Source organism: Petaurus breviceps, unplaced genomic scaffold (assembly GCF_028583685.1).
Source record: "Petaurus breviceps papuanus isolate PSGF00001 unplaced genomic scaffold, PetGlider_PUasm1.0 189, whole genome shotgun sequence".
NCBI lineage: Eukaryota > Metazoa > Chordata > Mammalia > Diprotodontia > Petauridae > Petaurus > Petaurus breviceps.
In genome coordinates, this window is record NW_027185809.1 from 7,228,452 (window position 1) to 7,294,663 (window position 66,212).

Here is a 66,212-nt window from a genome sequence, read left to right on the forward strand (position 1 = left end):
TTAGGATATAATGATGATTGCTTAGTATCAAGAACACTGGACTTGGATTTAAAAAAACCTAGGTTCAAATCTTGACTTTGGAGAGGTCACTTACTTTTCTGAGCCTCAGTTTCCATCCTCTGTAAAACTGAAAGTTAGGTCTAATCGTTCTGGGGTACAAATTGGAGCTATGCCCAAAGTTCTATAAAATATAACCCCTTGATCCAGCAATATTACTATGAGGTCTGTATCCCAAAGAGATAAAAGGAAAAGGACCTACATGTACAAAAATATTAAAACAGGTCTTTTGTGGTGGCAAAGAATTGGAAATTGAGGGTGCTCATCAATTGGGAAATGGCTGAACAAGTTGTGGTATATCATTGTGATGGAGTATGATTGTGCTATAAGAAATGGTTTCAGAAAAACCTGGAAAGACCTACTACATGAATTAGTTTGGAGTGAAGTGAGAGGAACAAGTAGGTCATCATACACAGTAACAGCAATTTTGTAATGATCATCAACTGTGAAAGACTTAGCTACTTTGGTCAATACAATGATCCAAGACAATTCTGAAGGGCTTATGATGAAAAATGTTATCCACTTCGAGAGAGAACTGAGAAACTCTGATTGCAAATTGAAATATAATTTTTTACTTTATTTTTCTTGCTTTTTTGTAGCATGACTAATATGGAAATATATTTTGTGTGATTTCACAGGAAAATTGATATAATATTGCTTGCTTTCTCAGTGGGTGGGAAGGACATGGAAAAAGGGAGAGAATTTGGAATTCATAATAAAAAAACAAATTAATGCTAAAAATAAATAAGTAATAAATGAAACATTTGGACTCGATGATGTCTGAGCTTCTATCCAGCTCTGCTTTCCATGATCGTATGAAGCTCTTCCTGCTTATTTTAATGAATCACCTCTAAATTCTACCTAAGTTGCAAGACCCAGCTCATGTCCTACCTCCTTCAGAAGGCCTTTTCTAACTGCAATTTTTCCTTCCACATCAGGGGGGTTAAGTGTATGGCACCTCTGTGATCCAGAAAAGCCATGTAACATTTTTTGGCCCTCCCTTTGTATCAGAGAAGTCTGAATGTTCTTTCTTTTCTTTTTCTTTAACACTTTATAAAGGTGTTTATAGTACCTTGTTGTAAAATTTGGTTTAAGTATTTAGGCTATATTTTACAATACTATACATATATTTTATGTGTTTCTGCACTTTTTTTCTGTATCATATGCTGGACTTCATGTGTCATCTGCAGCTTCCACAAACTCCACAAAAGTTCCCATTTAATTTCTTATGTCGAGCCACAATGTATTGAAACTGCAATGGGAAAAGTTGCAATATGGAAGAGATAACTGTACTTTATCCCAGATGGAACTCTCTCTTCTTTGAACCCCATTTACACTTACTATTTTTATTTATTCTCTGTTTCATGGGCATTAGTTTTATTTTCTCTATGATCCTGTAAACACCTATGGAAGTAACAAAGACTTTTCCTCCTCCTGTCTTCCTGACAGCACCAAATGCAGGGCTGGGCCCATAATATTCAATTAATTTATATTGAATGGAGTTTCTCTTGAGTAGACCTATTAAATCACTCAGAATGAGAGAATGTCAGTCTGGATGGGAACTTAGAAATCCTCAAATGCCTCTTCTTTAAAAAAAATAAATTTTTTTCAGTTATCAGGCATTTTATTTATTTATTTATTACTGCCGCCCAGGTGGGAAAAAAGCAGAATTCTTATAACAAACAAGCATGGTCAAACAAAACAAATTCTGACATAGGTCACATTAACAATGTGTATCTCATTCTGCAGAGTTCACTACTTCTTTGTTAGGAGGTGGTTCATCATAAATCATTTGTAATCATAGTTGATTATTGCACAGATCAGAACTCTCAAGTCTTTCAGAATTATTTTTTTTTAACAATATTGGTGGTACAGTATAAATTGTTCTTAGGTTTCTCTGAAATTGCTCTTTGTTTCTTACAGCACAATAACATTCTTTTACATTAATATCCTATAATTGTTCATCCATTCACCAGCTGATGGGCACCCCCTTCGTTTCTAGTACTTTGCCACTACAAAAAGAGTTGCTAGAAATAATTTTTACATATAGAACCTTTTCTTCTTTCTTTGATCACTTTGGGTCATAAGTATAGTAATGGTATCACAGGGTCAAAGGACAGTTTAGTAACTTTTGGGGAATTAATTAGAAATTGCTTTCCAGAATGGCTAGAACAAGTTACAATCCCATAAATGGTAGGTGCATCAGTGTGCCCATTTTTTCACACTCCCTCCAACATTTGTCATTTTCCTCTGTTGTTAATTTTGCCTATCTGATAATTATGAGGTGGTACTTTAGAGTTGCTTTAATCTGAATTTCTCTTATTATTAACAATTTTTCATGTAGCATTTTCCCAAGATAGCGTGGAATTCTTTCCTTCAGATCTGATTGTTCATATTCTTTGGCCATTCATATCCTTAGCCAGGAATGTGTCAAGGATTCTTAATTGATATCCATGATCTTAAATTTTTTTTATAATTGTATTTTACATATCAAGCTGTTTGGGGTCTCAGAGAAAAGGGAGGAGAGGAAGAGAAAGAAAGAATTTGGAACTCAAAATTTTGAAAAAGAATGTTAAGAATTGCTTTTACATGCATTTGAAGGGAAAATATTAAAAATGATAATTATGTTTCACTGTAATGCATTTCCTTTGTAATCCTTTATATTTTATAATATGCTTTAAAAAACATTATTCTGAAAAGAGCTTTACCACACTTTTAAGAAGGTTCTGTGACAAAAAAAGGCCATTGAAAAAATGAGATCCTAGAACAGAGAAATGATTTGCTTCAAGCCATATGGCCACCCATGAGGTCTCATCCCATTGAAATAAGTCTTTGCAAGTTACCGTATTTAGTTGTGTTTTAGGCTGAGATCTCTTGCTTTTCCTCCATGCTGCTAGCTCAGCTCTTGGTGGCATTTTCCCTTCTTTGGTTTTAGGGTATTATTGCTTTTATCATATTCCTTATCATCATGGTTACCTATTTCTCTTCCTCTCTGATTTATCTGCCTCTTCCTTCTCCTGTTATCAACTAAGCTCTAGTCCTATCCATTTAGTTCTGCCCTTTCAAGTAAGGACCCATCTCTGGTGGATCATTGTATTAATTCCTTCTGGACTTCCACTTAACCCAGTGCATATCACAGAGCCCTTATGATCTCTTTTTTTTCAAGGTTGACAGACTGCACAACTATCATTTCTGGGTCCTTTTCCCATCCACTGCCCTTTTCACCTTGATCTCCTATGACAGGTTTTGATAGGAATGTCTTCTCTGGCTTTCATTTTAAATCAGTAGAGAAGAACTTGTGCCAGTTACAGGTGGCACGACAAATTATTTCCTATTGTGCACTGAGACGTCATGAAAATAATGCTGGATTTAGAGTAAGGAAACCTAGGTTGAAATCCTAACTCTGCAACTTATTATCTTGGGAAAATCGCATGCCTCTCTGAGTTTTATTTTTATCACCTATAAATTGGGGATAGCAATCCTTTAACTTTTCTTTTCTTCTCTACTGTGCAGTCTTTACTTTGTTCTTTTCCCCCACTTCCCTCCACTCCTGAAGGCTACCACTAAGAGCTTGTGTGCATGTGTGTGTTTATATACACACATGCACATATACATATATACACATACATACATGTGTACATACACAGACATACAGATATATACACACAAATATATACATACATATACCCTTACGTACATATACTTACACATACATATATTTAGACATCTCTTATCATATTCATATATAGGAATATACATTCATATGCATCTATGTAAGACTATACTACATTTATTTGTCCTGTTTTTATAAGGGTGGATAACCTCTTCCTTCCTAAGTCCAAGTCTTTCCACATTTTTCTAAGTCCACTAACTCGTCATTATTCCAACCTTACTGTCTAGTTATTTTAAATAGTTCAAAACAACATTGATGAATATTTCTGACTCATAGTGTAGTTACCTTATTTTTCTCTTTCAATTAAATTGATCAGCTTTAACTTTGCCTAAGATTATGATTACCACTCCTGTTCCTTTTCCCTAACAATTTCTTCTCCTGATCTTTATTTTATTTTTGTGCATATCTCTTATTTCTTTTCCCTCCTAACTCCTCTACTTTACTTTTACTTGCTACCTTGCCCTTCTATTACTTAACCTACCCCCTCTTCAAGAATCTCTCCCTTATTCTCCCATTCCCAATAATTTAAACACCCTCCTATACCCCCCTTAGCCTATTCTCTCATCCTCCCCTCTAAAGATCCCTCCCGATACCCTTAGCAGTTTTTCTTTATGAATTTAGAAGACTTTTACATGCACACATGTATGTATTGTACTGTCATCATTCAACTGAAACTGCCCCCTCCAAAGTTGTCAATTATCACATAGTTGCTAAATTGAATGACCTTTTCTCAGTCCTGATCCTTCTTAACCTCTCTGTAGCCTTTAACACTTTTGATGACCGTCTTCTCCTAGAGAGTTTCTTCCCTCTAGGTTTTCATAACACTACTTTCTCCTGGTTCTTCATCTACCTATCTGATCGATTCTTTTCAATTTCCTTTGCTGGATCTTCTGGCTTGTGTTCCCCTACTGCAGGTGTCTTCCAAGACAGTCATTGGCCCTATTCTCGTCTCCCTCTATACTATCTCACTTGGTGATTTCGTCCACTCCCATGGATTCATTTACAATTTCTATGTATATGGTTCTCAGATCTATTTATCCAACTTCAGTCTCTCTCCTGAACTCCAGTCTTGCATCACCAACTTCCTATTTGACCTAATGAACTTGAGGTCTCATAGACATCTCAAATTTAATAAATTGAAAACAGAACTCATTACCTTTCTTTCTCTCTTCCCCCAATACTTCCCTTCTTCCAAACTTCCCTATTCATATAGACAACACCCACATTCTCCCATTCACCTAAAAATCCTTCTCAGGCTTTGAAAGCTTTTCACAACCTGGACCCTTCCTACCTTTCCAGATTTCTTATTTTATTGTTCTTCCTTTTAGGTGACACTCCACCTCCAGACTGTCTTTTCTTGCAGTCTCCCATTCCTGACTCTGCCTCTTCTGGCTCAGCTGAAACCCCATCTCCTGCAAGAAGCTTTTCCCAGTCCCTGCCCTTCTTCCCAGTATCAGTGCCTTCCTTCTGAGATTATGTTCCACTCCCACTGCATATGTTTGCATGTCGTCTTCTCCTTTACAGTGAGGTCTTCAAAGACCATGCTTTTGCCTTGGTACTTCCAGCCCACAGCACAATGCCTGGTGCACCATAGTCACTGAATAAATACTTCTCGATGATGACGATCTTTTAGCACCCAACCTGTAACTCCTCCAGACTCCCCTCTTTCTGTTGAGGGCAGCACTATCCTTCCAGTCACCTAGGTTCACAACCTTGGAGTCATCCTTGCCTCCCCTCTTCCTTACAAGTCCCCTCGATTCTCAATTTTCGACAACATTCTGCACATTCATTTCCTCCCCTTCATGAATACATCTAAGGCAGCTGGGTGGCACACTTGATAGAGCCTCTTGGACTTAGGAAGACCTCAATTCAAATTGGCCTCAGACATTTAATAGTTATGTAATCTTAGGCAAGCAACTTAATCTCTGTTTGCCTCAGTTTCCTCAACTATAAAATGGGAATAATAATAGCACCTGCTTTCCAGATCTGATGTGAGGATCAAATGAAATGATATTTGAAAAGCACCTGGCACAAAGTAAGTGTTATACAAATGTTAGGTATTATTATTAGTAGTATTACTGCTATTACCACCCCCTTCTACTACAATTACTTCTACTAGTACTACCACTACCAGCAGTACCACTATCACTCCTACAACCCCTACCACCCTTACTACTACCACTGCTACTACTACCACTTAAACCCTAGTTCAAATCTTCATAACCTGTCACCTAGATTATTGAAATAGGTTCCTAAATGGTCTCTCTGCTTCCATTCTTCCCCCTCTCTGATCTATCCTCCACACACCTAAAGTTTATTTTATCATTCTAAGGCACCCTTATGACCCTTGATAAAAAACTTTGAATGGTTCATTATTGCATGCGGTTTGGGTCTCACCTACCTTTCCGTACTTATTTCATATTACTGCCCTTTATATATGCTGCAATCCCACTAAGGTGGACTAATGGTAGGTGTTCCCTGAACTCAGCATTCCATCTCATATCTCTGTACATTTACGCAGACAGATGATTCTCTGTATTTGGCATATATTTCCTCTCTACTCCACATCTTAGAATCCTTAGCTTTCTTTAAATCTGCTCAAGCATGATTTCATGCTCTATGAAGACTTCTCTGGTAACCCCAGTTTTTAGGGTTGGCTCTCATCAATTTTTTTTTTCTTAGCTGTATATCTCTTGCAGTAGAATGTAAGCTTCTTTGGGAACGGAAACTTTTCCCCCCTGCTTTTGTGTACCCAGCACCTACTAAAGCTTAAGCTCATAATACATGATTTTAAAATTTAATTTAGTTGAATCTCTTTCCAAGTGAAAGGCAGGATCCAACAACTGAGGATAGGAAGTAGATCTCCAATGTTCCTATGACCTGCAGAAGGCCTCTCTATACATTTAACCTTCAGTTTGCATAAAATGACAGTTTAAATACACAGACAGTCTGGTATGAAGTGGCCTGCCATACTTAGCTGGAGCCGTTCTGATAGAGACTCCTTTATACCTTGGAGTTGAGGGTAGCCTGAGGGGAATCTGCTTATCTTTCAGGTCAAAGCAGAGGCAATCTCCTGCAAAACACTTTTCTAGGCGCGGCTAGGTGGCGCAGTGAATAGAGCACCGGCCCTGGAGTCAGGAGGACCTGAGTTCAAATTCTACCTCAGACACTTAACACAAAAACTAGCTGTGTGACCCTGGACAAATCACTTAACCCCAATTGCCCTCCAAAAAAAGGCAAAAAAAACCCCAAAGACAAAAACCAAACCCGAAAACTTTAGGGGCGGCTAGGTGGCGCAGTGAGTAAAGCGGTGGCCCTGGTTCGGTTCCGGCCTCAGACACTTAACACCCACACAAAAATACTAGCAGTGTAACCTTGGGCAAGTTATTTAACCCCAATTGCCCTCCAAAAGGCAAACAAACAAACCAAAAACTTTTCTCCTGGAAAAACAAAAACAACACCCTTGTTCAGTGTCTACTCTTCTCCCTGGTTTTCTATAGTTGGCATGATTTTCTTATCTTCCCTGTCCTGGCAGATAACTTCTCCTTGACTCAGTGTCCTCTCACTCATCCCCCAGCCCTTGTCTGCAGTTTCAGTCACTCTGATCATTAGAAGTGACTTGAATAGTAGAAATTGTGCGTGCAAATTACAAGCTGGCCTTATTTAATCATTTCAAAAAAAAAAAAAGGGAATGGAGGTTGAAGATGGAGAATTGGTAGCAGACAAGAACTTGGAGCTGAAGGGAAATTAGATGCGAACCATGTGTGATAACTGCTTTTGCCACACACAGCCTCAAATTGCCAACGCTGGGCATGATTATTATAGTAAACTGAACCTGGGACTCCAGGAGAAGAGCCGGAAAAAAACGTTCTTTTTTTTTTTTAATCAGCCTGATCTAAGCTGGAAGTTTCAGGCTGGGAGGTGGAGTGAATATACCTTGAACCCCTCAGGAAAGACCCCTCCTGCCTGTGAGGGGAAAGGAGATTTCTCTGGCTTTTTACTTACATAGTGGGGACAAAGTCACTCTCAGTTTCTGCACCCCTCGGTCTCTAAGCTCAATGTTCCCCTCCCCTTTTCCCCAACAGCCTGATTCTTATCCCATTGCTGCCAGGAACAAGCACTGGGTGCCTCCTCTGCAAGCTGTGATTCACAAAGTTGGGGTGGGAGGAAGAGAAAACTCAGCGGGTCCGGTGTCCTGGGGCAATTATTATTAGTGCTTTTCTAGCTGCGGCTGTTTTTAAAGGCCAGGCGCCACCTAACTTAATCTGGGTGTTTAAAATAGTCCAGCTGCTTCACAGAGAACAGCATACAAAATGCGCCGCAGTAAGCGTATTTTGCTCTACTCACCTCCTCTGGTTTTCTTTGACAGACTCGGAAGGAGGCAAGACTGAGTTGAAAGGTGTCTGGCTCTGGCTTCATTTAACCTATACATCAGAGTCTCGGACCCATGCCCTCATGCTGCATAGCGTTGGGGAGCGGGGGAATGGGGAATTGGGAGGAAGAGGAGGAAGAAAAAGAAGAGGAGGAGGAAGAGGATAGCCAAGAACAGCGAAGTTGCTGCCACTGGCCGCCTGCATCAGGTTAAGGGTGCCTTTGGGGAGAGAGAGAAAACAGAAGAGAACCAGAGACCTGAGTAGAGAGGTCGGGATTACTGCGGCATGGAGAGGCTCAAAGACTGCCAGATCTATGCTATGCAACCGTGTCAATTCCAGCCTTCTACGCCGGCGGACTTTGGGTAAATTGCGCTCAGCCTTCTCTCTAATGACACGGAACCCCGAACCAGGACTAACCTCGATGTGGGCGGAGCGAACTGATGGGCGCAGGCTCCGAACTGGGGGACAGTACCCCGCAGAGCTCTCGCACAACTGGAAACCTCCACAGCCGCGCTCTGGGGGCGTCCTCCCGCCTCTGGCTTCCAAGACCTTCCTGGGCAGGGCGGAATGAAGAAATTAGTGCTCACCAGATGTTAAACCACGCTAAGACTACTTTTAATGGTGGTACATTTATAGATCGATATAGAGATATTTACATTTATCTATAAAACTCGACATAAAGGGGGCGGGGTTGAGAGGGCAATGTAAGCGCTCAGGACAGACAGAAGCGAGGGGGTGTGCAAAGTTTTCACAGAGGGCGCACGCTACAAACTGTGATTTACAGCCTTGACGGGGGTGCGGCTCACATAGAAGTTGCCCTATATTTTCTATGAAATCGGCTTGACAGCTGCGCGCTCGAAGCTACCAAGCTTCACATAGGTTTGACTTGGTGAGTCTCCATGGCTCCGGAGCCCAGACAACTGTCGGAATATGGAGCGTGAGGGGAGGCAAGGCTGTTGAAATCTTGTTATTCCGGAGGATCCTCAATCTTTCCTTGGGCCTGACCAGAATATAGTCTCAGTAGAGCTCCGACAATTGAAAATGTCCTCGACGTCTTTGGTGACCGCCGACAAGGCCTCACTTTCGTTGCTTTAGATCTGGGGTTGGGGAGCACTGTATGAAAAGCGAGGTGAGGCGAGCCAGTAGGCACCTCAGTCACTCTACACTTCGAGGAAAACTAACAGCAAAACGGGGCAATAAGATTGATGACAAGTGGCCACCGTCTCTGCGGCCCGAAATTCATAAAATGTCGGGACTGGAGTGGGAATAAAGGAGCAATCTTTACAGCGGCTTCTTCAACCTCCCTCTCTCTGCTGTGGCCTAGAGTCTCCAGAGACTTTAGAGCAGTGCAGTGTCACCGTATCGAACTAGAGGATAATTGATGGAAGCAATTGTTCCCAGGGCTTCCAATTTTGGTAACCCTCACCCAACCCCCAGGGGGAAAACATATGTTTATATATATGTATACACACTTTTATGTGTACATATGTGTGTATGCATAAATATATCACACAGCCAGTCTCAACAGCCACAGAATTCTCCAAAGCCACGGCTCAGGTCTCTCTTAAGAGTAGCGAGCCCACGGTGCCTAGAATACAGGTAATGAAGCTAAGCACAGAGACAAATAATCGGGCTTGTTTGTGTTGTATCGGCCTCAATCAGTGTCACAGTCCAGGGTGACCCTCCAGGGCTTAGGCTTCTCTTGGAGAGGCACAAAGAGAAAAGACAAAGCAAAGTGTCTAGTGAGAACGCAATGACGTCTGAGCTAGGCTGGTCTGGGCGAAGTACTCGGAGTCTCCTTTTGGGAGTCGCACACAAAACAAGTCAGATAGTTGCTTCGCGGCTTAGAGGCTAAAGGTGGAGGCTGTCAGGACTCAGGCTTTGGCCCCTGAAGAGAGCTGCAGCTCTGGGCTCCCTTCACGGGCTGGGCACCGAGAAACTGGTTTGTGAGGGGTGCTTTCCAAGCTTCGCCCTGAGTTTAGGGGTGTGCATATCTAGAGATGCTGCCGGAGGGCTCGAGGGGCTGGATGGAGAGGGTCTTTTGACAAGCCCCTGCCTGACTCATCCTTTTTAATTCAAGAAAAAAAAAAGTCAAGAATCGTGCATTTTAAAAACAGTTTATTCTCCGCGCCGCGGACAATGCTCCAGCGCCCAGTAACGGCAGATATAAATAGAACTTTTGTTAAGAAGTTGACCCTCCTTTTCTCCTTATTCTTAGCAAAAGTCTCAGCTCCAATAGGTTAAACCTTCTTCCTCAGGCCCCCCAGCTCTGCACTTCCCCCCCCCCCCCCCCCCCCCCCCCCCCTCCTCCCCCACCCCCCCCGGCCCCCCCCCCCCCCCCCCCCCCCCCCCCGCAGTGGCAAACTCCCTTACCTCCTGCGGTCCCCCCCTCCCCTCTTCGCCCCATCCTGTCCTCCACTGTGCTGGCACGGACCCTTCCTCCCTCGGCCACCACTGCTCCCTCCCTCCGGTCCCCTCTCCCCTTTTTATCATCTCCGCCGGATCTCCGGAAAGGGGCCTTTTCACTACGCCTGTGCAAGTTCAAGTAATTACATACAACCCGCATAATCCAGAGGGAAATTGCAACTCATCCGTTTATTCGTGGTTTTTTTCCCCGACGTCTTTTTTTTTTAAGGGAGAGTGGAGGAGGAGGGAGAAACAAAGCAAGAACAAACAAACAAACGAACGCACGAACGACAAAACAGAGGGCGGGGAAGGAAGGGGGAGAATAAAGATACGTGTGGTCCGTGGTAGTCCGACTGGGAGCCTCCTCCCCGGCTTGGCCCGGCCCCCTCCCCACGCGGTCAGCTATTGTACTGGCAAGCATTGAGGCCGGAGCCCGGGCTCTGCAAGCTGCTGTAGCCGAACGTGGAGTGCTGTTTGGACTTGAGTCGTAGACTAGCCAGGCTGGAGTTACACGTGTCCCGGTAGACGCTGTAGGGCGAGCCCGGCGGGCCGTAGGGGCAGGCGCTGGACGACATGGCCGAGTTGAGTGAGGAGCCAGTGAGGTTGTTGAGGTTGTTGATGTTGTTGAGGCCGGAGTTGGGCATGCCTGGCACCGCCGAGTGGCCCATGCCAGAAGGCATGCTCATGGACGAGATGGTGCTGGGAGCCGAGAACATGGACTGCGAGGACAGCGGGCTCATGGAGTTGAAGAAGGTGAAGCCCTTCGTGGAGAGCGGCGCTGGCGTGAGGCTTTTGGCAGCCCAGTTGTTATAAGTGTAGCCGGCGTAGACATCCTCGTACGGCTGCACCAGCCCGCTGAACTGCGGGACGTAGCCGTTCTTGCACAGGTCCATCTGCTGGTTACGTTCTCGCTTCCTCCACTTGGCTCGGCGGTTCTTGAACCAGACCTGGGAGATGGAGAAGAAGAAGGGAAGGGCAGAGCTTCCTCAGTGTTTAGGCTTTAGGGGCAAGGGTATATCTGGACAGAGAACCTCTGCCTTCCCACACCGGAATCACCTTCGCCTTTCACCCGTTGTCCACCAATCCATGCAATGTTGAACCCTCTTTCTTCTCTCCCAGACTCTTTGATACTGGACTTCCTTACTCCCCACAACCCAGCTTCCTCGATATTCTTCCTCAGTACCTAACTCTTATCTCCCTCACTTTCAGACATTTCTTCTCTCCGAGAAGGGCATTCTTTTACACTTAGGCTTTTTTTTTTTTTTTTTCCTTTGACTTTTCTCCTCCTTTATTCCCTCAAACCCCAGCCCCTCTTCTTTGCCCCCCTTTACCAGATCTTTTTTTTTCCCCATTTCCCCCTCCCCCTTTCTTTCTATTTTTATCTGCCCATTGGTTCTACAATGTCTGCCAGTACTATCTTTCCCTTCACCCCCGAACTTCTCTCCTCCCTTAAAAAAAATTACCTTTTCTGTTTTATCCTTTCCTACTCTACTAACCCTCCCTCTCCTGAGTTTGCCCAAAGCGATTTCAAGGCTCCCTCCTTCTCGGTTTTCTATTTTTTTCTGCCCACTGGGTAGAAAATGTCTGCCAGTACAACAGCTGAGCATTTCCCCAGATCAGTAATTGATCAGATCTAGGAGTCTGGCCTGATCTTGGGGGCCCGAAAACCCCTCTGTCCCTACTGCCTTTCTCATGCTAATACAACAGTAATAAAAATCCCCTGTTACAAATCATAAAAATGGAATTGAATTACTGTGTTTGGGTAAAATCTCTTTATCACCTATCGGACAGGAATTCATAACTTGGGCCTAATTTGCCTTCCTAGGGTGGTTGAGGGAAAGATTTACACAAACAAACAAACAAAGAAGCTAGGGAGAATCGGCAGGGGGTTTGATTAGAATCTAATTCAGTCCTCTCACTTTGTGCTCGGGGAGTTTCCTGCCCCCAGTCTCCTAGGCTCAGACCCACCCAACCTGAGCCAGCAAGTCTGAGTACCCCTCCTTCCCTAATGCTGGATTGAACGGGACTTTGGACCTAGGGAGTCGAGCCGAGAGAGGAGCTAGTCTGGGCTGTCTACAACCCTTGCGTGGGATTAATCCAAATATTTGCCTTCACAGAAAATAAACGATCCCCTCTCTGCCCCTAGAGGAGGACTGACTGGGCGGTAAAGCAGCCCTTTTATTGGGGAAGGAGGGGAAATAAGGTGGGGGAAGGGAGACTTGAAGATCTGGGGGTGGGATAGGGTGGGGGTAAGGATTTTCTGAGAAGCCAGTGGAAAGAAGGAGATTGGAGAGGAGAGGCAAGACCCAGACACTGGGTTTCTGTCCTAAAATTTTGGATCCCGCTGGCAGCAGAGATGGAAGACAGAATGGTTTTCTAGAGCCTGTTTTTCCTAACGAGATGTCAACCTAGCCCAGAAGTAGACCCCAGAAATTGTGCTTCCCCACTTCCCGCTGAACAAACGGTCCCTTGGGCCTAAGCGGTCCCTAGAGGGGGAGGGGGCCTGGAGAGAAACTTCCTGCGTTTTGGGAGAAGGGAATGGAGGTGGAGCAGAGACTAGGGAGAGTTTAATAAGGCTTCTAGCGAGGATGAGAAAGGAGGCTCGCAGAGTTGGGCGAGAGCCCAAGCTTGCTACTTTCATTCTCTATCCCTTGGCTTCCCCGAACCTTGGGGACACTTCTGTTCAATGATATGGCGGCCTCCATCTTTTCTCTGTGTGGCCCCTTAAGTGCCCGCAGATTCCGGAACTTGCAGGCCTGAAACTGAGGTTGCAGTAATGCACTCAGGCAACTATAGAAACACTCACTCTGGAGCGTAGTGCTTTGCCCTGTGACCTTCCATACCAACTCCCGTGCCCATCCATCGAAGGTGCCTCTGAACAATACTAGTCCCAACACTTCCTTGTTCAAAAGCGCCAGGACAATTGTAGTTGGCTTTTAGTCCCAGCCTGGGTGTTGGGGGCACCACTGACCCTCAGCCCGAGGGGCCCTTGAGTCCACAAGAGCTGTTGACTCGAGGCCTATTATCTTCACCTCCCAGCGGTAGGCTTATCTGTTAATAGTTTGCCCTATCAGATTAGTGCAAACAGCCTAGAGGCCTCCGAGTTTCCAGAGGTCGCCTCGGTACCCAGGCCCAACAATTTAGTCCTTTCCTTGGTGCCAGGAGGCCTGCCTCTGTCCCTTCTCCGTCCAATGGTTTCTGATCCTACCATCAAGGCCTGGCAGCCCTGAGTCTGGGGAGCTTCTGGTGTAGGGAGCTCACTTGCTGGATTGTTTCCTTTTTTTTTTTCCTCCTGGCCGCTCAGTCCCTAACCCAGATGATTCTTCTTCCCTCTTCAGGGGAGTCAGAAAGTGACTTGGGAATGCCCTTCGGTTCTTTAATTTGGTTTGGGTTGGGTGCCATGAGAGAAAACCTTCCAAAAAAGGAACAAAGGGCCCTTGTGAAAAGTTCGACTTTGCGTCTGAGCAGTGCTGCGTCCCAGGGCGTGCTGGGGCATTCTCTACCGAGCAGGGCTCAGAGTGTGTGGAAAAAAGAGGCTCGCACACCCAGTAGTACATCTTTCTATAACTAAGTGCCAGAGACATTAGCAAATCCGGTGTTACTTGATCATAATTGAATATCCGAATTTAACGCAGGCAATCGTTCATCCGCTAGCTAGATGCCGGCCCCGAGTGTCCCCCGCTTTTTATATTCTTCCGAGAGGCTAAAGGAGACCTTGTCCTGGACTCCCTGCTGTGTGCGCCCGTCTATTACTCCTCGTGCACATTTCATTCTTATTAGCACTCGGGGATCACCGCAAGGCTGGCAAAAATGTGAGCCTTGCCAGGAGTTAAAAAAACAAAACAGGGGGGTTTAGAAAATGCCCTGATGGGGTGAGTGGCTCTGAGGTGACTGTGAGCGGATTTGCATAGGGAAGATGTGGAATGGAGTGGGGCAGCATGGAGTCTTTCGAACCGAAAGACTGTAGCCCCAGGTGTGTGGGAGCCCCACGGCTCCCTGAAGCGTTTCCTGATAACTCTCTAGGGCCGTAGAGTTCCTGCCTGGCCTTGGTCCCTGGTCCCAAGCCGAATGCTCCTGGCCCCTGGAGTTCCTCCGTGTCAATGCTTGATTCTGGGTGCTACGATCTAACCGCTTCTCTCCCCCCCTTTATTTCTCACTCTTCCCTCTAATCCGTGGTGAGTTTGGGCTGATCGGGATTCCCCGGGGCTTTTTTCGGTGGACTCTGGCTCGGGGAGTTGGGAGGGTACATTGAAGAGGACACAGGTGGGCTCACGGGGAGGCAAAGATATTTCGTTTTGTCTGTTTTCGAGGAGGTCTCGTGTACAAAGGATGAAAGTGGGAAGGGAAACAGTGGCATGAAAATCCCCTTTTGGCCTTCAGCCCTGCCCCTGCTTCTTTCTAAGCTCCAAGCTTCCAGGCTAACCAGGGCTATCACTAATTCCCAGGGGCCTTGCATCTCTGCGAATAGGGCCCCATTCTTCTCCCATTATAGTTGCTCCCGTGTACTGCAGGCGTTTCTAGGATAGGGGCTTCCCTGGCCCCTGGATACTAGTTTCTGAGGCCTGGCTATGGCCCTGGTTGGGGGGCTGCCAACAGGTGCAAACCTTTCCTGTGTATCGTCTCCTTTTATAGAGCCCACCCGCACCCCTGTCCATCTCTCCCCCTCCTCCCCTTCCTGCTCACCCGGACTCTAGGTTCGGTGAGATTGGTCCACACCGCGATCTCCTCTCGCATGCTCATGTCGGGGTAGCGGTTCCGTTGGAAAGTCGCCTCCAGCTCCTGCAGTTGCTGGCTAGTGAAGTGCGTTCTTTGTCTGCGCTGTTTTTTCTTCTTGGCCGGGTCTTCACCACCTCCGTCCTCACTGCCCTTGGTTTCTCCGCTCCGCTCTTTCTCTGCAAGGGCGCACAGCCCGGACAGGAATCACATAACAGTCTGGCCAGCTTGAGACCTTAACCCTGCCGCCCTGCAGCCCACAGGACCCATGGGCAGGGTTTTCCCTCCCGCTCTAATGGGCCTGCTACAGCAGCGTTTAGCCTTTACGGCTGTGGGTCCGTGATGGAAACGAGGCAGAGTTTTCCTTTCTTTTTTTTTTCCTCCGCTAGGAAAATAGCAATTTTTGTTTTAATTCCAATTACTTTTGCTAATTTTAGTTCTGTTACTATTACTGTTATGAAACAGAATTACAAGTTGCTTGTTAGGCTACTGCAATTATTGTTTCGATAACGTTGTTGTTTTGCTACCGTTACTGGTTATTATTACTTTAGGTTTTGATTACTCCTAGTTGGTGTATCTTGTATTATTATTACTTATTATGATATCATTATTATTCGGCAGTATCCAGTCCTTTCTAAGCAAGTCTGCAATTGTTCTCCCAAGCTCCCAGCACCTGCCCTCCCTTCTCCCCAATCCAGGCTTAGTTACGCATCACCCCGAGGGACAGAGAATTCAGAGTTCCCCAGAGAAGTGATAGTAATGGGTATTTTGAGGAAAATCTAAATTCTCCTTGGGCTGAAGTCTCCCAGGCCTCACTTTTCAGGCAAGGAAATGAAAACGCAGATATAGATACAAACAGAGCCTTGAACTCCTCGGAAAAACTTACAGAGGTGGAAGGCGAGAGAAAAATGCTTGAGTTTAGGCCTATCTAGATACTCAACTAGAAACAAGCAGAGAATAACACAAACATAGTTAAAGAGAGACACCCAAACACAGAGAAACACAAGTATTTGTATACACAAAGTCACACATAGGCATTTGTAGACATAAATGGAGAAACACACAAATACATTAATAGATACAAGTACACAATGGAGAAACACAATTAGAGAAACACAAAAAATTCGGAGAAATAGAGGCATGAAGAAGCATACAAACTCAGGGAAAAATAATCAAACACAGAGAAATATAAAAACATTTACATTAACACTCAAAGGCAAGAGGAGATACAAAGACATAAGCAGAGAAATACACAGACATTTATAGACGCATGTGCAGAGAAACAAATGGAGTAAAAAGGGACAGTTAAAGACAGAAAACTCCCACTGGCATTTCTAGAAACACAGACAAAAATCTTACAATGTTAGAAAATCACAGATATTTGTAGTCACAACAGAAGGAGAAACACAAATGACAGTCAAATAAAAGAAGAAAAACAGGCATTTATAGACACATAGAAAAACACAGAAATTCAGAAAAACAGGCACTACGATGCAGGCTATTTATAGATGCATAAAAGAGAAAAACACACAACACAAAAAATACACACATATTTATAGACACACTGGGAAACAGACAGACTCAAATACTTAGGCATTTATGGACAGAAACTTGCAAAGTAATAAAAGCACAAGCTTTTTTTTTTTTAACAGAAAACTAAACAAAGGTATTTATAATTTTAAAAATACAAAAACGTTCGAAAACACCCAGTTCCCAATAACATAGACATAGAAACACACACACATATACATCGATAACAGAGATACAGTTGGGGTTGGGGTGTGGAGAGACATGTCTGACACCCTGTTATAGACTGTTCAGGAGACCTGCTACCCTCTACTCTTACTAAATATTTAATTGCTTATTTGTATGAAACAGAGTTTGTCAAGGACAAGTAGAAAATAATTCCTCCGTTCTTCCCTAGCTAGTCAGGAGATTTTAGCTTCAATTTAGCACGGAACTCAGGACAATGAAGAGTGAATTAAATTGGATTTTAACTTTCACAAAAATAAAGTGAATCGTCAACCAGTTTACTCCTTTACCCCTCAACCTTCTCACACATATCTGTAGCTTTAAAAATTCGCCCAAATGAAAAATTAAATAAATTAATTTAAAACCAATTTTCCTTTTTCTTTCTCCTCCCTCTGGGTGAATGGAGGATTTCCCTGTCTGGAAAATAGAGCATGTGGGGTTGGCTCCCGGGGGCCTCCAGCCAGCTAACGTTTAGCCCCAGAGAACGATCTGTCTATCAATATCTACTTAACTCTCTAGCTCCCATTTCTGGGAACAGTTTTTGGGAGCGAAAAGGAATGCCTACAACTTTCAGAATTAAATTCTCAAAAGCGGCCACTCGGCATCCTCAAAGTCCGGCGCAAACACCTAGAGAGAACTTGACTGAAAAATCTCCGGACCTTTTTTTTTTTGTCTCTTCTTTTCTCTCTCTCTCCGTGCTCAGGTTACACCATGTACGCTCTGCTGGTTTCTCTGCCTGAGGAGTAAGAGGGAGGGCGCTTGGCCCGAAGCCCCAGATAGCTTTGGGCCTTGGAGATCCCGCCTAATATTGGCCTCCCTGGTCCCTGGATCCCGGAACCGCGCCTAGGAAGGCACAAGGCAGAACTAGAATCTCCTCTTACTCTGTTTTCCTAATTTTCCCGCTCCTCCTTCCCCTCCTCTCTCTCTCTCTCTCTCTCTCTCTCTCTCTCTCTCTCTCCTTTCTTGTTCATCTAGATTTTGTCAGTTTTTTCTTTCTCCCCTCTTCCTTTTCACACGGAATCCTTTAAAATCATTAGCTTCCCGTCTGCTTGAAAAGCCAGCTTTTCAAAACCAATCGCGTCCTATCAATTGCTCCTGGAGAATACAGACCTCGTTGTAACCCTCACCCGGGTCTAATTCCCTCCCTCCCCACTTCTATTTAGCAGTGCTGGGTAACGTCATTTTAAAAAGAGTTTAAAAGAATACAATGATTTTGTGCTGAATTTGTAAGAAAAATTCTCCTCTTCCGGGAAAGAGAGAAGCGAGGGAAGCGCTTGTGTCGCCTCCGTAGCCAGTGGGGGAATCGCCTAATTCCTCTCGGGAACACTCGGGGCCAGCCAGCCTGGGCAGGACTGTTCGTGGCCGCTGTCAAGGCTGGACAAGTTCCCCGTGCACTCGTAGCTCTGGTGACAGGCATGCTTTCCTCACTGAGTGCTGTACCCTCGGACGGCTGCCGTTTATCTCTGGGCCTCTCTGGCCGAGGTTTCTCTCAATACCCCATGCCTTCCCCAAGAATTAGTCCCCAGCACTTCTTGGATTCTGAGTGCAGTAAAGAGATCACAATAGGGGGAGAGGGAGAAGGAAGTGCAGGCGAGGTGTGGGGGAGTGGGTCGGGGAGGCGGGGAGAATGTTACCTGGGACCTCTGTGTCGGAGGATTCGCTTGCCGAGTTCTCCAGGGCTTCCCGGGAGTCAGAAGCACGGGCCAGGTGGAAGCTGGAGCTCATGTCGTGGGGAGGCGGCGGCCGAAGTCCTTCGGGTAGCCGCTCCAGGCCCATACCCCCTTTAAAGGAATCCATGGCGGCAGTGGCGGGAGCCTGGAGGCCTCGGACGTAGCTCCCAGTCCCCAGCAGCCAGTTGGGTACCGGGGCTACTAGTTCTTCAGCCTGCTCCTGCTGGGTCCTGGCACCAGTTTTGGGCAAGAGGACCCTCGGGGGAAGCCCAGACTCTGCCTCTGTCCAAAAGCTCCCTCCGATCTGCCGGGAGAAAGAGACAGCGCCTAAGCGGGCAGCCCACTGGGCGCCCCTGGGCTGCGGCGCGGGCAGCCGCGCGCCTTCCGCCCCATGGGCAGCGCTTGGCGGGCCCAGGGGCCCCCCCTTCCCACAGCAAGGCTCAGCCGAGCCCGAGCAAATGGAGCGGTGTGCCGCAGCAAGTGACCTGCAGCCCAACAAATGCCAGCAGTTAAAGCTCAGCTCCTCCCCTTGCAAGGTCAAAACCTCCGCGTCTCGCGGGGAGATCACTCCTTCCAAAGCTCGTAGCCTCCCAGAGCCCTAAGCTCAGCACGCCTGCTGCGGCTCCCCATATATGTAACTTGTTTCTAAGGCACCGGGTGCTGCGGACAGAGGCGGTCTTAAAGCAACAACGCGCTCCACCAGGTTCCAGCAGTCCCTGCGCTGGGGGTTGGGGGTTGGGGGTGGGAGAAGGAGGAGGGTGGGAGAAAATGGGGGGAAGGAGGAGAAAAAGGAGGGCGGGCGGGCGGAATCTAGTTTTCAAGTTGCCTCCGCCTCTGCTCCCCCTTTGCCTCTCTCCCTCCCCTTGTACCTTCCCCCCTCCCTACTCTCTCCTCTCTCCCTTCCCACCCTTCTCTGATTCTCACTTTTATCTCTTCATCTTCTCAGTCTGGGTATATCTCAACTTCTGTCTCCGCGTTCACTCTCCATCTCTGTTCACCTCTCTTTTTCACTCGTTTTCTCCTGCTCTCCCCGCTCCCTGCACACACCCAGTCTCCCTAACCTTTCTCTGTCCTTTTTTCTCTCCCTTCCCACCCTAAGTGACATGTTGATTTCAGCCTTGGCTTCCCAATAGCTGCATTTCAGCCTTGCGCTTCCTGCTGGTGTTAGATGGCACCGAAGCCCTTGAGGATTTATTTTCCACAAAATTAACTCCCTGGACTCTTAGCCTTCTGCCAAGCCCAAAATATTTAAAAGTGGATACCAACCTCTAGAATAATAATAGCTTCTAGAACAAGGATATACAATACCTAATGTTTCCTACGGGGAAGCGGGGAAGTGAGTTACTGTTGTCCAAGAACCTCATTATCTTCTATTCAGCGCCCCCTCCCCGAGGTCTTATTTAGAGGAAGGATTCGGGGGGAGTAACCCTATCTCGGAGCTAATGGAAGCCAGCAATTCTCGTTCCTAATTAGCCGTGATCTTCTACACCCAAACCTCTTCTATGGCCTCCACACCACAGTCATTTTACGGGGCTGGAAAAGAAGCATTTTTCGAGATGAAAAGGTCCCTTTAGTGCCAGGTTTCTCATGTTCTAGTTGTGCGGCGGAAGGGCGGAAGAATTGGGAAAGTCTGGGCCCAAGGGATCTTTTCCCTTAGATCGGAGCCCCCTTCTACTGGAAAGACTGAGACAAGTTCACAGCCATCTTAGACCCCTGGGATAAGGAGACACTGACATAGTATGTCCATAGTTATGCGTCCAGGTTTGTGTCTTTACGCATGTGAGGACCCAGAACCTTTTTGCTTCGGTAAATGATACAAAGAAGTAGAGACAGACCTTGTATAACATACATTATGTTGTTTAGGCAATATGTGCCTTGTTATATACCACGAATCTTGCACTTCCACACACTTCCTATGCCGTGTATGGAGAAAACTACATATAATAAATGTCCTGCAGGGTCCCATAGCTCCCACCGTACACAAGGTTAGACACATCTCAGTTAGGACCCTCTCTTCTGCCAAGGTGTATCTACATGCCACTCTTTGGGATAGTTGGAGACACAATGTTGCCAACACATAGAATGCCCTTAGGTCATTCGGTGTCTGCCTGCTCCTAAGTCTCCTGGGCCTGGACTGAAAGTGCCATAAGGGCAGCAAGAATCCTTGAGCTCCGGGCTCCTTGTGGCCTGGGCTGAGTGGGGGAGGGTGTCTGGGCATCTGAGGCCTTGAGCAGGAACCCATATTATTCTATGGGATGGACTTTTCAAACTCCTGTTCTGGTGCCTGAGCCACCAAGGTCCTGGCTAAAGATTACCTGGGAGATTTCACTGGACAATTTTTAACTTGCTCTTCTGAGCCCTGAGCAAACAGGGCCAGCCCTGGGTTCCCCCAGGGAAGAAGCAGGAAGATTGTGACCCCTTACTTCCTCCCTTCCTTTTGCTTAGGCAGGGCCTGGAGAAACCATGACTTGGATGGTGTCTTGTCCTGCCATGGTCCCTTTCCCCACTCCAAAAAGATCCAACCTCCAAATCTGAGCGTAGGGCAAAACCACCTTAGCAAGTCATGTTTTGTGCCCAAGGCAGAGGAACGAACTTAATGAACACATTTCCTCCATTAGTTAGTAAATCTTTTCAAAGTAGTATACAATCTGGTAACTCATCTAGAGGGTGTCCCCCATAGGTTACTCCCCCCCCCCTTTTAGGGAGTTCCTCTTGTAATCCCGTTATCCAGAGTTTGTGAAACCAGTCTCCTTAACCTGTTAATAGCTAGCCAGTCTAGTATGTATCGTCTTTGACTTTCTTAGACACTTGGAAATTAGCCCTGAGTCTCAAGTCCCAGCTGGGCCTTGGTTAGAAGATCCCTTGAAGTTCTAATCTGTGTCTCCCAACTCCCCAAAACAAAATTTCCTCCTTTTCTCTTCAGGTCCCTGGAGTTTGAGAGCCTCTCCATCTCTAGGACCTCAGCTACAAATATTTCAGAGAGGCAAAGCGCTAAGGATCCAAAGTGTCCCCAGAACAGGAATAAAGTAACTACCAAGACTTTCATTGCCAGGAAATGGAACAAAGAAGGGGTGGTACTGATGACAGAAGTAAGATAACACTGTCCCTACATCCTAGACCCAAGGGGATCAAGGTTGGCCCAGAGGGAATAGTGGAGATATGACTGTGTGTGAGGAGAGCAGGATGGTCTAGTGATCTAAGAGGGAAGGATCCCCTCAACCATCCCCTAGATAGACTCTCTGTTATGGCTGAAGGTTTGTCAAACCTGCCCCTTCTTCTTTACTTCACCTTCTTTCTTCCCAAACTTGGGAATCTCAAAAATTTGGGAGCTCCACTGACCTCTGGATGGGACCAGCAATGGGAAATGGGAGAAGGCAGGCAATGACAAGGATGAAGCTGCCGTTCACTAGAGGGAGGAAGTTGCCTGCATTTAGAAATGAGATGTCTCTCTGGAATTGTAGGAATCAGGGTGCGCTTTTTTCCTCTCCTTCCCTCAGACACAGCTTAACTGATCCGTTGTGACGCTGTATTTGGTTTTTAAATCAAGAAAAGATGTGAGGGGGAACTTTTGAACTAGTTTATTGAAAGTCTAAGAAAACATATTTCACTTTTTCTGGGGGTTCGAATTCTTCTCTCCCGTCTTCCCTGTCTTTCCCTCTCTATCTTTTTTCTCCTTCTATCTGTCCCCTCCTCCTTTTCTCTGTTTCTGCCTCTTAGACTTTTGATTTATCCCACTGTAGTTTTTGCCTAGGCTTTTAGAAATTTTTTAAAAGAAGGGAACAGACAATTTTTTTTTCTTACGTCCTCCTTGGATCTTCCTGAACCTTAGGTTCAGGGGCATTCTGACTTCTGTTAGAAGTGCTAAATTTCCAAAAGGGAGACTGTGAACATTTCATTCCAAAAAAACACTTAGCCCCCTATACTCCCCAATAACCCTGCATGTAAAAATGAGTCTGATTTTAGGGTAACTGAGCCCGAGACCACAGCTGACTTGTTGGCGGTAGGGCAGCTAGGAGTTCTTCAAGAGGAGAACATACAAGAAGGTGTACCCCCCCTCACACAACCTTAAACACCTTGGTTCCCTTCTTTACTTCTCAAATGGGAAGATCTCCTGAAACCTGGACAGAACTCCTGAAACTTGGTCAGACTTTAGACTGCCTTTCAGTGTTTGATAACTCTAGACATGTCCATGTCGGACTCTTCACCCGAACTCAGAAATATTAGGACAGGAGCAGAGAAACATTCCCATTAATCTTTTCTGGCACCCATACATACGGGTTAGCTACAATAATCCCGAAGTTTGCGTCTTTCTTTGTAGCTGGGAGAGCAGCCTTATGCGTCTGGGGGTGGGCAAATGAAACTGTTCTGGAACCTGGGAGAGGCCTCAGTTTGGATTCAGGCTGCCTTTGGAACTTTGGCCTGTGGCCTGTGAGAAGGGCACTTGGGGCCACAAGATTTCAGTTTTAAACATTCATGTTAAATGCTTTGTACAACTTCCACCTCCAATTCCAGGAAATTCACCTATCTCCAGTCTCACTTTTTCTGACCTTCAGAGGCCTTCTCCTCCACCCCTCAGACAATCAGAACTAGGCCCATGGGGTAAGCAGGGAAGGCGGCTTCATTTTTTTCCGCTGAAGAAATTCTGGAATGTGTCAAACCTGGAACCCACATATCCTCTTGTTTCCCCCAGCCTGGGGACTGTGGTACTGCTATCCCTAATCCATACTCTCCGCCCCCCCCACTTCCTTCTAGTCTTCAGGTTGCATGAGCAGGGACCAGGCCACCCTCCTTTATATGGGGAGAAGAGCAGAGGCCTCAGAATCTCGTGTTTTTGAAAGTGGGTGATAGTCTCGGTCTGAGCCCCCACCTCCCATTCCTAGAACTTTGGGAACTTGAAAATTCCTATTCCTGCCTCACATTCTTTGCAGGATCCATCAGACATTTGGATTTCAGATTTAGAGCTAGCAGGGACTTTAAAGGGTAATTTAGCTCAAGGTTCTTCTCATTTTACAGATGAGGAAAACTGAGTCTGGGAGAAGCAAAACTATCAGCTCAGAGACAAAAGTAGCAAGTAACAGAATGGGGATTCCAAGGTAAGTCTTCTGACCTCCCACCCTTTCACCAAAATGCATTCCTTTTTCTTTTAAAATTAGTCCTATTTTTAAACACAACCTCTCTTTTCTTTCTCTGCGGACACTCCAAATATCTATCCCACTTAATTTGTTTCGGGGAAGAGATGACACCTACCTTAAATACAACATCAAGACTTTTTTCTTCAGAGGAAGCTAGGAAAGAAGCAGAGAGCTGTATACTTTCCAAAAGAGATGGTCAGATTCCACCCCTACCCCCAACGAAGGGATTGTCGGCTGCCTCTATTCCCGCCTCCTGCAGTTATCAGTAGTAACTTCTAGGTATCCTTGTGAAACCCCGAAGTCTGGATGCACTCTAACTGTGCTCTCCAAATTTGGTTTTCTGGGGAACACTTCTAATCGTAAAGTGTTCTTAACCTATTCCTACTGTGACTCCCCCACTTTAACGCTGGGGATCCAAAACAGAAAGATAACTCAAAGAGAGAGAGAGACAGAGAGATAGACAGAGAGAGACAGAGACAGAGGGAGAGACAGAGACAGAGAGAGAGAGACAGAGACAGACAGAGACAGAATAGGAAAGACCTATAAGTTTATATATACCTATATATGTATATATATGGATACACACATTTTCCTCTTTGCCAGAATATATCAAAATCTCGGATCCCTCCCCTTCCTAAACATTCCTATGAGACAAATTTTAGAAAGCTACCAAAAGAAATCCAAGGCTGGAGACCTTAGAAGGAAATTGGAAATTAAAGGTTCAAGGCCGCCTTGAGTTTGGGACTCTCTCTCCGGCAAAGAGGGACATTATCCAATGGATGAAAAATTCTCCTCTAGTAGAAAAGCAGGAGAGGGATGCAAGGCAATCTAAGACTGGGCTTCGGGTTGTTGGCGTAGTGGTCTCAGGGCTGTAAGCAACTTTGGTTGTTTGTGCTGACAATAAAATATACCAGTGAGTGCTGTAAATAGGTCTGGGTTTTTTTTTTTTTTTATTAAAGTGCTTACTTTTAAGGCAAAGCAGACTGGAGGTTAGACCGATGTTCTGGGAAGACTTGAAAAGTGTTAGGTGAGGCTCCTCAAGTGGAACAAGTTGGGGTGACTTGTGGGAGCTGACTGGCAATCTTCGGGTGGCCTGCTCTCACCAAGGCTCAAAATAAACTGTGAACACTTTGGCCTGCTTGTCTACCCCACCACCTCATCACCTAGTCCAACTTGAACTGAGACCCAGGTTCCGAGGTCAAGGATTCTGGCTCTTCCACTACAGCAGCCTGAACTAGGCAGAGAGGCTGCAACAGCTTCTTATTTGTCACCTACTAGTCACGGATCTGCTCCCTGCCTGCTGCCCCCTTCATAATACTTTTCTCTGGAATGGGAGAGAGCCAAGGGTTCAACTGCTCCAGATTGGGGCAGTCCTCTCTCTCAAAGGGGACTGATCAAGGCCAGGGTAAAGAAATGGAGAGGCTTGTGAATTAAAGCCCTATGAGAAGATACCAGCATTAGGTGAGACTGTTAAAGGCTTATCTTTTCGCTTGAAATCAGTGCCAGTATCTAGGCTGACCAGTTTCCTAAGTCATTTGGACCATTAGCTCCAGGAGTTCATTCTGGAGCACAAAATCACTTTGAATACCCCACAATCGGAACTCTATGACCCCCCCAGAAACAACCCCATCAAAGTCGATTCTTCTCTACTTCTTAGGGAATTTTGCAGCATCCTAACAGGTTAGGTTCACATTTATTTTATTTTGTATTTTAGAAAATGTCATACCAATGAACTGGCACATAGGAATGGAATACAGATATACATAGTGATGTGTATACATTCTCATAGAAACACAGAATCGGTATACAGAGATACTCTTGGGTGGTTGTATGTATACAATATGTAGACACATCAACAGCACTTTTGCCAACCTTGGTGGCACTGATATAGAAATAAATATGTATGTATGTGTATATACATACACATACACACAGGTGAGATACTTGCATACACTCTCAACATGTAGCACACTCAGGTACATCAATACAACTCATCAAGGCAGCTAACCACAAAGATACCGGTATCTTCCTCACCTCTCCTGGAACTTCTCTTATTCCAAGGAAGACAACAAAGGAAGGAGAGATATTTCAAGAAGAGCCAGGGTTCTGTGTCTGGGTACAGCAGATCGGGTGGGCCACGTCTCCAGGCCCTGGTAATATCTAAGGGTCATTTAATACCAGATGAGGAAACTGAAACCTCTATTGACCTTTCTCTCTACTGCCGGGGGGGGGGGCAGGTGCTGGGCACGGGAGCGGGTTGATCCCTGAGGTTCCTTGGACTGGCGTGCTCTATTTGAGATAGATCGCAGCTCTGGCCCCGACCGAGTTGGGTAATGGTTTGGACTGGGGCCTCTGGGGAGAATCTGACTGAAGACTGGCCCACTAAGGTTGGTTCAGGAAGACTGAAGAGGTAAAGTTGAGGTTTGACTCTTCCCATGTAGGGAAGCAAAGACAAATCGAAGTGAACAGAGTAGCCTTATTCGAGTTCTGAGGCAGATATCCGTCTTAAAATGCTCATGGGCCTGGGTCGCACTGTCTGATTTGGGCCGGGGTTCGAGATCTAGGCATCCCTCCGCTATTTCCTGGGCTCCAAACTAAACCCTCTCTTGAATTGGGAAAAAGCGAAAGCTGACAAGTGTAGGCTTCCTCAATGTCTCTCCCCTCCTCCCAGCGTCTCTGAGCTACTTTTTTTTCCTCTTTAATTCCTCCTCCTCCCCCCCCCCCAAAAAAAAAGGAGGAAAAAGGAATTTGTTTTGAGAGTGGGGTCTGTCAAATCGCCTCTAGGCCAGCTATTCAAGTGACATTCCTGCTCTAAGCCTCTTAGTGAAGTGGATAAGTTCAAACTAGAAAACCCAGTTTAGCTAAATAAATGGGCAGGGACCACCTACCCTTCTCCAGACTCTGCGCCGGGAGACCCTGACATCTCGTTTCCCCCATCTCCTTCACCCCCCCCCCCTTCAAAAAGACAATTTCCCTCCCTCTATGACTCCAAAGGATGGATTCCGATTCTGGGCCTCCAAGAAGCTCCTTCACCGCTCTGGTGGAGAGACTAATGATGGCTGGGGGAGGGATGCCGGAGGCGTGAGTGTGTGTAAGGAGAATGGGGGAATTTGGAAAAACAGTCTTAAGGAGACTTATTTTATTTTAACAGACACAAATGAAACCCCAAAGCTTCAGCGAGTCAGGACAGAGTAAGAACCGTCTCTCTCTCCCTCTTCCCCCTCCCCCCACTCCAGCCAAGCGCTTAAGCCCCTTCCCCCGGGGCCTTCCGACCAGACGCAAGGCTGGGGAAGGGAAAAGGGGAACCAAGGAGGGGGATGTGGACTTCGCTGTCCCTAGCCTGCGAGGAGCCCGGGCTCCGTCTCGGCCCTCCCCCGCCCTCACCCCAAGCCTCTGGAGGAGGCTGTTGTGAATGCTAGAGACCCTGCTCACTGGTGTTAAGGAGAAAAGGCTTCACTCTTTCCGTGCAAGTATTTAGCGAACCCTGAAACAACCCAATCCTCTGGTTCTGTGCCCTAGAGCAAACGTAAGAGGAGACTAGAGAGAAAACGATAAACTTTACATTTACGCAACTAGACACACCGCCCTCTGCATATACCCTGCCTCAACCTTTCTAGTTGAGAAGAACTCTGCATTCACACTTCCTACTACTGTCCAGCTCTAGGACTTAGAGAACACTTTCCTCTCCGTGTGTGTGTGTGTGTGTGTGTGTGTGTGTGTGTGTATTTGTGGGGGGAAGTTGTGAGGCAGGCCAGTGCAGAACTGGGCGATCCATAGTTTTACAAATATACTCACCTCTTGAGAGAGTAGCCCTAGGAGCAGACTGAGGGAACCTTCACATTTTTGTAAACAGGATTTGAAATCCAGAGAGGGAACTTTCTTACTTTGAAATCCCGTGTTTTCGGCTCAGTTGCGGTTTTTTTTTTTAAATCCCCACACACCGAGAGATCACTCTGTTCTGCGCTCACATCCTCAAGGCTGCTACCATCTTGGGGAGCATCAGTTCAGCCCAGGGGACGCAGGCTTGGTCCCCACCTCCCAATCTGGTCATCGCTCAGCTAAGGGGAAAGCACAGGCAGCTTTTAGGTGAGTGGAACTGGGGGACACAAACCTCCTGGCGGACAATTTTCATGCTCTTCCTTGGGGACAAGAGCTTTGAAAACTGATGGCTATTGTCTGGGAGAACAGGAACAAGTACCAAAGGCAGAGAAAGAGGTAGAAAGTTTCAAATTACCAACAGCGGCTGTTTTTTCCAACTACTCTAAGGGGTTGGCGGTGCTGGAGGAAAGGTGGGAGAAAGTCAAGAGCTGGGCGAGAGTCAGATCCCTTGGGGGGAAAAACCCCGCTTCAGTCGCGGCATAAAGGATATAAATTCGGCTACTGTATTGTTAACCAATCACTGGACTGAGACATAAGAACACTGGGACAGACAGAGTCCTTTTTACAATACGAAATGTAAACTATTTGTCCGTGTGGAAGTTCCCAAGGCGGGCGTTGCGCAAGAATAGCTCCTGAATGGCTTGAGATTGGGTGGGAAAGGCCGTGCGCTTCGGCACTGAATACCCAGACCTAGACTCAGACCTAAGAAAAGCGTGTTTGGGGAGAGGGGAGGGGCGGGGGAGGCTGCCAAGAGGAAGCCTTCCCTAAATGGGAAAGCCGGGAGAGGTGGGAAACCCGGGCCAGCCAAAGTCGAAGCCCAAAGCTTATCCCACCTGGATGCCAGTAGCTTAGAATCCCGAAATCAGGCTTGATGGGGAGAGCAATGGGGAAATTGGCGATTCTCTCCTCAGCAAAGCCAACTCTTTATTTGGCGGCGACCAGCCCCTGTAGTCCCCGAAGGGAGTGCGAAAAGAAAGGAGCCGAGCTTTCCTCCCATGCTCCCTCTTCTCCGTCTCTAGCATAGGAAACCAAGGCCCACTGAACAAGGACCAAAGGTCTGCAGGAAAACACACAGGGTGAAGTTAAGTCTTGGGACGGAGCCCCTCCAACTTACACCTATAACTTCACAGCTCAGCTTAGGGAAACTGGTATTTGGTTTTAAGGAGCTAAGGCCATTTCTGTGTGTGTGTGTGTGTGTGTGTGTCCTATTAAAAAATAAAAAGCAAATTCTGCTTTCCCTACTGGGCTAGATATGAAAGGTTGTGCACTCTCTTATCCTTCCCCATTCTCCCCAAACTTTGACTATTAGGAGCATAGTTGTGGGAAGAAGAGAGAGTTCCCCCTTCCTCTAAGTTAGGTCCCCGCCTCGGGCGTCAATGCAAGACCACAGGGTTGGCCCCTGTCCCTCTGAAAGGAAAGGGGACCACGGACACAACCACACACCTCTACAATTTCTCTTTTCCTCTTCAAAGAGCATCGGGCCTATTATCTCTCTAGGCAACGAGGTGCCCTTGAGAGTACACTCTCTTCTCCCGGACCCCTGCCAGAGGACACCTGCAGGCTAAGCCTCAGCACTAGGTGGGTGAACTGCAGAGGCTAAGGCAGGGCAAAGCGTTCGCTTTTCCCGGGATCCCTTTCAGGCGCTGGATCAAGTGGCTACTGCAGCCTGTAAAAGCCCAGCAAATGCTGTCCATAAAAGTATAACATTTACTAGATACGTTAACATTGGCTACTTGTCACAGCGACCAATTTTTCTTCCTCTCCACCCTCCTTCCCCTCCCCAGCCCCCCTACAGCTGGCTTCTTTTCCCCGAACCCCACTCCTCGTCCTATCAGCCAGCACTCTGGGCAAAGGTGAACGTGACTGGGGCCGGCCAAGTCCTTTCCTTTCTCTTCCTACCTACAGTCCCCACTCGTCCTCGTGCCCCCCGCCCCCCAACTCTCCCTACCCAACCCAATCACCGTTGGTCTTGGGCCCTGGAAGGCTTTTTTCTTTGGGATGGAATCTCCGAGTATGTAAAGTGAGGTCAGCCCACTGGAATTAAATTTCCCAGCGCATTTGTCAGTTTTGACGAAGCGCAGAACTCCTAAAGAATTTACACGAGGTATAAATTTGTCAAGGACTTAGTCTACGAAGCGAAGGCCGGCGGCACCCAGGGCATTCGGAACCGCGAGCAGAGGCAGGGCGGCTCGGCGCCTGGCGAGCTGGCTCAGCAGTGTGGAACCCTGGACCATCCAGAGCGTCAGCGGCCCCCACAGTCCCAGGAAACGCACACAATCACACACAGATTCAGTTCCGAGCAGCGCTCTGTTTGCACATACACCGTGTAAGCCTTGCTCCCGCACCGCACTCATCTGCTCAGCAGTGCACTAGGCTTTGACAGGTCCCCAAACGCACCCGGAACGACAAGTACAGGTCAACCTTAAAACTGCCTGGCTGGAGAGATCGTCCTTCCTATAACTCAGAGCCGTCCAAATCAGGCTCCGAACGCACATCTGGAAAACAACTGGCCAAAGACAAGACTTCTAGCAGTGGACCCGGAAGAGGGAGAATGTGTCTATCAGTCTGGTCAGCTTTTACCTCACATTTCTCGCCGCTCCCGGTTCCCTTCCACTTCTCTGCTCTGTTGTGCCAACGGCTTCCGCGCCCCCTCTTCAGTTCTGCTCCTTTCTCCGGAGGGCGGTCCTTCAAACAGTTAAAGCTCCCTTTTCGTCTGGCAGAGAGGTCTGATCAGTCCTGGTATCAGGCCGGCCAGGGCCCGAAACTCGGGCTTGGGTGCCAGGAGGCCCCGGTTGCCAAAAGCGGGGCCTGAGAAAGGGCAATGTCAGCAGGAAGCGGCCCGGTTATGGCACGGGCAATTAGGGTTACCCAGAGTGGAGCGCTCTCAGGGACTCGGTTCCCTGATGAGGAACAACCCCGGTCACCGCGGGTGGGGAACCCCCTAGCCTCAACCTAAGCAACATCTCCCTCTGCTCCCTCTCTCCCGATCCCGTCCCTTCAGCCTCCCTTTCCTGGCTCCCCAATGCTGCGCTCTTACCCACCTTGGTGCAGATCACTGTGGACTCAGGGGTTGGCGGCCGCAGACTCAAAGTTTAGAGCCCACAGCTCCAGGATAGCCTCAACCCGGGCTCGCTCCTCCTGTTCCTTGGAGCCCACGAGGAGGGCGGGGGACGGGGCGGGGCAGGGACACAGGGCGGAGACGCTCGAAGCTGCGCCCCGAGGGCGGAGAGAGGGGGTTCAAGAGTTAGGGGGTCTGGGGTGCAGAGGGAACCCTAAACTTGAGAGTCACAGCGGACAGATGGAGCCGGGGCTATGGGTGAGGGCAGCAGAGATTCAGCAGCCACTCCAACAGGGCTAAGCTGTGGTGGGGACGTGTGTGTGTGTGTGTGTGTGTGTGTGTGTGTGTGTGTGTGTGTTGCGACCCAGGAACAGATTGTCAGTCCAGCTTTAAGCTCTGAACTCTGCAGGTTGTGTGTATGTTTGAGGGGCGGTATTCCAGGGGGCACATAGACCCTCGGGGTTTGAAGTTTTGGGTTCAGAGGGTAGATGCTTTGGGAGTCTCCCTCCTGATGTCCGTCCTGGACCCCCGCTGCTCAGTCACACAGAGGAAGCAACAAGCACAGGCTGCCAGTCAAACCCGCTTGGGATAGGCGCGCTCTGCGGGGCGGCTCTGACCGGCTGTGGCCTCTGAGAGTGCTCTTGTTTCTTTGGTCCTGGGCGCCTGCTGGGACGAATGCTGGGAAAGAAGGGATGGAGGTGGTGTAGAGCATTAGAAGTCAAAAGACCTGAGTTCGAGTCCTAGCTTTGCAATCTATTCTTTTGTGTGTCCCTTGTAATGGTCACTTCACACTGCAAACCATATCTGTGAAATGAAACGGGGTGGATTACATTTAAGTCTTTCTACGGTAACTTTAACATGTCAACAATTCATTCGGTGGTTCTGTGAATCTTTGACTTTCCTACTAGGATGAGAAGCGGAGATTTGCTCTTCATTCCCCGCCCCCCCCCAGCCCCAAATCCCAGCAGAGATCAGTAGTAATAATAACTTAAATTAATTTAGTACTTAAAGGTTTTCATACAACTTGACAGATATAGTATTTGTTTCTGATAAGATCTTTGTAAGGTGGGTAATGTATTATTATTATTCACATTTTACAGATGAGAAAACTGAGACCCATAGTAGTTAAGTGAGTCACCCTGATAAACTTCTAAATGATAGGAATGGGAGGGGAGCTTTGGTTTTTGTGACGAGTCAAAAGCTCTTTTCACCACACCAGCATTAGACTGATGGACCCAAAATATTGTAAGGGCTTTCTGGGAAAGGGGAGATGCAGAGCGACAGACTGTACCTTTCTTGGGTCCTGGGTCTGCAACCTTCATTTCCTCAGCTTATTTCCCTCATGGGCATCTATTCTCCTTTACCTTTTCTACCTCCTCCACCAAGAAAAACTCAGGGACTGAATTTCAACTGGCCCCTATCTCAAAGCATATCCTACAGATCAAGGATGATTAAAAACTGCATACTCTGTAGACTGCATCACACATACATTCTACACAAGCACACAATGACCTACACACTGCTACATACACACCATCACTCAAATACACGCCCAGATCATATATACACAATTACACTTACTTCTCTCATGTACCTGTACACCTCACGCCACCCTTCACACAAATGCACCCCCACCCCTCACATAATACATACCGCCCACAAATAAACATATTCCTTATACAGGGCACATACTTAAATCACCCAGCCAACACTGACACTTTTGTCATAAACTCTCTCAAACAACTACACATCACAGACCATATTTAAATACAGCCACATTATAAAACATACATACTCACAAGCACACAAACATACCATGTATAAAAGTAAAAAAACCGAAACAAACAGGCAGCGACGGTATAGTGCTTAGAATGCTGAACTTGGAGTCAGGAAGATATAGGTTTGAATTTTGTCTTTGAAATTTGCACTCTGGGTGACAATTGGTGACAGTTACCTCTTAGTTTCCTTATCTGCAAGATGAAGACAATAATAATTATCTCTCAGGGCTGTTAGGCTCAAATGAGCATTTCACAATTTTACAATTTTCCCTCTCATCTCCACCCAACTGTGGAAATCGAGTTGTGTTGAATTCAGTCGAGTGTGAATGAATTTAGTTAGTTCCTGTATCCACCAACTCAATAAACAAACCACCTCTTTAGCATCCCCCTCTTCTCTCTTCCCCTTCCCCTCTGTCGTTGGGCGCTGTGCCTTCCTGCCTTTAATCCCTTCCATCGGTGAGCCCTACAGGAACCTCAGGGCTTGCAAGACTGAAAGATGTTTCCCTTCGATCCCCCCTAGATGATGTCCCTTTCTCTCTAAACTCGGAGAAAACAGCCTGGAGCAGGAGGCACCGAACCTGGACTTCTGGGCAGCCAGGAGAAAACCCAAGGCCTCCAGCTCCCGGATTGCTTGCCGGAGTGCTTCCCCACAACCTCTATGGTGATTCCCACCTGACAATAAGAGGCAGGGGCTACTGTAGGACCCGTGGGTCTAGGACACCTGGAGGGGTAAAGGACTGGCAAAGCTGGAGAGGAGGCTCCGGGACCAGCCGGGCTGGGCCGAGTGCTTTCCTTTGAGCCCGCGGCGGGGATCCCAGCACGGCAGCTGCAATACAAGGTGCGGAGAAATTACAGAGCTCGGGAAGGCTGGGCCCGAAATCAATGTTTCATGAGGTGTTATTATCTCGGCGCCTGCAGACAGCTGGTTGGGGGCGGGGTGGAGGCAAGGGAAACACCAGTCGTCGCTGTCACCTCCTCAGCTCCCCGACTTTTCAGCTCCCAGTGCCAATCTCATCTCCACGCAGGGAAAGAAGGGGAAGACCAATATCTTGCCCCTCCCCCCTCCCCTTCCTCCCCAGGTTTTGGCCCAGATCTTTTCAATCCCAGCAGGTGCAGTGTCTGAGCTTACGGATCCCCTTCCTCTCCCACTTCCAGACTGAGCTTCGTCCTGGTTCTGGGACTTGGAGAAAGGGTGCAGCAAACAATGCCTCTGCCTCCCGCTTCGCTCCAGCCACAACGCCCTGCCATAGAGTCCCTCAAACTGACTACTAGCATTCAGACAAGAGGCAGTAACTACTGAGAGCCCATTCCCTCCCTGCCTTCAAGGGCCAGACACGACCTTCCCGTCTCCCCGCTCAGCTTGCGTCCCTTTCCAGCCCCGCAGAGGTGCAAATTTCCCAACGTCACCGCTGTCCTGGGACAGTGTTCTCTTCTTCACTGCTTGTACTAACTTCCTAGAGGCCTCGGTTCCCCCAAACATCAAACTGGAGGTCTTCAGGTGGAACAATTCATTTTGTGGAAACCACAACTCCCAAGGGCCTGCCTCCTCTACCCCCACTTGCCTTCGGAGTAAGAGTTAGTAAGAATTCCCTCCCTCTTTCCCCCAATCCCACTTCATCCCAGGGCCCAATTTTGCGCAGAAAATCCTTAGAGATCTGGTGGACCCTTAGCGACGCACTAGCAGGACTTCGACCAGGGAGGAGCGAATAACAGGGCCCAAATCAAGGATAGTGCCAGTTTAGTAGCAGGGGAAGTTATTTATTTCCCATCAGTCTCCGCTAGCCCAGCGCAAAAAAAAAAAAAAAAAAAAATTCCACCCCACCCATCTCTGGTGAAATAATACCTATAATTCTCTTATTGTGCACCACCTGCCCCTCCTCACCCTCACTCAGTTTTCTGTTTAATGTGTGCAAATAGAATTCCCTCCTGTTTTGACTGTTTTACATCAAACTGAGGTGCGGGGGACCCCATTTAGAAGAAGATTGAGACTCCTGAAGCCCTAGAGCAGGAGATGGTTTTAATCTATTAAGGTTAACTCTTTACAAAATGCTGAGCAGATGGTATTTGTGGTATGGTATCATTAGGCAAAAATTCGAACGGAGGAGTCACTTAATAATCAGCCTGCGAAGGCGATTTAGTGTTCGAAGGCAAGTGAGCAGTTTGCATTCCCCGTCTCTCCCTCGACACCCCCCCTCCCCATTTTACTGCTGGTAGTGACAGCAGCGTGAGGGTTTTAATCCTAGCTATCTTGAGCAGGAAATCTAAATATCTTCAAAGGCGGGGAGCACCGGCTTTGCCGCTGATTTGAACAGGGAAGAAAAAGCAAACTGGAAAATTCAGGCAGTAACTTGTGGGAGATAGGATAATTTTTCAGAGATGCGAATTTTCCTGGAACATCCCTAGGCTTTTTCTTTGAGGGTTCCTCTCCACCCCAGAATATTTCAGTAAAATGGATATTATGGAGTATTGCTCCGTGGTAAGAACTGAGCACTATAAAGATTTCAGAGAAGCAAGGGAAGACTTAAATGGACTGATCCCGATTGAAGTAAGCAAAACCAGAAAAAAAACATATAAAAAGACTAGAATGTAAATGGAAAGAACATCCCTTCCCAATTGAATACTAAGTAATTATTATAAACAAACTTGTCCCCAGAGAAGAGTTGAAGAAAATGCATTTCCCTCTTTCTTTTTGCAGATGTGGTTGGGTGACTACTGATGTGGACTGCACTATCAGGCATATTGGTGAGTTGAAGTGGTTTTCATGAACAGCTTAAAAAAAAAACTTTTAAAAATCGTTGCTACATCATTGGCTCATTGGGTGCTGGAGGGGGAGGCATACATCAGGAAATGGATGCGACTTAAGGCAAAAAACCCTAGTCACAGATGACATCTCCCTTTGACAAGAGTTCTGAGGTAACTTTTCTGGATTAATAAACATCAAGTGCCTACTGTGTGCCAGATACTGTTAAATGCTGAGGATACAAAGAAAGGAAAACAAATCCCTGCTGTCAAGGAGCTCACAATCTAGTGGAGACAACATACAAACAACTATGTACAAGTAAGATATCTGTAGGATATATTGGTAGTAATCTCAAAGGAAAAGTCACGAAGATTAAGAAGAATCGGGAAATGCATCTTGTAGAAGGTGGGACTTTGGCTGAGATCTGAAGGAAGCCAGGGAAGTTAGAAGGCAGAAATGAGAAGGAAGAGTTCTAGGAATGGAAGCCAGCCAGGGTATAATAAGGTGTAAGAAGATTGGAAAAAGTAAGAAAGGGCCAGGTTATGAAGGGCTTTAAAAGCCAAGCAGGGGACTTTGCATTTTATCTTGGAGGATATAGAGGGCCATTGAAATCCAGTTAATCTCTTATTGAGACAGCATGTGCAAAAGGGAAGAGATATAGCAGAAAAGGACAGATCAAGGAGGATTTTTTCTCTTTTTTTGAGGATGGTGGAAGATATAGGTATGTTTCTAGGCAATAGGGAAGCAGCCAGTAGATAGGGAGCCATTGAAAATTAGTGAGAGAGTGGGGAGGCCTGGTAGCACAGCGAGTAAGAGCACCGGCTCCAGTGTTGGGATGAGCTGGGGATCAAATCTGGGCTTAGATACTTAGCACCACACCCAGAAATAACTGGCCGTGTAACCTCGAGCAAGTTACTTAACCCCGATTACTTAAAAAAAAAGAAAAAAGAAAATTAGTGAGAGAGCAAGGATGATAGAAGAAGCAATCTGTTGTAGAAAATAAGATGGAACATAATCACTTGTGCATGTAGAGGGATTTCCTTTGGCAAGGAGAATGGACATCTCTCTAAATGAGACAGGGATGAAGGAGGAGATAGTGAAAGAAGGTGTGTCTGAATGATATGATATGAACAAAAGAGAAGAGGAAACGTTCACTTTTTTTTCAGTGAAATGTGAGGCAAAGTTGTTAGCTCTGAGAATTAGGGGAGAAGGAGCTATGGGAAGTTTAAGGAGGGCTGAAAAAAAAGTTTCTAAAGGTCATTGTGGTGAGTGACATAGTGAATTAATTAGGGTTGTGTAAAAAGATTGTCTTGCTGCAGTGAGTGCCCCATTGAGATTATGCAACATAAACTTTTAGTGGACCCAGTCAATATCGTTTTAAAAATTTCTCTGGTGTCAGTCAGCAGCACATGGATAGACAGCAGAAGGTGCCATAATCATCTTTAACCATTCTATTGTTGACTGTTAAGCTTGTGTGAAGTTTTTTTATTCATAAATAATCCTTATGCGAGCAACTTCGAAGGAATAGATTTTTTTTAATTGGCACTTTTGAATTTCTTAATTTTTTCAATTGATAAGCATTTTTTTCTCCTTTTCATAACCCTTGAGTTGGAAAAGAAAAGAAAAGCCTTATATTAAATATGCATAGTCAAGTAAAACTAATTACTACACTGGAAATGTTAAAAAAAATATGTTTCATTCTGAGTCTATCCTGAGTCCTTCACTTCTCTGTCTGGACATGGGAGGAACCCATGTTTCATTATGATTCCTCTGGAATCTTGATTGGTCATTGTATTTATCAGAATTCTTAAATCTTACAAAGCTAGGTTTAAACATTTTTTAATTTACAATGTGTTGTTATGGTACAAATTGTTTTCTTGGTTCTGATCACTTCACTCTGTATCAGTTCACTCAAGTCTTCCCTGACTTATCTGAAACTACCCCCTTCATCATTTTTTTTTACAGCACAACAGTGTTTCACCATATTCTTATATTTTAAATTCAGCTGTTCTCCAGTTGATGGGCAACCCCTTAGTTTCCAGTTCTTTGCCACCATAGAAATATCTAGAAACTATTTTTGTACATATGGGATCATTCTTTTTTCTTATATATCTTTGGGGTATTAGCCTACTAGTGGCATTACTGGGTCAAAGGGCATATGCATAGTTTAATAGCTTTTGTGGGAAGTTCCAAATTGTTTTCTAGAATGACTGGTCCAGTTCACAAGTCCATTAACAATTCATTAATCTACCAGTTTTCCCACATTTCCTCCAACATTTGTCATTTCCCCTTTTGGTCAGTTTTGCTAATCTGATGGATATGAGGTGAAATTTCAGAGTTGCTTTAATTTGCATCTGTCTGATGATTAATGATTTGGAGCATTTTTTGATATGGCTACTGATAGCATAGATTTCTTCCTTTGAAGACTGTCTCCTCATATACTTTGACCATGTATCAATTCAGAATTGTCTCTTATTCTTATAAATTTGAACCAGTTATTTATTTATCTTGGAAATAAGACCCTTACCAAAGAAATTTGCTGCCACCCCCCCAAGTTATTTTTCCCCTTCTAATTTTAGCTTCATTGGTTTTGTTTGTGCAAACCCTTTCTAATCTTGTTCTATTTTCACCTCCATTCTCCTCCCTCCTTCCTACTTTCACTTCCCCCCTCCATTCTTTTCCCTCCCTTCCATTTCCCCCCTTCTCTTCATTTTTCTCCTCCCCCCTTTCCTTTCCCCTTCCTTCTCCTCCCTAAATCCTGTCTCCTTTGTCCAGAGACCTCTGTCTGCCTCTCTATGATTACCTGGGATGGAAAAAATGACTGGCTATGATCTTACTTGCATTTCCTGATCAGGATTAAGTTTGTGGGTTTTTATAGGTTTTTGGTGGATTATTTGATGATGGTGATGATGGTGGTGGTGGAGAAGGAAGAGCTGGGCTATACTTCCTCCTACTCCAACATCTTGCCTGGTCTCTGTGTTAATTTTTCATCTTTGTGTCTTCCCGGTGCCTGGTGCATAATAGACACTTACCAGATGTTCATTAGAGGAAAATACCCACCACTTTTATCCAGTTCAATTTCTACTAGCATGTTTCTCTTATGGGTGAAATATTTCTGCCAAGATAATTTTGTTACAGTGCAATATTTCTTTCTGGCCCCCACCCCCACTTGTTTATCAACTCTTCCTGTCTGATTCAGCCTGGGGAGTGAAGTTGTAGCAGCCTTTGGGTGGGGAAGGTGGTTGGTGTAATTTCCCCATTCAGGGTGTGGAAAGAGCTTGTATGACAGACTCTTTGGAGGAAACAAAGGTGGGGAAGGTGACCTGGCAAAAGTGAATGAAACTTAAATAGGACTCGGGGAAAAGATGGTATTGTATCGAATAGCAATTTCCTTTCCTTTCAGAATTGTTTGTGTTCACAGAGGAAGATATTTGTCTCTTTCTGTCTCTTTCCATCTGTCTCTGTCTCTGTCTCTGTCACACACAGACAGACTCACACACATCTCTAATCCTAAAGAGGTGTACTAAAATTATAAACCAACTTTCAATGGCAGTACCCATTTCTTTCTGATATTATGGGATGATGATAACAACTTACACTAACATGGTGCATGAGGATTTACGAAGCACCTTCCTCACAGCCAGTCTGTTACCAAGATTTTAGAAGTGACCCAGGCAATCGTTTTTCTTTCAGATAAAGTTGTGCCCATCACCTCAAAGGGGTAAATGCCTCTCCTATTCTTGAAGTCTTTGGGGTTGGAAATTTTGCCATCAGATAATACTTTGTATTATTTAACTTGAGGGTCTTCTGCTGCAGTTGAGGCAGGTTTTTGGGGCTCCATTTGCTTTGAGGAGAGATGAAGACTTCTCGTCCCCCAAGGAAACATTTATTTAAGTCATTTGCTATTAGGTCACCAATTTGGTGGAATTTTTTTCATTATAGTAAAACATCTTACTTGAGCCCTTACCTGGCCATGCCTCAGTTGTCTGAGTGTCCACAGGAACTTGGACACTCTTGGGTCAATCCATGAATGGATGCAATTTACTGAGCATTTACTATGTGCTAAGCATTATGCTATAAGCATTGGGTATAAAGAAAGCAAGAGAGCCAACATCTGCCTTCAGGGAGCTTACATTCTGATAGAGGAGGACACCATATACAGTCTGTCATCAGGACTGAATCCAGAGAAGTAGATGGTATTCTGTCCTCTAGAAGAGGCAGATAGAGATAGATCATGATCTATAATTACAAACATTGTTAATTAGCCAGATTATTTCTTGGGGAGGTGTAAACAGACCAAACATTTGATCCATTGTAGACAATGAAAACTGAACCAAGAGGTCAGTCTGGTGAGTTTTAGTCTAGGCTCTACCACCAACTTTCTTTATGACCTAGGGTGTCACATCCCAATGAACCTTGGTTTACACATCTGTCACATTTAGTTACTTTGACTAGAGCTCTGAAGTCTCTTCTAACTTTGACTTCCCCAATCCTCCTGTAATAGGGGAAGAGGAGCTAAGCATATCTAGGTGTTTCCCTGTTGGGTGCATTTAAGTGACTTCATGAAAAGCTGGGGGAAATATCTTGAAAGAAATATCTACATGTGGATGAGAGGTTGTGACAAAATATTTTCCTGAGGAACCAGAAAGACTGATGATGACTCAAGGAAGGACTGACCCAGAATGAAATTCAGATCCGAAAGGGATGAGCTTGGTCTCTTTTCCTTCCTGGTGACAATTGAGAAAAGTACTGCTTCGAGCTGTCAGGTAGGAAATCAGTAGTGAGTTGCCTTCTTCCATCTGGCCGCTATTTGTTTTTGAGCCCACAATGTCCCTGTTTCTTTTGTGTGTCTTTTCCCCACCCATTTTTAGGTGTGTGAGTATCCAGAGATGGAATTGTCTGGGGGAGGGGGAAGACATTGTAATTTTGGGAGATCCATAAGATTCTTCAAAGGTACCAATGGCAACTGGAATCAGTGCCAGAGGCCACTTAAAGGAATAGAAGTAGAAATGGCCACGAGAGTGGTAGTGGCTAATTATAGAGGAAGCACCTGCAACCCTTAAGAGCTACTGTGGCCTAAAGAAAGATACTGACATTCACAACCCAACAGAAAGCTACATCTAAAAGGATTCCATTAAAACGAAAAAAAGATTTCTTAGACCAGGCATTGGAAGTGCCCTTTTGCCACACATGTTCCTTATAACAAGCATGCACAGTCAAGCAAAACTAATTATTTCATTGGCCATGTTCATCTGAGTCTTCCACTTCTCTTTCTGAACATAGGAGGAACCCATGTTTCATTATGATTCCTCTTGAATCTTGGTTGGTCATTGCATTGATCAGGATCCTTAAATATTTCAAAGCTAGGTTTAAAAAAAATTGTGCTATAGCTTCTAAGTAAATCCCATTTCTAAAAGCTAATGGAATTTAGTTGATTAATTGATGATAGAGAATACACCAGTTGGGTCTCAGGAGCTAAGATACTAGTAACCTCAACCTCTCAGGGTGACACCTAAAATCCTGATGGGAACAGTTGTCATTGCCCTCTGGGAACTCCATCTACCAGTGAGAATATGAATTAGGTTGTGGCATGGAAGAGATACTATAGTAACTGTGTGACTGGATAAATCATCACCTCTCTGAACTTCAATACCCTCACCTCCACAATGAAGGAGTTGGTGTAGATGGTTTCTAAAGTCTCTTCTAGCTGTGGTATTCTGTGAATCTGTAAGCTCTCTTGACTATCTCAGCTTACACTTTTCTCAGACTCTTCTGAACTCCTCAAGCACCTAGCATCAAGAGGACTCACTTCAGTACCTAGTCATATACTGTCTCATATTATTTTCCAGGTGTTGCATGTGTGTGAGTCACTTCTACCCAAGTAGATTGTCAGGGGTGGGGGAAGGGCAGTAGGGTAATAATACCATAGGGCAAGAGCTAGAAGGGAACTCAGAGTTCACCTAGTCTCTTCCATTTTATAGATGAGGAAACAGAATAAGGAGGGCTAAGTGTTCTATCCAAGCTCATACAAGGGAATAAGTATTCAAGGTGCAATTCCAACCTAAGTCCAGAGCTCTTTCTGCTTTGCCCTGGATCTTACATTCTTTTGTTTCCCCTGTAGTGACATGGGACTAGGAATACAGGTACTCAGCAAATCTTGAATGGTTGAGTGAAAGGACGAATGACTTCTTTGCACATTAGTCCTTAATAAGGTGTTAGCTTGCAACTGTTATTTTGGGAAGTCTGGGTATCTATGCCAGTACTAACAAGCGCTCTTCCAGGAAACTAAAGCAAACTTTTTATTCAATCGTAAGTTGCAAATTGCAGCAATTCCCTCTACCAAACACATAAAGTCTCTAGGGGAGTGTCTCCAAGTAATTGTGAATCCCAGGTTTTAGTTCTTCATCTGTCATGAACTCAACATTTGGGTAAGTCTGTCTTGTGGTACAGTAGAAAGACAAAGAGCTCTGGCTTCAGTGGATCTGAGTTTGGTACCACCTCAAATGCTTACTACCTGCATGTCATTTAAGTCTATTGGACCTCAGTTTCTTCATCTGTGAAAGGAAGGATTGGACTAGATGGCCCATTCCAGCTTGTACATCTATGATTCTTCCCTTATATGGTTCTGTTTCCTTAGTCATATGGACTAGAATGTTCACTGAGTTCCTCCCAGCTTTGATATTTTCTATTTCTATCAGCGTGGTTCTGTTGGGGATGCTCTTTGTGTGTTACATGCAATGGGGGGAGTATTTCTGAGGCCCCCTCAACAGCTTCTGTGCATGAGCCCCAGAACCTTGGAACATGCACACCTATAGGACACATATGAACACTTTTTCAAGCTGGTTGCAATATATAAGTTAATTTTTTGTAGCTTTTAAAATAATTGCACTTGTGTGTGCCATATAGGAGAAGCTGCGTTTGCTAAGGGAAGGTTGCCCATTACTTCTGAGTTGGAAATTTTGAGTTGTGTTTCATTACAGTTGAGAAAGCCTAATGAAAGTAGAGAGCAGCCTTTGAAATATTCATGGAGTCCTATCCCTTTTTCTGAAGCTCTTTTGAATAATTTTTTATGTGATCACATGGTTGGCTTTTTATTTGCTGCATTAAGTCACATCCCATTGAATGACTTAAGATACCTACTGGGCACCTTTCTGCCAAAGGAGGGCCACTGGGGGATTTTAGTCTTAGTGAAAAGTTACTTAAGTTTAGATAGAGATTCCATAATCTATAAAGCTTGATTCCATGGTATTCGTGCTGACACCTACTTAACTACCAGCTAGCCTCAGAGTTTAGACCTTGGATTAATCTGAAAAGCCTACATGTGCATCTTTGGGGGCAATATTATGAGAAGAGGTGATGACCCAGGAAGAGCGTTTAAGTCAGCCTCAGAACACAAAGTGGTATTTATTCATTGTTCATTCTAGTTGCTTTTTCTCTTTTTCTTTTTGGCAGAAGGAACAAGTTGCCTCTTGTGCATTCTTTGGGGAGGGGTCTACTGGGCTTAAAGGGTCCAGAGTTAGTGGCTGGGAGTAGAGGTTCCCTGTGTCATTTGTGAATCCAGTCTCTGTCTTCATCATTTAAAGCAGGAGTTTTAAACCTGAGTTCTGTGACCTTATTTAAAAATTTTAATAACTATATTTCAATATAATTAGTTTCCTTTGTAATATTGTGTGCTTTATTTTTGTGCATTTAAATACGTTATTCTGAGAAAGAGCTCATTGTATTTACTATACTGTCAAAGGGGTCCATGTTACCAAAACTGTTAAGAGCCTGTACTCTAGAGGCGTTTTGCCAGCACAGAAGACTTATATGTTTGATGTTCTTTCTGACAGTCCCTCCTCTCTAGGAATCCTAAATAGAAAGGAGAGCATACAGGGTGTGTGCCAGTTCAGGGAGTAAAAGGAACTTCAAGCTTTTGATGGAGGAACTATTTCCTGCCTTAATAATTGTGTGGTCCTGGTCCAATCACTTAACTTTGCTCAGTTTCAGTTTCCTTATCTGTAAAAGAGAGATATTATTAGGGCCTTTCATACAGAGTTATTGTGAGACCTTAAAGCTCTATATCTTAGGAGGATATATATATATATTCCATTAGGTATCTGCTTCTCTGCTTTGGATTCCACAAAACAAGGCGATCCTCCCAGGTTAAGGGCATCACCTCTAATCTCATCACCATGCTGCTGATTCAAGCCTTGACTGATACCACCTCTCTCAACCTCCACATCCCTCTGACTGGAGCATTAGAGGGTGGAGTAACCAAACTCTTTCCCATACCTTCCTTTATAGAGGGCAGAGACTGGACTTTTCAGATCGTTCCATACTACATCTTCTGCTCTGACTTTAACTGCTGCCCCTGAGCCAGGTATCCCCTAATCTCCCCTGTTTCCCTTCCCTTCTCCCTTTCCTGCCTCTTTCTTCCTATTATCTTCTCCTATTAGATTGTAGACTCCTTGAGGGCAGGCACTGTCTTATCTCCAGTGCTTAACTGGAATATAGTAGGTGATTAATGATCAGATTAAATACCTTAAAAGCTGCACCCCTACTTCTCTGGATTTATCTATCATGTCATAGAAACCTCTTTACCCTGGAAGTTCACTCTAGCCCTGGATTTCTCATATCCTTCGCTTCTGTAGCATCTTCTGATTAGCTGGTTCCTCTCAGAACCTCCAGTTCAAGAAGGTTGCCCAGGCCAGCCATTTCTTCATTCCTTTCCAAGATGTATGACTGATTTTTATTTATTTATTTATTTCCTGATTTTTCATACTTTCTTTTCCATACCAGGGCAGATAATTCCTCTTCCTCCCTGTTCTCTTCTCCCCTTTCCTGATTTTCCCCCATCTTTTTATGTATTCTTTTCACCTTATTAGAATGCAAGCTCCTTGAGGGTAGGGACTATCTTTTTTTCTGCTTGTATTTGTATTTTCAACACTGAGCACAGTACCTGGTACACAGCAAGTGTTTAATAAATTCTTATTGCCTTGAGTTTCTGCGAATGTGAGATATTATGATTATTTCTACTTAAGGTCAGGTCATGATGGCGAGATAATGCAAAGTGCTTTTTAGAAATTTGAAACATTAGGTAATTATTAGCTATGATGATAATGAATGACTATGGTGATGATAAAGTCCATGGGCCCAGCTAGTATGGGAGATTTTTCTTGGGTTGATGAGTATTTTGGGAGTGTCTTGGTATGATAGGCCTATAAGATCCTTCAGAATATCTTTGGTACTGTTGGGTGTAAAAGGAGAGTTTATCACCAGACTGCCTGGGTAGGAAAAATGCTCCTGAGAGGAACCCTTATTTTGTTCCATCATACTGCTCACTTTTCCCCTCAACTTTATGAGGAATTAGTAACAATCCCTCCCATAATAATTGGTAAAATTGAGCTTTCACCTTGTGTCCTCCACTCATGGGCTACAATCTTGGCAAGTCACTTCCTACGTCTGGCTGCATTTTCCTTATCTGTAAAACAAAGGAATTTCAGCACTGATATGTTATTTTATGATTGATTCTGTGTTAGTATTTTGTACTTTCAGTGCCTTTTGAACATGTTATCTCATTTGATCCTCAAAGTACCCCCTATGAAGATGGCAGGGTAAGGGTTATTATTCCCATTTCACAGATTAGGAAACTGAGGCAAAAAGAAGACAAATGATTTACCTAAGGGCAAACAGTGAGTCAGGGGTGTAACCTGGGCTCTCATTAGTGAGCAAGGTGGGGCCTGAAGCAAATCATATTATGGGTTCCATCCTTCATCTGCCCCAACATGTTTATTCAGGTGGATTCAAGTACAATATAAATCTTTAAGGGGAGAGAAGAAATAAAAAAGACATCCAACAAACAAACATTCCTTGTTTGTTGTGGAACATCCTGGAAAGGAAACAAAGAAAAAGTGTGAGAGAATCCTTGCCTTCCCAAAGTTTTAGTAGGGTGGATAAGATAAACAAAGTGCTTTAATACCAGGTATAAAGTGAAAGTACCTTAAGAGAGATGTTATCATAGTGTTCGGGAGGAGGGAGGCATTAGTTTTGATTTGGGGGAATCAGAAATGGCTTCATGGAGGGGGTGGCATTTGAGTTGAGCTTTGAAGAATGGGTAAGACATTGACAGGCAGAAACTGTCAAAGCATAAGGTATGATTGAGAGGCAGCACCTAGTCTTATCTGGCTAGTGCATTCTGTGGAGAGAGAGAGAGAGAGAGAGAGAGAGAGAGAGAGAGAGAGAGAGAGTCAGAAAAAAGAGAATAGTGCCATGTTGTGGAGGGCTTTGACCATAATAAACAAATAAAAAGTAAAACAATAATAATGTAATAAAGTTATGTGTCATACAGATGTCAATGGAGAGAGGTTCATGGTGGGTGAGGATAGACTGCACCAATAAACCAGTGAGGAACTCCAAAGAAGTAAAGAATTGCAAGGAATTGTATCACTGGAGATAAAGTGATCTGATCACATGGAAAGAGTGAAGTATGATATCCAGAAGGTTCCACTGCTAGCCTTGAAATGTCTGGAGAACTTGTGGAAGAGTTCCCAGCAGTGCTGTAGATTAGAGGCTCCCAGGGCAGATAACTCTTGGGAAAGAGAGTATTTTAAGAGTCACTCTGGATGGGCACACTGCATGGATTTCTGTCTGATGCATTGGATCGAACTCCCAATAAGAGAGCACAGATCCATATGAGTATTTAAATACAAATAGCAAGGCTTACATTTTTACAATAGTTTCTTTTTCATGTCCAAGTCCTTTCACTAATGGAATTTTCCTTCACTGAATTTAACTAAGTGCTATTCAACACTGTGTGTAAGATTGCTTCCTTTTGGAGAGATATAAAGGCTTGAGAAGACAGATCATTGCCCTCATGAAACCTGCAGTTGAGGTGAAAAATATGAAACAACACAGATAACTAGACTCCAAAATAATACATGATAAATGCATCAAAGATGTGAAAAACAGGTATTGTGGGAGTTCCAAGGCTGTGTGTGCGTGTATGTGAGTGAGTGTGTGCATGTAAAGGGGGAATCAGGAAGAGATTCATGGATGAAACAGTGTTGAAGCTAAGTTACAATGGATAGGTAGGATTTAATTCTGGGAGGGGGTGGGAGGATGAAGGTGGGAGAAGAAATTTCTTTACTAGCCCCCTTTGTCCCTCTTTGCCCTTGGGAGACCTGGAGTAGATGATAAGGATTAGGCAACCTGTGACAGGTTGGGAAGTTTCCCAGGAAAAGTTGCATTGTTCTCTCCTCTATTCCTTATCGCTCTGTGAATGTACAAAAATCAGAGATCATAAGAGTATTTTAATATTTTAAATATTTAAATTTGATAATTTAAATATTACAGGGGAACTTAGAGAACATCTAGCCCATCTCCCTGATTTTTACAGATGAGGACCCTGAGGCTTTCCCACCTAGGTAAACTCTACTCATCCTTCAAGGTCTAGTTCCAGTTTTACCTCTTCCATGAAACCATCCCTGACTCCACTTCCCCTGTTTGTGAGGTCATTGACAGGAGAGTACTGGGGGCCTTTATTTTATTTTATTGGGGGAGCATATTTTATTTAAATATTTTAAAGATGTATTGTTTATTTTGACATTCTTTTCTTTTTAAAATTTTTTGTGCCTATTTTAAAAATTAATTTGTTTGTTTCCTTTTAGTTTATAGGATTCAATTCCACAATTCCTTGAGTTTCACATTTTGTTCCCCTCCCTCCTCTCCACCCCCCCCCCCAATGGCGGCTTATAGTCAAGTATAGGATCTGTAAATACTTTCACATTGTACGTTAGTCAGGTTGTAAGGACGGATTGTACCAGCTGGAATGAAAAATGGTAAAGAGGACATAAAACCAAATGAGAGAAGGAAAAAGATCAGGTATTTTGCTTCCCCCTGGATATAAACTTAGTTCTTTCTAGTTCTTTCTCTGGATGCACATATTTCTCTCCATCATGAGTCTTTTGGGATTGACTTATATCACTGCATTGCTGAGAAGAGTCCAGTCTATCAAAGTTGGTCATCACACATACGTTGTGTCTGTAATTGTGTACAAATTTCTCCTAGTTCTACTCTTCTCACTCAGCATCAGTACTTTTAAGCCTCTCCAGGTAAATATGAAGACTGTCTGCTCCTCATTTCTTATAGCACAATAGTATTCCATAACATGCATATACCAAAACTTGTTCAGCCATTCCCCAATTGATGGGCACCCCTTTAATTTCCAATTCTTTGCTACCACAAAAAGAGCTGCTATAAACATTTTTGTACATATGGGTCTTTCTCTCATTTCTATGATCTCTTTGGGATATAACCCTAGGAGTGGTATTGCTGGATCAAAGGGTATGAAAGTATTTATAGCCCTTTGGGCATAATTCCAGATTGCTCTCCAGAAAGGCTGGATCAGTTCACAACTCCACCAGCAATGCATTAGTGTTCCAATTTGCCCACATCCTCTCCAGCATTTGTCATTTTCCTGTTTTGTCATCTTAGCCAATCTGACTGGTGAGATGTGGTACCTCAGAGTTGTTTTGATTTGCATTTCTCTAATCAATAGTGAATTAGAGCATTTCTTCATGTGCTTATAGATAGCTTTAATTTCTTTCTCTGAAAACTGCCTATTCATATCCTTTGATCATTTATCAATTGGGGAATGACTTGTATTCTTATAGATTTGGCTCAATTCTCTGTATATTTTAGAAATGAGTCCTTTGTCAGAAACATAGGTTGTAAAGATTCTTTCCCAATTTCCCACCTCCCTCTTAATCTTGGTTACATTGGCTTTGTTTGTACAGAAACTTTTCAATTTCATGTAGTCGAAATTATCTGTTTTACATTTTATAATGTTCTCTAATTCTTGTTTAGTCATAAAGTCTTTCCCTCTCCACAAGTCTGATAGGTAAACTATTCCTTGTTTTAGGAGACTGCTTACAGTATCAACCTTTATACCTAGATCATGCACCCATTTAGACTTGATTTTGGTATATGGTGTTACATAATGGTCTATGCCCAGTTTCTGCCATACTATATTCCAGTTTTCCTAGCAGTTTTTGTCAAATAGTGAGTTCTTATCCCAAAAACCAGGGTCTGGAGGTTTATCAAACAATAGATTACTATAGTCATTGACTTCTGAATCTCGTGTGCCTAATCTATTCCATTGATCCACTCCTCTATTCCTCAGCCAGTACCAAGTAGTTTTGATGACGGCCGCTTTATTATACAGATTGAAATCTGGTATAGCTAGTCCACCTTCCCTAGCATTTCTTTTCATTAATTCCCTTGATATTCTGGACCATTTATTCTTCCAAATGAATTTTGTTACTATTTTTTTCTAGCTCTATAGAATAGTTTTTTGGTAAATTAATTGGTATGGCACTAAATAAATAATTTAATTTAGGTAAAATTGTCATTTTTATTATATTAGCTCGACCCAGCCATGAGTAATTGATATTTTTCCAATTAGTTAGATCTGACTTTATTTGTGTGAAAAGTGTTTTGTAGTTATGATCATACAGGTCCTGGGTTTGTTTTGGCAGGTAGATTCCCAAATATTTTATAATGTCTACAGTAACTTTAAATGGGATTTCTCTTTCTATCTCTTGCTGTTGAATTTCATTGGAAATATGTAGGAATGCCGAGGATTTATGTGGGTTTATTTTATATCCTGCAACTTTGCCAAATTTATTTATTGTCTCAAGTAGTTTTTTACTTGATTCTCTAAGTATATCATCATATCATCTGCAAAGAGTGATAGCTTGGTCTCTTCTTTGTCTAATTTGATTCCTTTGATTTCTTTTTCTTCTCTAATTGCTACTGCTAACATTTCTAGTACCAGATTGAATAAGAGGTGTGATAGTGGACACCCTTGTTTCACTCCTGATCTTATGGGAAATGCTTCTAGCTTCTCCCCATTACATATAATACTTGCTGATGGCTTTAAATAGATGCTACCTATTATTTTAAGGAAGGCTCCATTTATTCCTATACTTTCTAATGTTTTTAATAGGAATGGATGTTGTATTTTGTCAAAAGCCTTTTCTGCATCTATTGAGATGATCATGTGGTTTTTGCTAGTTTTATTGTTGATATGATCAATTATACTGATGGTTTTTCTAATATTAAACCATCCTTGCATTCCTGGAATAAATCCTACCTGATCAAAGTGTATTATTCTTGAGATAAGTTGCTGTAGTCTTTTTGCTAGTATTTTATTTAGAATTTTTGCATCTATATTCATGAGGGAGATTGGTCTATAATTTTCTTTCTCTGTTTTATCTCTTCCTGATCTTTTTAAATTTTGAGTTCCAAATATTTTCCTTCCCTACCATCCCTACCCTATCCACTGAGAAGGCAAGCCATATGATATCAGTTATACATGTGAAATCTTGTGAAACATATTTCCATATCAGCCATTTTCTTAAAAGCAAGAAAAGTAAAGGAAGTGAGAAAATTGTACTTCAGTTTGCACACAGAGTTAATTAATTCTCTCTTTGGAGGTGTATAGCATTTTTTCATCATGAGTCCTTTGGAATTGTCTTGGATAATTGTATTGATCAGACAAGTTGGTCATCATTACCACGTTGCTGTTACTGTGCCCAGTGATCTCCCAATTCTTATCACTTCAGTTTGCATCAGTTTAAATAGGTCTTGTCACCTTCCCCCCCCCAAACCATCCCCCTAATTATCACTATCATATGCCACAGCTTTTCTAGTCATTTCCCAACTGATGAGCATCTCTTCAATCCAATTCTTTGCCACCACAAAAAGAGCTGCTATGAATAATTTTGTACCTATAGATCCTTTTCCTTTTATATCTTTGGGATATAGACCTAGCAGTGGTATTGCTGGATCAAAGGATACACACAGTTTTATAACACTTTAGGTGTAGTTCCAAATTGTTCTCCAGAATGGTTTGACCAGTTCACTACTCCACTAAAACCTGTTTTCCCCTCTCCTTCTCCAGCATTTGTTATTTCTGATAAGTGTGAAGTGGTGCATCAGAGATGTTTTAATTTGCCTTTCTATAATCAATAGTGATTTAGAACACTTTTTTCATGTAGAGCTTTGATTTTCATAGATAGCTTGGATTTCTTCTTCTGAAAATTGTTCATATCCTTTGACCATTTATCAATTATTTTTATAAATTTGATTCAGTTTTACAGATATTTGACAAATGAGGTCTTTGTCAGAGAAACTTGATCTAATTATTTTTTATGCTACTTTATTGTCAATAGTACCTTTTACCAAAATGTAGTTTCCTTGCTTTTCCCTCTTCATTAGGTCTATTTTGGCTTTTACTTTGTCTATGATGCTTTTTTTTTTTTAACTTCAGCTGAAGCATAATAGATTCTGCTCTAGCCCCTAATTTGAACTCTATGTTTCAAGTGTGTCTCTTGTAAATAACATATTGTTGAATTCTAGTTTCTAATTCATTCTTTTATCTGCTTCCATTTTATATGTGAGCTCATCCCATTCACAATCACAGTTACGATCACTGTGTATTTTCTTCCATCCCATTTTCTTGTGTTTTGTCTTCTCTCTTTTTTTGTCCTGACTCTCCTCAAAAGTCTGCTTTGCGTCTGATCACTGCAATCTGATCTCCCTTTTATTACCTTCTCCCTCCCTCCTTTAACTTATGCCCTTCTCCTCTATTTTCCTATTGGGGAAGATAGATTTCTATACTCAACTGAGTATATATATTCTTCCTTCTTTGAACCAAATACTGTTAAAAGTGAGGTTTGAGCATTTCCTCTCCCCCATTTTCCCCTCCATTATAAAAGCTCTTCCTTGTGTGCCTCTTTTATGTGAGAAAAATTTCCCCATTCTACCTTTCCTTTCTTCTTCTCCCAGTGCATCCCTCTTTCTCGTGTTTGGATTTTTTTGAGATTATGCCAATATAATCAACTCACCTCCATATCCTCTGTCTATATAGATTCCTTCTAACTGTCCTAATGATAATGAAGTTCTCCCTATGTGTCACCTTCCTGTATAGGAATATATACATTTTTATTTTTAAAATTTTAAAAATTCATTTTGAACTTAAATCAAGAAAAGGAGAAAAAAGAACATTTCCATGAACATAGCACAGCATAAGAGGCGATTCAGTGTAAAACAACAAATTTCCATTTTGTAAAAACTTATGTGTTAAATCTTACCCATTGTTTTCAAAGCAACCCTGCTTTTTTCGACTTTCTTCTCAGTTTTCTTTTGTTCTCTGCTGTGTACTTTTTATTTTATTTATTTCCCCCCCTCTCCTCCACCACCCTAGAAAAGGCTATAAAACATATGCACACATATCTATAAACCTACACACATATACATATATTTAAGATCATACTATTCATATTTCTATTTGTTAGTTCTTTCTCTGGAGGTGGATAGCATCTTCCTTCACAGGTTCAAGTCTTTCCATGTTTTCCTAAGTCAGCCAGTTAATCATTTCTTATATCACAACAGTATCTCATCACAATCATATTGCATCTGAGATTGTCTATGAAAGTTTTCCCCTCATGTTCCTGCTTTCCTCCTATTCTTGGATACATTGATTTTATTTATACTAGAAAATTTTAATTTAAAATAATCAAAATTGTCCATGTTATATTTCAACAATGCTCTCACATAATAATATAGTTTAAGGTCTGGTACTGATGAATCTTCTTCCTTTATATCCCCTCCCCTTAGTTCCTTTGAAATTCTTGACCTTTTCTTCTTTGAAATGAATTTTATTATTTATTTTTCTAACTCAATAAAATAATTTTTTTTAGTAATTGAATTGTGATGGTATTGAACAAATAGATTAGTTAGGTAAAATTGTAATTAAAAAAACTATATTGGCTTTACCTACCCATGAACAATGAATATTTCTCTTATCATTTAAATTTGATTTTATTTGTATAAAGAGTGTTTTATGTTTATGTTAATGTAGTTCCCATGTCTGTTTTGGTAGATATACTCTCAGGTATTTTATACTGTCTATTCATTTTAGATGGTGTGAAACAACATTGAATAATATTGGTGACATACAGTGTATTTTCCTTATTTTTTCTCCTTTAATTAAATCTATTTTAGCTTTAACTTTGTTTAAGATCATGATTACTACCCCTGCTTTTTTTTACATAATAAATCCTACTCTAGGCCTTTATCTCTGTGTGGATCTCTCATTTTTATTGTCTTTCCTAAAAGCAATATATTGTTGAATTCAGATTTTTAATACATTTTGCTGTTTTTGTTTTATGGGTAAATTCATCCCATTCACATTCTAAGTTATAATTACTTGTTGTGTATTTCCTTCCATCCATTCCTTCTTGCCCTATTTACCCTATCCATCCTCACTCCTCTAATTTACTTTTACCTGTTACCTTGCCCTCCTAGTCCTTAATCTATCCACCTTTCTAAAAATCCCTCCCTTATCCTCTCTCACAACCCTCCCACCTTAATATACCTATCCTTCTATGAATTTATCCCTTATCCCTTTTTTCTTCCTAATTATTAATCTACACACCCTTCTAAAAGTCCCTCCCTTATTATATCCCCCTCCCTCTTATTTCTTTCTAAATTTAGAAGACTTTTATACCCTTCTAGATCTATATGTTATTCCTTATTTCACCCATTTCCAATGGGAATAAGGTTCCAGCACAACCAACCCTCCCCCACTAATTGCTTCTTCTATCAATTCTTACTTTCCTGTTCCATTTGTGTGAGATAATTACTCCTTTTTATCTCTCCCTACACAATTTTTTTAGAATCATCCCATCATACACAATTGAGCCCAAGACTTTCCTTCAAACTACCCAAATAATAGGCATTTTCACATATAAGAAGTGAACACTTTGCCCTATTAAGTCCCTTATAATTGGTCTTCAATGTTCACCTTATATTTCAAATTTTATATGTCACTATGTGTCAAATTTTCCATGAAGTTCTGCTGTTTTTGTCATACCCACATAGGAATATAAACTTATTATTTTTCTTTCCTGTTTACCTTCTTATGCTTTTCTTAAGTTTTGTATTTTTCTGCTCACCTCTGTTCTTTTAATCAGGAGCGCTTAAAAGCTGTCTGCTTTCTTAAAATATTCATTTTCCTCCTGCAGGATTATATTCAATTTTGCTGGATAGGTGATTCTTGGTTGTAATCCTATCTCTTTTTCTTTGTAGAAGATCATATTCCAAGCTCTCTGATATGTTAATGTAGAAGCCTCTAAATCTTGTGTGATCCTGACTGTGGCTCTGTGATATTTGGATTGCTTCTTTCAGGCTGCTTAAAGTATTTTCTTTAACCTGGGATCTCTGGAATTTGGTTATAATATTCCTGGGAGTTTTTATTGTGGAACCTTTTCCAGGAGGTGATTGATGGACTCCCTCTGTTTTCATTTTAGCCTCTGGATCTAAGATACTGAGGGTAATTTTCATGGATAATTTCTTGAAATATGATGTTTAGGCTCTTTGATCATGATTTTCAGGTAGTCCAATAATTCTTAAATTATCTCTCCTTGATCTATTTTCCAAGTCATTAGTTTTTCTGATGAGATATTTCACATTCTTCTATTTTTTCATTCTTTTGATTGTGTTTTTGTTGTTTCATGATGTCTCATGGAGTAATTAGCTTCTACCTTCCCAATTCTGATTTTTAAGGCCATATTTTACTCTTCTGAAGAGATTTTGCACCTCTTTTTGTCATTAGGCCAGTTACGGTTTTTAAGGTGTTATTTTCTTCAGTATATTTTTGTGCCTCTTTCACCATACTGTTAATTTTCTTTTCACAATTTTTTTTTGCATCACTCTCATTTCTTTTCCCAATTTTTCTTCTACTACTTTTATTTCTTTCTTTGACTCTTCCAGGAATTCTTGTTGGACTTGAGTACAATAAACATTTTTTTCTTTGAGACTTTACTTGTAACTGTTTTTAATTTGTTGTCATTTTCTGAATTTATGTCTTGGTGTTCTCTGCCACCATAGTAACTTTTTATGATTGAGTTTTTGTTGTTGTTTATTAATTTTCCAACCTATTCTTGACTTTGAACTTTATGTTACCACTGGGCTCTGATCACCTAGTTGGGGAGGTACTGTCCCAAGTTTCAGTCTTTTTTTTTTGTGCTGCATTTTCAGATCTAGTTCTAGGATTCTGAAAGCTTTCAGTGCATCCAAGTTGGTGAAATCTCTGAGGGTCTTTATGCTTCTTTCTTAATCCCTCTGGCATTCAGCCCAGAATCTGACAGAATTAGGAACAGAAGCTTTTGGATCTCCCTCTCTCCAAGGAGCTGTAAAGACTATGGGAAGATTCAATGCCTGGCCTCAGGACTCTGTGTTCTGACTGAGGAAAGCAATGAGGGTCAACAAAGCTGCTTTATAAAGGTTTTCCTGAGCAAACTACTTTGGTACAGATTGATCCTCTAATTTCTGAAGAGTTCCCAAAGGTCAACTGTGGAAGTCATTCACAAGTATCAATGTGGATAGAACTGTTTAACCAGTCTGATGTGCCATAAAATCCAACCTTCCTTCTGATGAATGAGTAAACTCTATGTTAAATAGAATTTATCCAGGTAGGTCTGCATACTGATTATGCATCCTTTTTTTCACCTGATGCCCTGAGGAACCCCATCCCCCATCATTGCCCCTCTTACACATACACACACACACACACACACACACACACATCTCCTCCATGATACCCTCCAAGAATATTCACAATTGAGATGGTAGCTTCTCAAGCTCTACTCTGGTAGGACCTAAGATTCTTTTGACTTTATTTCTCTTTATCTCTCCATCCCCCTTTATTTTTCTCTCCCCTCAGAGCTAATGCTCATTGCCCTGGCTTGTACTGGGTGTAAATATTTAACCTGCCTATTTATTGCTTATTTTTCTTTATCCCTGCACACGATCTCTGTGTTCCTCACATAAGTCTGTGTCAATGTTGTCTGTGTTGTGCTTTAAGACTGAGAACAAGGCCAGTGATGTCCATAGCAGTTTTTTACTGGCATTCAGGCTCCTATCACTCAGGGGATTGGTTGGGCTATAGAAGAGGTACTACTGGAGATTTTTGCCCCTAATATGTCCATTGTCACTATCTTTGGCTGCTGCTAGCTCTCCATCATCTTCTTACTCTCCTCAGGCACCTGGATACCACAAGGCCCACTTAGGAATTTGTACAGTGGAAAAATTCGGTGTGTTCCACGTCTCCCTGCAATCTGTATGTGGGTCCCTCAAGGATTGCATATGGCATATTCCTTTTTTTAGGCTGTGACTTGGTATATTTTTAGCTCTCAGAAGTGTCACTGAAAATAACAGAATTGACAAAAAATGTGAAGGTACATTGTAGCTCTTGATTGTACGTGCAGGGATCTGGGAAGGCATTTACATGCTTGTTTACTCTCTTCCAAGCTGGAGCAAACAGAATCCAGCTCTGATGGTTTTGGATAGTGCAAATCACCTTTATCTCCCTATACGATTATAGAAAATACAGTTGTCTGAGTTCTGAATGGTTCAACTCTCCCACCAAATTTAACATGACATTTTACCCGAAAGCTCTAAATCCCCACTCTCCCCTTTGTTGAGGAAGGACAAAAGAATCTCATGGAGGACTGTTAATTTTTCACCAGGAGCTTGCTGCTTATTTTGGATTGAGCTGGGATTCATTGTGGAAGTACTGAGGTACTTCAGGAAGAAGTATAGAGAATGGGCTCCCTATCCTAGCTTATCTTCATCATCTTGTATTTTCTTATTTATTCATTCAGCATCTATTATGTTCAGAGCTCTGGGCTAGGCGTTGGGAGATAATGCATGATCCCTGCCTTCATGGTTAATGGGATCATAGATTTAGAGCTCTAAGGCACCTCAGAAGTCATCTAGTTCAACCTACACATTTAAGGTAAGGGCAGTGAAGGTCAAAGAGTGACTTGCTCAGGGTCATACAGATAGTAAGTACATGTTGACCTTGAACCCTCTGACTCCAAATCTAAGGCTCTTCCTGCACCACTGAGGAATCACAGAATATCAGAATCATAAGTGACCACTTGATAATCTGGCTGAAAGTTTTTCTTTACATTGGTCCTAAATCCACATTTCTGTCATTGTCCCTGGTTGTCTTCTTAGGGGCTGATCTGGCCTGATGAGGGCTTGAACTAAGGCAGCAGCTATGTGAATAGGGACAAGGGGCAGATGTAAACGTTTTTGAGGAGGTTCACTCAGTAAGACTTGGTGTCTGATTGGATAAGGGAGGGTGTGAAGGAGGGTAAAGCATTAAGGGAGATATCTCAGGTGTGAGCCTGCATGACTGGGAGTTTGGTGTCCTCTGCAGAAATAGGGGAGATGGGCAAGTTTAAGGGGAAAGATGATAAGTTTTGTTTCAGACATATTAAGTTTGAGATGCCTATGGGAATCAAGTTCAAAATATCCAATAGGCCATTGGCGATATTTGGGTAGAGTTCAGACAAGAAATGAATCCTGGATCTAGGGCTTCGAGTCAAGTTCAGAGAGATCATACCTGAAAGTTTTAGTTGCTGATGAGATCACTTAGAGAGAGAGAGAGAGAGAAAGAAAAGAGAAGGCCCAGGACCTGAATTTTCGTCCCTAGCTCAGCTAATAAGATGGGATCTCAAGATGCATCTTGAGGGAGGTGGCAATCCTTCTGTCCCTGATCGGAGTCTTGTCTTCAACCACAGGCATGCCATTTTAGGAAGGGTATTGACTAACTGGAAGATGTACAGAGGAGGGGGACAGCAATGCTGAGATAATTGGAGACCATGCCACATGAGGGTCTGCTGAAGGGATTGCTTTGCCTGTTCCTTAGACTAAACATGTCCAAAACCAAAGTTGTCATCTTTGCCCCTGGACCTGTCTTTTCTCCAAACTTCCCCGTTTCTGTCGTGAGTACCAATTATCCATGTCTGTGACCTTGGAGTAATTCTTGACTTTTATTTTTCCCTCCCTATCCCAATCGAGCAGTTGCTAGTTCTTGTCAATTCTATCTCTACCATATTTCTTCCATTTATCCCCTTCTTTCTAATCACTGCTATTACCATAGTTACCTATCACCTAGACTATTATGGAAACCTCCTTATTGTCTTTCCTCTTTCCATTCTCTCTCTTTTACCACCAAATGGCAAAATCCTCTTCATAGAGCACATGTCTGATCATGTCCCTCCCTCCCTCCCTCCCTCCCTCCCTCACTTACTTAATAACACTCAGAAGTTCTTTATTGTCTTTAACATAAAATATAAACCACTTAGTCTGACATTTAAGGCTTTCCACAATCTATTTCCAGGGTTCCTTTCTGACCTTATTTCACACTACTATTTCCCCTTAAATACTCTATATTCTGGCCAACATGGGCTACGAGCTGTTCACCAAACTTGACCTGGTGTCTCTTTCCTCTACCCAACCCTGTGCATTTGTGTAAGTTGCTCCCCCCCCCCCCCCCCCACGCCTGGACTTCACTCCTTTCTCATTATTGCTTTTTAGAATTTTTATCTTCTTTTAAGGCTTAGCTTGAGTGCTTCCTCCTCCACAGTCCGTTCCATAATTCTTCTAGCTGACAGTGTTCTCTGTTTTGCCTAGAAGAAAGTTTGAATCTCTCCTTTGCACTGTTACTTTCAACCTTGTATTACACTCCTTTGGGTGCATGCCACAGTCCTCCCAATAAAATGTAAATTCCTTTAGGGCAGAGACTCTAGATTTAATTGTTTTGAATCCTTAAGACTTAGCCCAGTGCCTTGCATGTAATAATAGATAGTTAACATATGTTTATTGAACTGAATTAAACATATCCTTGGACCTTCAACAGATCCTCCTGTGGCTGGGTCTCTGGTTATCTTGTTATTTTGTTCTCTCCTTCTTGGGATACATTCTAGTTAGCCAGTGTCCTTTCTTACATGTTATGCCCGTGACTGAAGTCAATACTACACACAGCAGAGTTGTTATCTCCTTCCTGATGCCTCATTAATTTCAGAATTACCAAATTAGAATGTTGGAAGGGCCATCGACAGCCATCTAGTTCATCCTGTAGATGAAAGGAATCTCTGTTGAAACATTTGACTAGAGATTGTTCAGTCTCTGGTTAATCGTGAAGTCCTATCTTGTTAACTTAGTCAGACACTAAAATTCAGGTCCAAAGACTGATTAACACTGGGTGAGGGGCTAAGCTCATTCCTTTGAAACTTCTTTGGGGCCAGAGGTCCCTCCTTCTCCTATTTCCCCATGTCCATTTAGAGAACTGTCTTTTCTAGGCATGGCTTAGATTCACCCCCTCCCTGGGACATAATGCTTAGATAGTCATGTATGCTTTTCTTGTGCAGAGACACATAAACCAGTCACCAATATGGTATGATGTGAGGGTGCCAGCAGGTCCCTCTGCTCTCTACCTATATATCCCTAACCACCTGTCACAAGTACCTACATTCCTACCATAAACTTGGGAGTGTTAGGATAGGAAGGGCCTCTAACATTGTTAAAGACTTTCTTTTCTTTTTTTGGAAAATATATTTTTCTTTATTTTGTTAAATATTTCCCAATTACATGTAAAATCTTAAACATTTATTTTTTTTAAATTTGAGTTCCAAATTTTCTCTCACCTTCCCACCTCTACACCATCCCTTGAGAATGCAAGCAATATGATATCAATTATACACATGAAGTCATGTAAAACATATTTCTATATTAGAAAGGTTTTTTTCCCCTAGACTAGGTATCTTTATTTCACTCAGGCTGGAAGTGCAGTGGCTTCCTATGGACTTGATTGGTTCCCTATAGTCCGTCACACTCATTTTATGGAGGAAGCAACAGGCAAAACCGCCCCCTGTAAAATGATATTCCCAAAGTCACAGAATAAATTATTGAAAGAGTTGAGATTCAGCTGAAAACTATATCTTCTGACTCCCACTCACTCTATCACACTGAGTTGTAGACATATAACTGCCTCACTAACAAAACATTTCCTGGTCTCTTTCTTCACTTTAACCCTAGGCCCTAGGGTAAGAAATCTTTGCCTAGAACTCTCCTTTGCTCCTTGCATCATACTCATTTGAATGTGTATGCGATAGATCTCCTTATTTGACTATAAGCTCTTTGAGGACAAGGTCTGCCATTTTTTATTACCTAGTATTTGACAATTAATAAGTGTTTGCTGAGCTATATTTACATGAACCAAAAGAACTGTTCTGGTTTGTGGGAAGAGTCCTGCCCATGTTATTAAGGGGCCTCACTTACTCTGTATTTTTGTAGGGTTTATGCCTTAGACTGCCAAGCTACAGTGTGAACTCTCTCCAGAAGCTTGAGACCTCAGGGGAGGCCAGTCCCTCCTTGAGTCAGATTTATCCCTTGTCAGACTTGTGAAATATGAATCTTTCACCTCACCAGCAGATGTCTGCTCTCGAGCTTCTCCCTAGGGCCCTCTCCCTATACGTCAGGGCAAATCAGGGCAATGTGACCTCAGAGTCAGATGGGTTGTTCCTAGGGGACGAGGCCACAGGGCAGGGCCTACTGGGGTTCAGGTCATCATTTCTTTCTTTTCCTCTCAAGGCAGTGCTGGCAGAGTCTACAATTGTGAAGTAGGTGAGTTTTGTCTCTGCAGCCTCTGACCTCTACCAGGATAAGTCATAAAGAATGTGCCCTTCTTCTAAAGGGAGAATGTGCCCTTCTCTCTCTCCACAGCTCTTGAGAAAGGACATGAAATTTTCACATTCAAGTGAAAATGACTGATAGTAGTTCACCTTTCCCAGGAGTAATTGCAATTTAATGGGGCCTAAACAATCTCTTAACCTAGAGGAATGAGTCTCTAATGGCGGCATTTTAGGAATCAGAGATGAGTGGGTTCAGGGAGATAATACAGGGGCAATAAACCTTTCTGAAACCCATGAAATCCCACCTTTTCCACCACTCTCTGTGGAAATCTGGTTCTGTTTTATAATTTTATGTTCCACAGGATTTTAGAGTCAGAAGAGGTCTTAGAAATTATCTAGTCCAAAACATGAGGAAAAAGGTCTAGAAAGTGCAAGGGGGCTTTCCCAAAGCAACTAATAAGTGGCAGGTGTAGAATTTCATCCCAGGTCTAATTGACTCTGAATTCAATGGTCTTTGTAGTATACCATACTGCCACCTTTAACCCTGGCCCCTTAGCTGCCCTTCAAGCCCATTCTCCACAGCTCTCAGAAAGGAGAAGTCCACCTGTTGTTAGCAGGTAGTTCTTATTAATGTCATATTCCCAGACTCATGCTGGGCCAGGTTGGATTCTGCTGATGCTCTTTTGGAAATCTGGGGTCTTTCTGAGGCTTTTTCCTAGACATGATCAAGCCCTGGAAAGCTACTATCTGCCTACAATGCTGTATCATGGCTCTGAGATCTGACAAATCCCTCCCGTTCATTCATAGCACTAACTTGCCCGTACACAGCGCCCTGGTAGAATTTTTTTTTCCCCTTGATGATTAGACAAACAGCCCACGAATATTTGTATGGGAACGAGTCTTAACAAATGTTTGCTGAGTCTTCAGCTGCTAGTGAAAGGAGGAAGAAGCTTGTTTAACAGAACAAAGATTTAGGGCAGCCTTTAGAGAAATTAATAGATGTGAAGACTCAGACAGCCCCACTGAGGAATTGGGGGTGAGACAGGAATGTTGGGCAGGGACAGGTAGCTGCCATGGGAAGAGAGAAGAGCAGGGCTGACTCTGTCATCAAAGCTAGCACCTGCAGAGAACGTGGTAGTTGTGGTGGTGGCCTTGGCTGGGGTATCAGGGTCAGGGTTTGGACAGCACAGGTGCTAGGCCTCAGGAGGAAGGGGGAGGGGTTTTCTATTTCTATATATATATTATTATTCTATTTATATTTCTATATATAAATAAATATATTTCTATATTTCTATATATAAGAGAAATTTCTATTTCTCTTGCTTTCCTGTCTTTGGCCCAGTGCAGGATTTGCTGTATCCCATTTTTTCCCTCTTTCCCCTTACTCTCTCTCTTTTTTTTCTTCTTTGATCTCTGTGATTGGTTCTGCTATGTGAGTTATGCATTGGGTGGGAAGCAGGAAGATGCTTCTAGGTCAGGGCCTCCTAGGTCCCTGAGAGCCACTTGGCAAAAAGGAAGGTCCCTTTTCCTCAGTGAACCAGGAAGGTGGGCTTTGCTAGAGTCAACAGCATCTGAATATCAACCATTTTGAATTCACTTTTATACTACAAACCCCCAAGACTGAGGGCATGTGAGACTTGGCAAAATTTGTTCTCTTTTCTGGCCTGGAGAGGATCTGGCTATTAAGATGAGTGGAAAATGTAGGGACTGATGCAAAAGACCTGAGTTCTAGTCTTAGCTCTGCTACTTATTTTCTATATGACCCTCAACAGCCTCTTGTTCTCCCTGGGCCTTAGTACCTCATTTTTACCTCATAGCAGTGTTGGGAGGCTCAGGTCAGAGCTTGACGTACTCAGATACATGATTATACCAATGTAGGAAGTTTCCTTCCATGATGAAGACTGCCATCCACTCATGCCCCTTGACCACATTCACCATCTTCCAATGTATGTATGTGGGGCTCTTCATTTTTTTCTTGACATTGTGAGAATAGCAGGGAAGTACATGGCACATCATCCCTAATTGGCATTGCTTAACCAACCCACCATTTCCAATCACGCCTTTCTTTGATATGGTCCTTTTATCTAGTTTTTCTTTTGAGTAGCTCCTTATTTGTTACGTTTTATTACCCGCTCATATTCACCACTGTCCTCTGAGTGATTCTCAGTTTTAACTCTTTGGAGACTGTAGGGTTTATAGAATAAACAAGATGATTCATGTAAAACATTTTGTCAACCTTAAAGGGACTGAATACATGTGACCTCAAAAGGAGAAAACAGTCCCTTCGTTCTCTGTCCCCACAAACTATACCAACTTGCTGTGTGACCTTGGGTAAGATTTTTCCCTTCTCTGAGCCCTAGCCACCCAATTTATAAAATGAGAGGGTTAGTTTTAATAATCTCCAAGGTTCCTTTTATCTCTAGTATTTTATGATTTTTCACAAACTGCTTTGACTTAGGTTCTTGGGAGCCATGTTTCCATTGTTGTTTAAGGATGATACTAAAAAGAGACAGTGTGATATAATGGACATGGAGCCGGCCTTGGAGTCAGGAAGCTCTGCATTCTAGCCTCATCTGTGACACATACTGGTTATGTAACCACAGATAAGTTACTTTAACTTTTTGTTGTTGAGGCAATCAAAGGTTAAGTGACTTGCCCAGGATCACACATCTAGTAAGTGTCTGAGGCTGAATTTGAATTCAGGTCCTCCTGACTCCAGGTCCAGTGCTCCATCCACTGAACCACTTAGCTGACCACCTTTAACTTTTGAGTGACTCAGCTAACTGCTTGTTGTCTCCCCCATTAGGTTATAAGCTCCATGGGGGCAGAGACTGTCTTTTGCCTTTTTGATATTTGGCCTAGAGATTGACTCCAGAGGGCAGAACCAGAGGCAACATTTGGGAGTTAAGAAAAAAACTTCCTATCAATTAGAGTTATCCTGAAGTGGCATTCGCTGTCTCAGGAGATAACAGGCTCTTCTCTAGGAGGGCTGTGAACATACAGACATAAGACACATCCAGGAGAGAGTCTCAGGAGATAGCAGAGAGAATTCCAAAGGCTTCTAGTGAAGATATTCAGAATTAGAAAGGATCTCAGAGCTGATCTAGTCTTACCTCTATGGAAACCAGAGTCCTTTATCCCCCAAAGGGAAGGGAAACACACATTTAAGAGCCTACTAAGTACTAAGTACCAAGTACCATGCCAAATATTTTACAAGTTTTATCTCATTTGATCCTCACAAAAACCTTAGGACATAGATACTACATAGATGATGGAATTTAGACAAATAGAAGTCAAGTGTCTTACACAGGATCACATAGCTAATACGTGTCTGAGCCCAGATTTGAACTAAGGTCTCTGTGATTTCAGTCCTAGAGCTCCATTCACTGTGCTAGCTAGCCTCCAGTCTCCACTTGAAGAAGAGATGGCTAACTCCTCCCATCCCAAGGCAGCCTTCCTTTTTGAGACAGCTCTAGTTGTGAGGAAGTTTTTCATTAAAGAGGGATAAGAAATTGTCTTTCTCTGTCTTCCCTGCATTGCATCCAGTTTGCAATTTATAGTCTTGGAGAGTAGCCTGGAGAATGGAGAGGGTAAATTACTTTCCTGGGGTTAAACAGTCAGTATGTCAGAAGCAGAACTTGAACTCAGGTCTTGCTATCCAGCTCCCTGTCCCCTATACAATTCTGTCTCTCAGGTTCGGAATATCTGTAGTGATATTTATATTTGTAGGTGATCAAAAAATTTGTGATTCTTCCCACGATCTACCTTTCTTTCTGCTGTTCTGTCACCATCACTTCAAAGATGGAAAAAGGCTACAGAAAACCATTCCACAATTTTATTTGTTTCATGGGTTACCATGACCAAACAGTTCATCCCCTTGTGATCCTTCTGCTGGTGAATTGTCTCTTCATTCTTAGCTAGATTGATTCTTGGACAGCAGGCATTGCTTGTTGACTGGACTATGCTCAAAGCATTTCTGGTTTTGTAGAAGCATCCAGGACATGTGTTCTTATTGTATATCCTTCAAAAAACTGGGGTTTTCATACCATGAATAGAGGACATTTGGCTTCTGGGGGTCTCATTTTCCATGGCAATGAGAGGGTTGAACTTCATAACCTCTCAAAGTCATTTTCCAGCTTTAAATTTTGATCTCAGTATAGATTCTCATTACTACTTCTCCGGACTCTGGTCATAGCCTACTTTCATATATATCTTTTATTATATTCCTTTAACAATCCATCCCCTCCCTCCTATCCCCCTAATTCTCATTTAGGTGTTTTTAACATCCAAATCTCTTACCATTTACTTCTTATTCTGAACTGCAGAAGAATTATTCTTTTAGGAAAACCAGAATCATGTTAATAAATAGATTTAGACAATGGTGGCATGGTAAGGGTTAGCACAGGGAAGCAATAGCAGAGCCCAGAAAGGTTAGAACTGAAAGGAACCTTAGAAATAATCATAGAAGAGTGAAGACAGAAGTAGGCTTCTTATAATGTCTGAAAAATCGCATCATAGGGAGAGGATTGTGGAGGAGGAACATGGAGAAAGTAGCTGGTAGCTGTATTTCAGCTGGGTTCTGCTTCTGTTTGTATCTAGCATTTGACAGGAAGCTGCTAATTGCCAGCCAAAGGCAGTTGAGCAAACTAACCTCATCTGGAAGAAAACACAGAAGAGTGTTTTAAATACATAAAACTGTTTGCTTCTGGAATTGACAACCAACAGGAATGACAGAGGACTGAGGATCTCACTAGTATGGAGAGTGAGGAGGATTTTGCACTGAATAGAGTATGTGATATATATCTTTTTTTTTTTTTTTAAAGCAGTCGGGGTTAAGTAACTTGCTCAAGGTTACACGGCCAGTTATTTCTGGGTGTGGTGCTGAGTATTTGAGCCCAGATTTGATCCAGGTCATCCCGACACTGGGGCCGGTGCTCTTACTCGCTGAGCTCACCTGGCCGCCCCTAAGCAATTAGGGTTAAGTAACTTGCTCAAGGTTACATGGCCAGGTGTTTCTGGGTGGGTGCTGAGTGTCTGAGCCCGGGATTCGATCTCCAGGTCTTCTCAACACTGGAGCCGGTGCTCTTACTCACTGTGCTACCTGGCCGCCCCCCAATTTTTTTTTTTAAGCAATTGGGGTTAAGTAACTTGCTCAAGGTTACCCGGCCAGTTATTTCTAGGTGTGGTGCTGAGTGTCTGAGCCCAGGATTCGATCTCCAGGTCGTCCCAACACTGGAACCGGTGCTCTTACTCGCTGAGCCACCTGGCCGCCCCTTGTGATATATATCTTTATGACATTATTGAATAACTGCTATCTACACTCAAAGTGCAGGTCTATATCTTAGGAGAGATAAAAGGGTTTGAGGAAGGTCTCTTCATTCCAAAATGGAAGGACTTCAAATTACAAACAAAGAAGACAAAAGATCAGAAGAAGCACAAGCTGACCAGTTAGGACATTTGAGGGTGAAAGAATATCTTACAGAGTTGGAAGGGAAGAAGATCAGGACTATGCTGGAGCTTGCTTGTACTGGCTTGAGAGAGTCAGTTGTTAAAGTTTCAGAGAGCATTTATACCTCAGAAATTGGCAAAAACTACAAATCAGGTCTTGATTTATTGTTTTGGTTATTGTCGAAACTTAAGAAATTGATAGGGGAAATGTTAATAATGCAGATTAAACTTAAATGTGTGTCCTATAGAATTTTTTTTACAATGGAGAGCTGGTTGTTAAACATTTATTGGCATACCACTGAAGATCAACTATTAAGCATTTGGGTTGAGCAAGAGATACAAGACTTTCTCATAATAGGGCCAGCTGGACCCTCTGAGAAGGAAGCAGCTGCTTTAAAAATAATTATATTTTAATTTTTTAAAATTAGCAAAATCTATTTTCCTCTTCCCATTTCCAACATCATTGGAAAAGAAAACATAAAAACAAAACCTTTGTAACAAACATACATAGTAGGGGCAGGTAGGTAGCACAGTGAATAGAGCACCGGCCCTGGAGTCAGGAGGACCTGATTTCAAATCCGGCCTCAGACACTTAACACAAAAACTAGCTGTGTGACCTTGGGCAAGTCACTTAACCCCAAATTGCCCTCCAAAAAAAAAACCCCAAAACAAATATACATAGTTAAGGGAAACCAATTCCTATATTGATCATCTTCAAAAAAGTCACCACCCTGAGCCCATCACCTCTTTGTTAAGTGATATATAGCATGTTTCATCATGGGTCTTCTAGATTCATGGTTGGTTATTATATCAGTTAGAGTTCTTAAGCCTTTAAAAGTTGTTAATCTTTACAATTTTGTGTTATTACAAAAATTATTCTCCTAGTTCTTCTCACCTCACTTTGTATCAGTTCATGCAAGTCTGCCTAGGTTTCTCTGAAACCATTCCCTTTCTTTCTTTCTTTCTTTCTTTCTTTCTTTCTTTCTTTCTTTCTTTCTTA

At 43.2% G+C, this 66,212-nt stretch overlaps 1 protein-coding gene across 3 annotated transcripts; it reads right to left on the reverse strand.

Moving 5' to 3' along the window:
* Positions 1–10,204: 10,204 nt before the first annotated feature.
* Positions 10,205–30,811, reverse strand: PITX1 (paired like homeodomain 1). 3 transcript variants are annotated; one of them, XM_069091870.1, is made up of 4 exons: positions 30,697–30,811; positions 18,609–18,948; positions 15,193–15,401; positions 10,205–11,456 (listed from the first exon to the last, which is right to left on the reverse strand). In XM_069091870.1, exons 2-4 carry the CDS (start codon positions 18,769–18,771, stop codon positions 10,908–10,910), a joined length of 921 nt encoding a protein of 306 aa, XP_068947971.1. In that variant the 5' UTR covers positions 18,772–18,948; positions 30,697–30,811; the 3' UTR covers positions 10,205–10,907. The 3 variants fall into 3 exon arrangements, with proteins under 3 accessions (XP_068947971.1, XP_068947973.1, XP_068947972.1); XM_069091872.1 differs by lacking the exon at positions 30,697–30,811 and adding an exon at positions 30,236–30,588; XM_069091871.1 differs by lacking the exon at positions 30,697–30,811 and having other exon boundaries at positions 18,609–19,313.
* Between the last annotated feature and the right edge of the window lie 35,401 nt (positions 30,812–66,212).

Coding starts and splice junctions, on each gene's coding strand:
- PITX1 (XM_069091870.1), bottom strand. CDS start 18,771: ATGGATTCCTTTAAAGGGGGTATGGGCCTGGAGCGGCTACCCGAAGGA. Junction 15,402..18,608: donor CTCCGACACAGAGGTCCCAG/GTAACATTCTCC, acceptor GCGCCCTTGCAG/AGAAAGAGCGGAGCGGAGAA. Junction 11,457..15,192: donor TCACCGAACCTAGAGTCCGG/GTGAGCAGGAAG, acceptor TCCATCTCCCAG/GTCTGGTTCAAGAACCGCCG.